The 72,089-nt window shown below is 28.2% G+C and overlaps 1 protein-coding gene and 1 long non-coding RNA gene across 2 annotated transcripts; one reads left to right on the top strand and one right to left on the bottom strand.

Moving 5' to 3' along the window:
- Nucleotides 1-10,287: 10,287 nt before the first annotated feature.
- Nucleotides 10,288-34,681, top strand: LOC147807777 (uncharacterized). The gene is made up of 5 exons (XR_015434946.1): nucleotides 10,288-10,296; nucleotides 29,341-29,393; nucleotides 31,219-31,266; nucleotides 32,182-32,246; nucleotides 34,560-34,681. It is a non-coding gene; the product is annotated as an uncharacterized LOC147807777 (long non-coding RNA).
- Nucleotides 34,682-67,688: 33,007 nt separating this feature from the next.
- Nucleotides 67,689-68,960, bottom strand: LOC139425264 (glutamate receptor ionotropic, delta-1-like). Its single transcript, XM_071179223.2, has one exon. It carries the CDS (start codon nucleotides 68,958-68,960, stop codon nucleotides 67,689-67,691), a length of 1,272 nt encoding a protein of 423 aa, XP_071035324.2.
- Between the last annotated feature and the right edge of the window lie 3,129 nt (nucleotides 68,961-72,089).

The raw sequence follows: 72,089 nt of genomic DNA on the forward strand, positions 1-72,089 counted from the left end.
TATTAACAGTGTCTAACTTGTGCTTGAAAAAAAATATTAAACATTTCTTTAATTAGTAAAACAAATTCTAACAAGAAATTTTAAAATAATCCTACTTAAAAGTTATTACTATAATGGGGAAAAAAATACTATGATGCTTCTTCAGAGTTTCATAACAGTTAAACTTCTGTTTGCGCATTTGTTTAAGAAATATAATGTGCTTACGTTGTAAAAAAATCAAGATATTCAAGAAATATCGCAGTGATGCATGAACACGAAGCTTATTACAAATTTATCAGATAAATTACTCAAATTTTTGAGGGTTCAAAGAATCTAATTTCTTGTTTTTTAATGTTCTTTTTTTACCTGCACAAAAATATATATGTGTTTATATTTGAAGCATTTAAAGAAACTTGATTAATTTGTATCATGGCGTACTATAAACGTACTATATTATCTCAATAGTTGTGAAAGACTCAAATAGTCGTTCACCATGATTTAAATAATTTACAAACTTTCGACTGCTTAGATAAAGAGATGGAAAATAAAGAAAAGAACGAAAAATGATGTTGTGTAGTCTGAACATTTTAGCCAATTTAATAAATGAAATACGGTTAGAAGTTTCCACCTTAACTCATAAAAATTAGGACATTAAAAAATTAAAATGTATGAATTACAAAAGATCTAACTTTTATTGCATTTGTGTCCAGATGAGAGAAAAATTTGATTTTACTAATTTATGAAATAAGAAGATTTAACAATTTCGTTACCGTTAATTTTTCGTTTATAGTTTTCTTTTTATATTTTAGCTTTCTTTATTAGTGCACGAACCACGAGATATAGCTAATTAAGTAAGCTACCGATTTATTATATCAATTGTTAAAATTAAGGAAGGTTGAAACTGATTTCTCGCTTTATAATGTTTTTTTTTCCTACAAACAAATATATCTGCTTATAATTTTAAAACACATGAATGAGAATGAATTTGATTTATTTGAATCATTTACAAACTCTTGACTGTTCAGATACAAGGGGTTTAAAAATCTAAAAAAGTGCAAAAAATTATGATGCTTAGTTGTACCCATAAATCATAAAAAGCGAAACTCTCTCCATTTTTAACAAGTTATATTACTAATCAAATAAGACTTTAATATTGAATCAAAAAATATTTTTAAAAAGTTAGAGTTTATTTATGTATTTATTTTTTATTTACTTTTACAATTTCCCATATCCGGTTGAAAGATTTTTGTTAGATGCATAAGAAATAGAATTTTGATCTGTAAAAGATTTTTACTGTGTATTGCTTTTCGCAATCTATGAAATATGAGAATTTTCCGTTTTTCTGTTATACATTTGCTTATTTATTTTTTTAGAAAAAATAAATAGTTCAATTAAAAGCTTATTGCAAACAATTGAAAACAAAATTGGTTTTATGAAAATGTTAAATAATAATAATCATCAGCAATATAAGGAAATAAATAAAAACTGAAATTTTAGTGAAGAAAAAAAAAAAAATTGGAAAAGTGTAAAGTTCCTCAAGAACTCTGACCCCCAACAGGGTGGGATGCGAGAAGCGCATAACCGGACGTCGTTAACTTCTCAATTTACCATACACTAACAAAGAGAGGAAAAGCTCAAAATAAGATCCTGTATTTGTAAGTGTATTTGCACACAAATACACTTACAAACTCCTTTTTATTCCTGAAATTCTATTGCATAAAATTAATTGACCATTAAAATTCTTATGATTCTCTTTTTGATATAGACTTTACATTTAATATATACAGTAAAAAATCGCTAGTTCTTACCACGTACAAAAGTGCTTGCATTACAAACTACTAATTTTAGTGCAATAATTACCAATAATACAAATTATTATAATTTTATCGAAAACTATTTAAAACAGCACTAATTCGAGGAATTAATTATCATGATGGGTCGTGTAAAGAAGGGACAGTGAGTAAACTTTGTTTTTACGAAAATAATTCAAAATAATATTTTCATTTAATATCTGTCATAGTAGCGTAAAGATTAAAGTGTTAAAATTCTGAGTAGGAAACTAAACTCCTTTAATTTTGTATTAAGATATGTATACTGAACTGCTCTAAATTGATTTTATGGGGATATTTATTTGAGCTAAGTCAAATAAAGAATAAATAAATTAATGCGGCAAAAGAATTACGCAGCGTAAATTACTCAACGTTATGTTGAATTACAAGTTCTTCAAAATAAATATTCTACAAAAAATATGCATATCAAATAAATTTTTTTTTTTTTACAAAATAAAGAGTAAAAATTTAACTTAACTATGTCGTATTTGTTAAACTTCTTTATTCTTACTATAATTGCGAAATTTATTATATTTAACTGTAAATAAACTAAGAATAAGTTACTAGATATCAGATATTATTTATATAAAATTTTATTGAAAGATTGGTTTGAACTGTTTTCTAAAAACAGAATCAATTCAAAAAAAGATTATTAAAGTAAAAAATTAAAAAAAAGTATGTGTTATTAAGAGAAAGAAATATACTATACAATTACAATTTTATTCGTTAATAAAATGATTAATGGAAGTTACAGAATACTATTTGTTTAATAACATGAGAGAATTGTAATTGCACTATTCCAATCACTGGATACCCATTAATCATTTTTTTTTCTTGGATAGATTTTTTTTAAGGTCGTCATTAATTACAGAAGGTGTCTAAATTAATTTTTGTCCTTTTGTCAGTCAATGGGCTAAATTGATTTTTAATTCCAGCCAATATACGTTTCGCAGAAAATTCTTTTCTTTCTTCAGTATTAATATTTATATAATAATTGCTGCCAAAAAGAAGAACAATAGTTGTGTATAAGTTAATTATAAAACGAATATAAAATTGCTTTAAGGTAATTTAATGTAACACTATTAAAATTACCCTCTGGTGAAAGTAAAAAGAAAAAGGTCAGTCTATAAAACAATGAATTCCAAGAATTTCAAAAATTATCTTCTTTATTTTTAATTATATCATTTCGAGATGCTTTTTGATTTTCGAGATGCTATCATGATTTTTTTCATGACTCTTAGAATTCTTTACTTAAGATAATAGTGTTGAAGTTAATCTAATCGATTAAATTGGTCTAATCGAAAAGTGCGAACGCATGAGAACCTAGAATAATAGCATTAACACTGACCATTCCTGAAAATTCTTTTTATATGAAGTTGGAAAAATAAACTGCATTGTTAAATTAACGTGAAACGAGCAGATATTAATAAATTTCCTTCTCTGTCAGAAAACTGAATAAATTTCCTTCTCTGTCAGAAAACTGAAAAGGTCACTGATACCGCCACTGTTTTGGGGTTTTCAACTTAACGTTACATTTTATCAAACACTGTTTGATTTAGAAACTTCAAATTACGTTAATATGTAGGAAATTGAACGGAGATTACAATGGAATTAAAAAATAATTCTAAAATTAAGTCAAGATTATTTTTACTCTTATACTTGTTAGAAAAATAACATGCGGGCCGCTCTGTGACCGCAAGAATTCAGCTGCGGAAGTTAAATTTGGTATGCTGAAAGAGCCAAATTTGTTTTTAACCGTAACATAGAGTCTTTATTTCCTTTTAGAAACTCTTATTTGTTTGAAAGTTATTACAATTTAAAAGTTTTTTTTTCATTTTTTCTTTAACTAATAATTATTTATTGATTGTTGTGGAAAAAGTTTTCATTTACGCGATTTTCATAATATCCCTCTTGACTTAATATTAAAAATAATGAAAATAAAGAAAAAAATATTATATAGAAAAAGGCTAGGTGTTGCCAAATATAAAACTTCGACATTTTATACCGACATTTGAAAATATGTGTAGAATAAAGAGAAATAAGAATTGTTTCTTATATGATCGGTTAACAAGAAAAAATTACTTCTAATTTATAAATTCTTTTCATTGTGTCGCACACTCTGCCTTTCTAAAATGTAATTTTTTTAAGCGCAGTTATTTATCATTCAAATCCAGCTATCCTTTTTATTTTGTCAAAATTAACAAGTTAATATAATGAACTTAAATAAAAGTATAATAATTTTACATTAAGCAAATAATTTTTAATCGACTTTTCAGGAAAAAAAAAACTTTTAAGAACATTGTTAAGAACAGTTTGTGCCAAATGCCTCTAGTTTTGAGAGAATAAAAAAACGAATTTGCGCGCGGGCATAAACTGCTTTTTCCATAGAACATCTTCAATGCGTAATAACTCTCGGCGAGACCGTTTTTCCTTCTTCTTCATTTGTCAAAACTTAGGAATCCTTAAAATGCATCTGCTGGCAATCCAATCGTAATTTTTACTTAAAAAAGTGGAAGAAAACAATTTGTACTTGATCTTCAATTATTTCAAACTTGATGAATGAGATTCAACTACAGGGATTATCGAGCGTAGCGAACAGGTGACGGTGCCTCCATGTAGAAAACAAGGATACATAAAAATAAATTGTGTCGAACAACTATTATCAGTAAGCGTATGATTAATATTTAAAATTGTCTCTAAAAAAGGACTGTAGAAGCTGATCAATTGATAAAAATTTATCTGCTGCAGTCAAGGTATAAATTATCGTCACTATCTGAAAAACATTTAATATATTTAAATATTAGCATGTTTACGAATTATGACCTGTTTTTGAATTTTTTTTAAATTAACGTCAAACTTTAACCGGATTTCAATAAATTAGTTCAAAAAGAACTGCATTCTTTAAAAAGGAGGTATGAAAATGATTCATTGGATTCGTTTTGTACTATGAAAATTGCCAAGTCGATTCGGCAGCATGAAATACTATTTCATTTTTCACCAGTTTATGGTTAAAAGAGCTCCACTTAGTTCTAATTACATAATCATTCAATTTCGTCTAAATAGTTATGCCTTTTCTGAAATATTGATTTGCAAATTTACCGTAAATTTAAAACTATACCTACAGTTTAATGGGACAAACAGATAAAATTTCGGTTCTCTTACCGTTATTTTAATATTTCAGCCATATTTCTGTTATTAGTTCCTAAGATTTAAAACATAGCACAATTTTAAAATTTGTTAACCCAAAACCCCTTGTGAGAAAAAAACAATGTTTTTAATTCATGTATAGGAAACATTTTGCAAATGACATTTGAAAATGATTAAATGTATGTTTATTATTTTGTATTGTTATGTTTCTTTAATTTTTCTACAACTAGGGAACATTACTGGAAAATGAGTAATTTTTCACACAATGCATTTTTATTTAAATCTTATATCGACTTCGTAGAAGAAAAAATCGGTGACTTTTTTTCAATCCTGCTGTAACTTTTGTATTTTTTCCAGCTTTAAATACTATGCTATTTTTATTAACACTTGAATTGAAGTATGTGACGAATGTAGTGTAAAGAAAGATTGAAACAGAGAAATTTAATGTTTAATTTTGTCTAATTTGCTATTTAAAGAATTTAGTTTCAAAATAAAACTCAATAACGCAATTATGGTTTTAAATAACTACTCCGCTATTTAATTGGTTAAGGCAATATGCAGTAGAACATTTTTTTATTTATGTCACATTTTATGCTAGAATAAATAGTGCAGACCCTTGCCACACATGAATGATAAATTTGCTTGACTATAGTAAGCAGAAGGGAGAGGGGGGGGGATATTGTCGCCGCAGTCTCCTCAATTGGTTATGCCTGGACAAAAGCCGTACCGACTGTGATTCTGTATAAATTGGCGAAATTCTATCAAAGTTAAAAGAAAGGCAACCCTACAAGACCCTACACTTTATATTTTCTGCCATCTATCCGCAGGACTCAGAAACACGTCTAGAGTAAAAAATAAAAAACAGCGCCATCTATGTATTGCATTCAAAACAGTTTTTTTTCCTTAATGTATATAAACTATTTTAAAAATAAATTAATGCTGCATGAAAAAATATTTTTGTAATGCAAATAAAAAATAAATATAATTAACGTTTTGAAAGTATAATTTTAATTTTTATTTATATTCTGTATTATAAGTTTTTTAAAAAAATTATTTGCTTAATATTTTGAAGTTTAATTAATAAAAATATCCAAATGTATTTTTATTACTTAAAAACGTATATTTAAGAATAAAATTTCCTAAACAATTATTATTTTCAAGTATTGCTTAAAAGTTTAGGGAAAAAAAAGTTATTTACTTTATTAGACTAGACATTTGCTATAAACAGTCAGAAAATTTAAACACGATTTTTTTAAAATTCAAAATTCTTAAGACCATTTAAACTATTTTGAATCCAGTTTTTAAGAAGTAAGTGATTAAACTAAGATATTAAATTTGAAATGAACATTAAAATAAAAATAAAATAAAAAAACAATTTATATAAATAAAACGTTTACTATTATAAATGGTATACATTCATTATTACAAAACACTTAAATTGTAATAAAAGTTAGTAAATTAATGTAATAAAAAAGCCCATCTCATTAAAAATCCTTGCTCTAAATTCAAGATATTTATAATTTCTAGGAGGATTTAAGCAATTTACAATATTTTTTTATTCATTTATTTTCTATAAAATGGATTTTTTTATTTACATGAATTTTAAACTTACCTATTCATTTTTGTTTTAGAGAAGGTTTAAAAAAGGAGTCATAGTCTGGAAAAAATTTATGTTTATTTCATTTGGGGCTTACAGTAATAATTTTCAAGCGACCAAAACATAAACAATGGGAAAAGTTTTCATATCGCTTCTTCCTAAAATGACAAAAAATAGACAATGACGGACCTTTAGCCTTTTACTGCTATCATATAAATTATACTAGATTTTTTTTTTTTTACCATGAATTACAAAAATGATGGATTTTTTATTGAATCCTTTAACGTTAAAAATAAATGTATCGCTTATTCAATAAAAAAATAATAATAAGTCTTCAATAAGAAAAAGTCTTCAATAAGTATTCAATTCAATAAGTCTTTCTTAAGTACATGTTTGATACAATAAATTTAACAAAATTTTATAATAAACAATCGAAAAAATAAAAACTTTTTCTCAATGAACAAAGGAATTGTTCTAGTTAAAAGTATTAATATTTATTCTTATTTTTAAGGGAATATGTATTAAATTTTTCTAGAAAGAAAGAATATATTATATTTCGAGTTAAAAATTATACTTCAGAAAATGATTTCAAAAAGAAAAAATAAATAATTATATATATTTATTTAAAAATTTTAATAAAATTTAAAATGATTATTTTTTAATAAAATTATTTTTTTAAAAAATATAATAGGTAATACCACATAAAGTATATTTAGATTATAGTAAAATAATAAAATTCAAGTTTTTAATATTCTATGTAAAAAATTAGCAGTTTTCAAAGAATAATAAAAGTTGTTTTTTTCCTCTCAAAAATACGGTTAACGTTTTATGGATTTTTTCCATTCTCTCCTGATTTTTTTCAAATTTTTGAGTTAAAAGCACATTTTTTACCAACTCTGCATCTATTCATTATTAATCTATTGTAACATTACACTTAATTAACGGTATACAATAAAGGTCCTGTAACTAATTAAGTGTAAGAGGCCAAACAACGGTATACAATAAAGGTCCAGTAACTAATTAAGTGTAAGAGGCCAAACAAAGGTTTTATTTTTCGGGCCTGTATAGGTGAAGAGTTATTCCGCCTCTTCCTGAAATGCCTCAAAACAAACGATAAAGGACCCTATTGTACTTGCCTTTTGCCGTTACCCTACCTAGAATGCCAGCTTACGGCCTTACGTTTGCCGTGAGGTGTGTGCTTACTGGGATAATTATTAATTGAGCATGAATAACTTAGCTGACAATGATTTTTTTTAACATATTACAGTCAAATCATTAAATTTACAGTAGTATTCTTAATTCAAAATGATTCGAGGATTCACTATGATAAAAATACATATATATATATATATGATATATATTGAAGCAAAGCATGAAATTTACCACTAAAATGTTTGAAGTGAACTTCATTACATCAAACCTTTGGAAAGTGAAATTGTTGCGAGAGTCACATTGGAAATTATATTCTAAAAGAAATATAAGTGTCCATCTTAGATTTAAAAATTAGCTTTATAGTTTGAAGAAAAATTTCATACTTATAATAGAGAACACCAAACTTTTTCAACTGATAAGTTTCATCAATATATTAAAATCAAGCGACTTTCTAAACTATTCAAAAACAAAATCGGTTTAAATTTTTTAGAGTATAGTTGACTCTCATTTCTCTGAAGCACCCAAATTTGCTTTGATTCCAAAACAACTGAACCGATTAAACTTTTTGTGACATTACGAACTATGAATTCGGCAACGGATTTAAACTCTAAATTGAGGCCCTCAAGATCTCAGGAACACAAACACGTCCTAAGTAATTGAAGTGAGAATGCTTTAAAAGGCTGCTGTTGAATTGATATTTTTCTACTGGGAGCTACCTAAACGTCTAAAAAACGTTTAAGTGTTTGTATTGAATGCATTGAATTTTTTTTATATTTCGCGTTTATTTATGAGTTGAATTTTCACGCTTTAAAATGCAAAATATTAGTGAAGCAATATTTGATAATTTATTTTGCTAATATGTTTCTTATTTAACTAATGTTTTGATTTTTTCTAATAATATCTAAATATTCAATCTAAATAGCTTTTTTAAAAGCCAATAAGAACATTGGTAGAATTCTTCTACATAAGTACAATACTATGTCTTTGATGATAAAATACTATGTCTTTGATGATAATATATTATGTCTTTGTGCTAGAACATTGTGTTCATGCGAGCGAGCGCAGCGAGCCATGGTTCACGGCGTAAACCACATAGGATTGCGTAGCAATTCTCGGGGGTTGGCGAGCGTTAGCGAGCAGGGGGCGGAGCCTCCTAGTTTAATTAATTTATATTCGCTATGTCACATAAATTCAATGGACATTACGTAGTAGCTTGCGTGGTCTACATCACCATATTTATACTATGTCTGATACTATGCGTTTTTATTTTTTATATAAATTTTTTTTTCTTATCGTGTTTCTAAAAAAATACACATTCGAAACCAACGATAATGGGACAGAAAAAAATATATTAATCCATTTAAAAGCAAAATCAATGGAAAAGTGGTGCTAATCGTTAATGAGAAACATAAAAAATCGACTAGAATGAGGCTTAATTACGCCAACGATGATTAATTAGTTAAGGTAATATATGCATATTGAAAAAAGTGCATTTGAGGGTGCCCCCTTGGGGAAATTGGCAATTTTTGTTCGGAGCCATTCCTGTCCGCGAAGAACACCGTGCAAACAGGAATGGCAGCCAAAACATAATGAAATTTCATTAAGACATTGGAAAATTTCTACAGAACCCTGGCTTTTGAGCAGTGATGCTCAGGGAATAGAGCGTTCGCCTTCCAGTGAGGCGAACCGGCTTCGAATCCCAGTCGATACGAATTCCTCTTCCGGCTAGCAACGAGCACAGTGCTGACGTGAAATATCCCCAGTGGTAGACGGATCATGGGTTAGAGTCCCCTTGCCATCAGGCTAACTGTGGAAGGTTCTTGCTGTTTTCTTCCCCATATAACGCAAATGCTGGTTAGCCCCATCAAAAATTCCTCTACGAGGGCAAATTTCTCCCAATACTCGATCAAGAAGTTCCCTTGTCTTCTGAATTGGGTTCAAAATTAGAAGGTTATGGAGTTGAACATTAGTTGTTGTGAACCCTTAAAATTGGGTCCGCTGTTTGGTGACGGTTACAAAATATAAAATTTAACATCCGCCAAAACTTAAAAAAATTGCAATGAACACAATATAAGCAAAATTAATAAGCCCAACAAAATGTATTTTGAATTGAAACAAAAATTAATGGAGAAAGCACAGAAAAAAAATGAAAAAAAATCATCTCTCTTTATTTAGCTTGATTCACTTTATTTTACATTGTAATTCAAATCGTACAGAAACTTAAGATTTATCTTACTTACTGAAGTCATTTTCAGCACCAGAAGCAAAATTAGCTTTACCAGCCGACATCCAACTGACCTCTGAAATTACATATACCGTTGAAACGCTAAAATCTAAGCCAATCAGAATCACGTTTGGGTTTCCAAATAAATTGGCCGTGATCAATATCATCATGGCAAGAGATGTTAAATACATTTTATCTTTACAATACATTTTACCTTTATCTTTATCTTACATTTTATTTTTACAAACAATGAGCTTTGCGTATTTCAATAACGTAAAGCAACCGAAGATTACAACATATAACATTAAGGAAAAAAAAATTGAAATTAATTTAGCTATATTAATTGAAAAACTTAGTGTATGAACCAGGTAAGTACATTTTCAGAACGAAAAAAAAACACATGCATCTGAGTTATTTTATCATTAATTTATTAGAAGGTGGGACTAATAATTCTTTGTTTCATTTTATTTACCACTGTCTAATTTGAAATAAAAATTAAGCAAGCATACTGAAAACAAATAGGGATTAGTTATGTTAAGATAAAAGTGAAAGCAAAAACAGTTATGTTACATTAAACATACCCATATTGAAGCAACGACTTTGTGTTATTTTCTCTAATTCATTACCTGGTTCTTCCAGGTTGTTCAGTTTTGTTGATTCTTCTATTTTATTCACCCCGAGCGAAGAACGGGTATTCAGCTTGTATATAATATAGAAATAAAACAAAGAAAATTACAGACATATGAAAAAAAGGGGGGGGGAATAATTAAAAAAAACAAACAAACAAACAATTGGGAAAAAAAGGATAAAATATTTTAAAAAAATCCGGAAAACTGACTTTTCTGACCGAAAAATTTTATCCTTTTTTTCCTTCTTTTTCCAGTTGTTTGCTATTTTTTTTTAATTATTATTATTTTTCTTTTCCCTCCCTTTTTTCATACGTCTGTAATTTTCCTTTGTCTTATCTTCATTTTGAACTTATCTAATGAGTTCTGTTTACTTGCAGCTTATGCGCAATAAATGAAACTTATTGTTTTTTTTCTTGTTTTTTTGTTATACATGTATGTTTGTTATATATATATATATATATATATATATATATATATATATATATATATATATATATGGGTCATTCTCACAAAAACAGTCATTTTCATGTCCCCAGTATATTTTAAGTTTGTTTTACAGCTTACGAAAAAAAAAAAAATCAGGGAAAGTGTCCTTCGGAATGCAAGCTAACAAAAGAATAAAAATAAAATTATAAATTTTTATTTTTTATTTATTTTAGGTAATTAAAATATACCAATATGTCATTCCCTCACTTGTCCCCACCGCTGATTTAAAAAAAGAAAAAAATTGTTTCTGAAATAAAAAAATTTTTTTTACAAATTCGTGTTTTTTATTTCAGAATACTGAAATATAGAATTCATAAAATCAATTTTATATTTAATTTCTGATAAAAATATTAACACAGCACTATTTTAAACTTTGTCCCCAGTGTTTCGCGTCATTCCCTCACAACAATGTTCTTATCACCTGCAATCTTCTTAGAATAAAAATATTTTAATAAAAACTTCAGAAGTTAACAACTGGCATCATAGAACAAAATTGCAGTATGTTTCCATCTTCAACTTAAAGAAGCTTTGCTGTGGAATAAATTTGAATGAATCAAACCAGGTAAAATTTTTTACATTTGTCATTCCCTCATGTCATTTTTTAGAGTAAAATAAAATACAACTTCATCGAGAAAGTTGATAATTATATGTTGCTTTCTTGTATGAATATAATTGTATGTGATTGACTTCAGAAATTAATTAGGCCTAACTGTTATTTTTAAATTTCATTGAATTCGTCATTCCCTCACTAGTGTATAAAGTGAGGGAATGACGCTGAAGTGAGGGAATGATTCAAGATGAGTATATTATCAAATTATTTTTTGTTCAATCGTGCCAGCCAATTTTATTTCCCAAACCTGTAAAAACTATTAAATATATAAGACTAAATTATAATAAATAATAGATATACTTAGTATGTTATCATTTTCAAACTTTAGGTAGATGTAACTTAGATAAAAACATGTATTAAAATAAAATATCATTCCCTCACTATTAGTGTCATTCCCTCACTTTTTAAATAGTGAAAATAATTAATTTACTTATTAATTAATTTGAAAAATAAATTAAAAAATTAATAAATTAATTTATTAAATTAATTTATTTATTTATTAAATTAATTAATTAATTACTAATTATTATAAATTAATTAATTATAAATTAATTATTTAAAAAATTAATTAATTTAAATATTAAGTATAATTTATAGGATATATACTTTCTTTATAATGCCATTACATATTTCTATTAATATAAAAAGTTTCAGAGCTTTTCATTCACTTTACTTTTTTGGGATTTTATGAACTGAAAAATGACAGTTTTCGTGAGAATGACCCAAATATATATATATATATATATATATATGTATATATATATATATATATATATATATATATATATATATATATATATATATATATATATATATATATATATATATATATATATATATATATATATATATATATATATATATATATATATATATATATATATATATATATATATATATATATATACCTTTCTGGTCACCCTGGTACCTCCTCTCATTCTAGGTCTAAGATTCTACACATACTTTTCTATAAGGCTAACACATGAATGATTAAATACGCACTTCAACTGGGTCAAATTAAAGCTTAACCCAATATTTTCAATCAGTTATTTTTTGATTTACAGAAAAAACGAGAGCAGAATTACAGAAATTTTAAATTACAGAATAACAAAAAAAGGGAGGGGAAAAAAGGACCCCGTCGGTCTTCAAAACAATAATTCGCAAGTTGAATACCTCGGTTATAAATAATAGTATAATATTCAAGACCTAACAAAATATTTAATTTCGTTCCCAGTGGAAACAGGAAAAAGTGATACATTAGCCAATGCGTAAAAACCATTATAAACTTCAGATTTTTCCCATCGATGTCTTAGAAAAACATCCTATTTTAACGTCACGGAAATGCAATGCTCTTCACCTCCATTATTTTGCGGTGGTAAAGCTGGTCGAAACAAAACAACAAGGAGATAAAAATGAAGAAAATAAACTAAATCCGATTCGAAATCACAAGTACAGTTTCTACGTGATCATCATAAGAGATTGCTTTACTTCATGCCAATCTTGTAGGAGATATTTTCGCAGTCCGGATATCAAACATATTGCTCCCATATTGGGAAGAACGTTCATAATTTATTACCACGCATTATTGTTTGTGTGATTCTACATCTAAATCTATGATAACAGTTGAATCCCTGAAGAATTTTTTTTTGTGTAAAATCTTTTCTTCGAGATACAGACTCATATCTACTTCTTTTTTCATTTATAAATATCAGTAATCAAAATAGTTATATGCCGATGATTTTACTGTTCTTCAAGCATATAGTTAATAAATTATTTTTTTTAATAAAACACAAATAAAAACGTAGTCAAATTTTCATTGAAAAGTAGAAAAAAGGTTTTTTTTTGTTTTATTTAAGTATTTACCAAATTCAAAATATTTATTAAAAATAAATGAAAACAATATCATTGATTATTCTTTTTTCCTAGGAATTATGAACTAGAATCAGAACTTTCTATTAATATTACTTTTTTAAATTTAGATTATGCTTTATTTAATTCATTTAAGAAATTTGTACTTTCATTTTTGAAGGAGAAGAATATAAATTTTAGATGTTTTTCTATTTTGATGATAAGAACTTCCATTTAAATCCTAAAGCTGCTGTGTCTCAGGGGATACACCGTTCGCCTCCCTATAAAGTTACCCAGGTTCGAATCCCAGCTGTGATTGGGTGACGGGAATTGTACTTTAGACTCGCACCGACCACAGTGCTGCTGTAAATATCCTCAGTGGTTGACGGAAAATGGGTTACAACCCCCTTGTCTCCAGGCTAACCGATGGAGGTTTTTGCGGTTTTCCACTCAATGTAATGCAAATGGGGTTTAGTACCATCAAAAAGTCTTCTACGAAGACTAATTTTTCCCAATGCTTGATCCAGAAACTGCCTTGTCTTTTAGGTAGGGTTCAAAATTACATGCAGCGGAGTTAAACGTTGATAGTCGTAAACTCAGAATTAGGTCGACTGTTTAACATCGGTTATAAATATATATATATATATATATATATATATATATATATATATATATATATATATATATATATATATATATATATATATATATATATATATATATATATATATATATATATATATATATATATATATATATATATATATATATATATATATATATATATATACTATATATATATATATATATATATATATATATATATATATATATATATATATATATATATATATATATATATATATATATATATATATATATATATATATATATATATATATATATATATATATATATATATATATATATATATATACTATATATATATATATATATATATATATATATATATATATACATATATGAGTAGTGCAGTAGGTAGAGCGGTCGACAATGCACTTGTTGAAAACCGGTTCCAGTCAGAGTTGAGTCGTTTTTAGTGCCTATTGCTTTCAATACGTTTTAAATTTTTTTTAAAAATAAATATATGTATGTATACTAGTGGGCTGCGCCCCCTTCTCTCTAACGCTCTCCAACCCCCGAAAATTGCCACGCAATCTTATATCTTTTGCTTCGTAAACCAAGCTCGCTACTAATTTAGGTACATTGCAAATTCTAAGAATTCAAAACAATCATTTAAATCCATATAACAACTTTTTTTTTAAAAAAAATTAATCTTTTTAGTAAATACTAAGTCGTTAAAATAAATTTGAATTCAAATAAATGACGTGTAATTCGTTAAACCTATTAAAAAATGTGCTATAATATAAAATCTTAAAACGTAACAGCACGACTGAGACTCATTTTTTAATGAATAACTAATAACAATAATAGAACAAATAAATTCGTGATATAAATCAAAAATCGTCAAATAAATTCGTTATACATAAATTCGTGAAAAAAGCGCTTTCGACAAAATACTAAAATAGAGCTCGATCGACAAAGACTACTCACTTCTGTCTAGCTTAATAGTATGAGATTGCCGCAGCTGATAGGGTGAATTTCGGAAGAGATCACATTTGGTAAGAATGCTCTTTCTGGTTATTTCAGTTTCCGTTTTTAAAAGCACTATATGTAGAGCCACTTCAGCTAGATGAGGCATGTGACATATTTAGTGGTAATCATTGGTCGATTTTCTAGCGTTGCCATTCAGGGAGTTGTAATGAGGCTTTTTTTTGTTGCCGTGTAAGAGAAATATATATATAGATAGGGAGTTGGTAATCAGTATTAAGATTTCATAAGTTATAGAATTAAATTTGAAATAAATGCAACATTAATTTACAAAGACAGCGCCACATTTATTTATGACTTTAGAATCAAAATTAATATAATAAATGCTTAATAAATGTTACTTTCCACCGACCAAGGAGGCTTAAAATTTTAAATTTTAGAATTTAGTTGAAGAAAAAAATTCAATATTTTAAGCAACTAAATTTAAATGCATAAAATTTTATTTTAAAATTAGACGATACCTCTTTAAATAATTAAAAGAAAATGTTTTTTTGTCGAACTAATTTGTTACATGCAAGTGTATTTAAAACAGAATTTAAGTTTTTACAAAATTTCCATTTGCAATGCATATAGTGTTTATTTACGATATTCTGTAATTGATTGTTTTTTTCCACTCTTTTATAACACAAACATAGTCTTAATCCTCTCTTCAAATGCACTTTTTATTCTAAACGACATTTTAAGCATGTCTAATAAATTATGTCAATTCTACTCTTCCTATAAAACGTTTTATGAAACTATGTTGTTATTATTGAGCTTACATTCTCAAATTAATTATGGAAAGTTTTGTTTAAAATACGGAAAGTGATAAGATTATAAGATAATTAATATTAATAGAACTGTCATTTATATATTATACAGAATTTTGTAATAAGTGTAATATGTAAATGACATTATTAAAGGAGCTATTTTTACTTACGTCGTCTTGACACACGTTGAATAAAATAAATAGCGAGTTGGTTCTACAATTTCCGAAGCCCATACGGTAAAATGAGCGTTGCACACTCCGTTTACTGACTTTACGACTGGAACTTTAATTCAGGCGAAGCTAATGTTTGGCTTAACAGTGTACAAAAAAGGTAAATATATAAATTAATCGCCTTGAATAATTTTTGATTTAATCTTCTTATGATTGGATCTTTACGCTCTAGGATTCAATCATAATTGTTCAAAAGGAGTGACCACAAGTACGTTAAATAATAAGTGCAAACGAATAGTCCTTAAGAAATCGAATTCTAAAAATATGAATTTCTTTTAAAATTTGATTAGCTACTGTTCGATTGATTTCACTCAAACTTCTTATTTTGCCATGTAAAACTGCATTTTTTAAAAAAAATTATGTAAAAATTGTGAACCTTAAAAATTTTTATATAATTTTTTGGACTAAACGTGTTTTTTTGTCTGGGATAAAAAAATTTATAATTGTGAGCAAAATTTTTTTGATTCGCTTAAAAAGTTCACGAGATATAGCGAAATACGCAAAAAATTAAATTAACACTAAGGGATCCAAACTTTGGACAGCTCTCCTGACCAAACTAATGGAACCATACGTCCCAGAATTCGGCTATAGCTATCTGCAATGTTTTGAGGGTAAGTAATCTGTTGAAAGAAGGGCATGCTTATACAGAGAATGTATATTTTTGTGTTTGATTTCGTAACTTAAAATATTGTTTGTACTAATTAATTAGCATATTTGTGATCACCCTCTCGAACCATTAAGATTAAATCCTAGAACGCGTAGATCCGACCATTAGTTTCAAAAGTTATTCAGGGTGGTCCGTTTTCTTTGCGCACTGTACAACACAATTCTCTGTGTACAATTGTAAATACATTCTTTATGTTCGCTACACTCGTTTAATGTTATTTGTCCATTGCAGTTTGCCGGAACACCATTGTTGTGACTCAAACGATATTTATTTTGTATTTCCATGACAACGAGATAGATAATGTTTGGTAATCTGGCAATAAAAAAATTGCTGTGTTCTAAATTTACGTTGCGTTAAAGAATTACGTTAAGATTTGTTACTCTCTGGAAATATGTGTTTACGTTCTTTATAATATATTAATTCTTCTGTAAATAACATTTATGTGCCGTATTATATGTTTTAATAAACCATTGGAAAACGTATATCAGCTTCTTAATTTGAACATTTGGCGTCCGTGACAGGACCATTATTATTATTACGAAGTTAGTTTCTATTGTTACGTTTACTGAAAACTATTGTACGTTTATTAAAAATTGATAAAATGGAAACATTAAAATTACAGCAAAAAACTTTAAGAAAGGCGTTTACGAATTTTACGAAGGTTATTTCTACAGAAATTAATAAACAAGAAGTTAATACGCATATTTTACAAGAATTTAGTTCTCAGTTATCCGATAAGTTTCAAAGATTAGAATCAATACAGAATTATATTACGGAAATATTATTAAAGGATATTACGAAGGATAATGAAAAGGAATACGTAAAAGAGTTTAGCGGCAATACAAAAGGTGTGAGGATGTTGTGACTCAACGATATTTATTTTGTATTTCATTGCTTTCATATTTTGTTTGAACAACCATTGTTTTCCCTACTACTAATGAATTCTCGGTATACTCTACCCAGTAAGCACACACCTCACGGCAAACGTAAGGCCGTAAGCTGGCATTCTAGGTAGGGTAACGGCAAAAGGCAAGTACAATAGGGTCCTTTATCGTTTGTTTTGAGGCATTTCAGGAAGAGGCGGAATAACTCTTCACCTATACAGGCCCGAAAAATAAAACCGTTGTTTGGCCTCTTACACTTATTTAGTTACAGGACCTTTATTGCATGCCGTTGTTTGGCCTCTTACACTTAATTAGTTACAGGACCTTTATTGTATACCGTTAATTAATTGTAATGTTACAATAGATTAATAATGAATAGATGCAGAGTTGGTAAAAAATGTGCTTTTAACTCAAAAATTTGAAAAAAATCAGGAGAGAATGGAAAAAATCCATAAAACGTTAACCGTATTTTTGAGAGGAAAAAAACAACTTTTATTATTCTTTGAAAACTGCTAATTTTTTACATAGAATATTAAAAACTTGAATTTTATTATTTTACTATAATCTAAATATACTTTATGTGGTATTGCCTATTATATTTTTTAAAAAAATAATTTTATTAAAAAATAATCATTTTAAATTTTATTAAAATTTTTAAATAAATATATATAATTATTTATTTTTTCTTTTTGAAATCATTTTCTGAAGTATAATTTTTAACTCGAAATATAATATATTCTTTCTTTCTAGAAAAATTTAATACATATTCCCTTAAAAATAAGAATAAATATTAATACTTTTAACTAGAACAATTCCTTTGTTCATTGAGAAAAAGTTTTTATTTTTTCGATTGTTTATTATAAAATTTTGTTAAATTTATTGTATTAAACATGTACTTAAGAAAGACTTATTGAATTGAATACTTATTGAAGACTTTTTCTTATTGAAGACTTATTATTATTTTTTTATTGAATAAGCGATACATTTATTTTTAACGTTAAAGGATTCAATAAAAAATCCATCATTTTTGTAATTCATGGTTAAAAAAAAAAATCTAGTATAATTTATATGATAGCAGTAAAAGGCTAAAGGTCCGTCATTGTCTATTTTTTGTCATTTTAGGAAGAAGCGATATGAAAACTTTTCCCATTGTTTATGTTTTGGTCGCTTGAAAATTATTACTGTAAGCCCCAAATGAAATTAACATAAATTTTTTCCAGACTATGACTCCTTTTTTAAACCTTCTCTAAAACAAAAATGAATAGGTAAGTTTAAAATTCATGTAAATAAAAAAATCTATTTATAGAAAATAAATGAATAAAAAAATATTGTAAATTGCTTAAATCCTCCTAGAAATTATAAATATCTTGAATTTAGAGCAAGGATTTTTAATGAGATGGGCTTTTTTATTACATTAATTTACTAACTTTTATTACAATTTAAGTGTTTTGTAATAATGAATGTATACCATTTATAATAGTAAACGTTTTATTTATATAAATTGTTTTTTATTTTATTTTTATTTTAATGTTCATTTCAAATTTAATATCTTAGTTTAATCACTTACTTCTTAAAAACTGGATTCAAAATAGTTTAAATGGTCTTAAGAATTTTGAATTTTAAAAAAATCGTGTTTAAATTTTCTGACTGTTTATAGCAAATGTCTAGTCTAATAAAGTAAATAACTTTTTTTCCCCTAAACTTTTAAGCAATACTTGAAAATAATAATTGTTTAGGAAATTTTATTCTTAAATATACGTTTTTAAGTAATAAAAATACATTTGGATATTTTTATTAATTAAACTTCAAAATATTAAGCAAATAATTTTTTTTAAAAACTTATAATACAGAATATAAATAAAAATTAAAATTATACTTTCAAAACGTTAATTATATTTATTTTTTATTTGCATTACAAAAATATTTTTTCATGCAGCATTAATTTATTTTTAAAATAGTTTATATACATTAAGGAAAAAAAACTGTTTTGAATGCAATACATAGATGGCGCTGTTTTTTATTTTTTACTTTAGACGTGTTTTCGAGTCCTGCGGATAGATGGCAGAAAATATAAAGTGTAGGGTCTTGTAGGGTTGCCTTTCTTTTAACTTTGATAGAATTTCGCCAATTTACTCAGAATGACAGTCGGTACGGCTTTTGTCCAGGCATAACCAATTGAGGACACTACGGCGACAATATCCCCCCCCTCTCCCTTCTACTTACTATAGTCAAGCAAATTTATCATTCATGTGTGGCAAGGGTCTGCACTATTTATTCTAGCATAAAATGTGACATAAATAAAAAAATGTTCTACTGCATATTGCCTTAACCAATTAAATAGCGGAGTAGTTATTTAAAACCATAATTGCGTTATTGAGTTTTATTTTGAAACTAAATTCTTTAAATAGCAAATTAGACAAAATTAAACATTAAATTTCTCTGTTTCAATCTTTCTTTACACTACATTCGTCACATACTTCAATTCAAGTGTTAATAAAAATAGCATTGTATTTAAAGCTGGAAAAAATACAAAAGTTACAGCAGGATTGAAAAAAAGTCACCGATTTTTTCTTCTACGAAGTCGATATAAGATTTAAATAAAAATGCATTGTGTGAAAAATTACTCATTTTCCAGTAATGTTCCCTAGTTGTAGAAAAATGAAAGAAACATAACAATACAAAATAATAAACATACATTTAATCATTTTAAAATGTCATTTGCAAAATGTTTCCTATACATGAATTAAAAACATTGTTTTTTTCTCACAAGGGGTTTTGGGTTAACAAATTTTAAAATTGTGCTATGTTTTAAATCTTAGGAACTAATAACAGAAATATGGCTGAAATATTAAAATAACGGTAAGAGAACCGAAATTTTATCTGTTTGTCCCATTAAACTGTAGGTATAGTTTTAAATTTACGGTAAATTTGCAAATCAATATTTCAGAAAAGGCATAACTATTTAGACGAAATTGAATGATTATGTAATTAGAACTAAGTGGAGCTCTTTTAACCATAAACTGGTGAAAAATGAAATAGTATTTCATGCTGCCGAATCGACTTGGCAATTTTCATAGTACAAAACGAATCCAATGAATCATTTTCATACCTCCTTTTTAAAGAGTGCAGTTCTTTTTGAACTAATTTATTGAAATCCGGTTAAAGTTTGACGTTAATTTAAAAAAAATTCAAAAACAGGTCATAATTCGTAAACATGCTAATATTTAAATATATTAAATGTTTTTCAGATAGTGACGATAATTTATACCTTGACTGCAGCAGATAAATTTTTATCAATTGATCAGCTTCTACAGTCCTTTTTTAGAGACAATTTTAAATATTAATCATACGCTTATTGATAATAGTTGTTCGACACAATTTATTTTTATGTATCCTTGTTTTCTACATGGAGGCACCGTCACCTGTTCGCTACGCTCGATAATCCCTGTAGTTGAATCTCATTCATCAAGTTTGAAATAATTGAAGATCAAGTACAAATTGTTTTCTTCCACTTTTTTAAGTAAAAATTACGATTGGATTGCCAGCAGTTGCATTTTAAGGATTCCTAAGTTTTGACAAATGAAGAAGAAGGAAAAACGGTCTCGCCGAGAGTTATTACGCATTGAAGATGTTCTATGGAAAAAGCAGTTTATGCCCGCGCGCAAATTCGTTTTTTTATTCTCTCAGAACTAGCGGTATTTGGCACAAACTGTTCTTAACAATGTTCTTAAAAGTTTTTTTTTCCTGAAAAGTCGATTAAAAATTATTTGCTTAATGTAAAATTATTATACTATTATTTAAGTTCATTATATTAACTTGTTAATTTTGACAAAATAAAAAGGATAGCTGGATTTGAATGATAAATAACTGCGCTTAAAAAAATTACATTTTAGAAAGGCAGAGTGTGCGACACAATGAAAAGGATTTATAAATTAGAAGTAATTTTTTCTTGTTAACCGATCATATAAGAAACAATTCTTATTTCTCTTTATTCTACACATATTTTCAAATGTCGGTATAAAATGTCGAAGTTTTATATTTGGCAACACCTAGCCTTTTTCTATATAATATTTTTTTCTTTATTTTCATTATTTTTAATATTAAGTCAAGAGGGATATTATGAAAATCGCGTAAATGAAAACTTTTTCCACAACAATCAATAAATAATTATTAGTTAAAGAAAAAATGAAAAAAAAACTTTTAAATTGTAATAACTTTCAAACAAATAAGAATTTCTAAAAGGAAATAAAGACTCTATGTTACGGTTAAAAACAAATTTGGCTCTTTCAGCATACCAAATTTAACTTCCGCAGCTGAATTCTTGCGGTCACAGAGCGGCCCGCATGTTATTTTTCTAACAAGTATAAGAGTAAAAATAATCTTGACTTAATTTTAGAATTATTTTTTAATTCCATTGTGATCTCCGTTCAATTTCCTACATATTAACGTAATTTGAAGTTTCTAAATCAAACAGTGTTTGATAAAATGTAACGTTAAGTTGAAAACCCCAAAACAGTGGCGGTATCAGTGACCTTTTCAGTTTTCTGACAGAGAAGGAAATTTATTCAGTTTTCTGACAGAGAAGGAAATTTATTAATATCTGCTCGTTTCACGTTAATTTAACAATGCAGTTTATTTTTCCAACTTCATATAAAAAGAATTTTCAGGAATGGTCAGTGTTAATGCTATTATTCTAGGTTCTCATGCGTTCGCACTTTTCGATTAGACCAATTTAATCGATTAGATTAACTTCAACACTATTATCTTAAGTAAAGAATTCTAAGAGTCATGAAAAAAATCATGATAGCATCTCGAAAATCAAAAAGCATCTCGAAATGATATAATTAAAAATAAAGAAGATAATTTTTGAAATTCTTGGAATTCATTGTTTTACAGACTGACCTTTTTCTTTTTACTTTCACCAGAGGGTAATTTTAATAGTGTTACATTAAATTACTTTAAAGCAATTTTATATTCGTTTTATAATTAACTTATACACAACTATTGTTCTTCTTTTTGGCAGCAATTATTATATAAATATTAATACTGAAGAAAGAAAAGAATTTTCTGCGAAACGTATATTGGCTGGAATTAAAAATCAATTTAGCCCATTGACTGACAAAAGGACAAAAATTAATTTAGACACCTTCTGTAATTAATGACGACCTTAAAAAAAATCTATCCAAGAAAAACAAATGATTAATGGGTATCCAGTGATTGGAATAGTGCAATTACAATTCTCTCATGTTATTAAACAAATAGTATTCTGTAACTTCCATTAATCATTTTATTAACGAATAAAATTGTAATTGTATAGTATATTTCTTTCTCTTAATAACACATACTTTTTTTTAATTTTTTATTTTAGTAATCTTTTTTTGAATTGATTCTGTTTTTAGAAAACAGTTCAAACCAATCTTTCAATAAAATTTTATATAAATAATATCTGATATCTAGTAACTTATTCTTAGTTTATTTACAGTTAAATATAATAAATTTCGCAATTATAGTAAGAATAAAGAAGTTTAACAAATACGACATAGTTAAGTTAAATTTTTACTCTTTATTTTGTAAAAAAAAAAAAATTTATTTGATATGCATATTTTTTGTAGAATATTTATTTTGAAGAACTTGTAATTCAACATAACGTTGAGTAATTTACGCTGCGTAATTCTTTTGCCGCATTAACTTATTTATTCTTTATTTGACTTAGCTCAAATAAATATCCCCATAAAATCAATTTAGAGCAGTTCAGTATACATATCTTAATAGAAAATTAAAGGAGTTTAGTTTCCTACTCAGAATTTTAACACTTTAATCTTTACGCTACTATGACAGATATTAAATGAAAATATTATTTTGAATTATTTTCGTAAAAACAAAGTTTACTCACTGTCCCTTCTTTACACGACCCATCATGATAATTAATTCCTCGAATTAGTGCTGTTTTAAATAGTTTTCGATAAAATTATAATAATTTGTATTATTGGTAATTATTGTACTAAAATTAGTAGTTTGTAATGCAAGCGCTTTTGTACGTGGTAAGAACTAGCGATTTTTTACTGTATATATTAAATGTAAAGTCTATATCAAAAAGAGAATCATAAGAATTTTAATGGTCAATTAATTTTATGCAATAGAATTTCAGGAATAAAAAGGAGTTTGTAAGTGTATTTGTGTGCCCTTCATGATATTAAAATATTTGTTGCAAAAAGAAGTAAAGACCTTTATTTTAGAATTAGTTACAGTTTGCTTTGAGGGGGACGAGTATTTCCTCTCTTTGTTAGTGTATGGTAAATTGAGAAGTTAACGACGTCCGGTTATGCGCTTCTCGCATCCCACCCTGTTGGGGGTCAGAGTTCTTGAGGAACTTTAGACTTTTCCAATTTTTTTTTTTTTTTCTTCACTAAAATTTCAGTTTTTATTTATTTCCTTATATTGCTGATGATTATTATTATTTAACATTTTCATAAAACCAATTTTGTTTTCAATTGTTTGCAATAAGCTTTTAATTGAACTATTTATTTTTTCTAAAAAAATAAATAAGCAAATGTATAACAGAAAAACGCAAAATTCTCATATTTCATAGATTGCGAAAAGCAATACACAGTAAAAATCTTTTACAGATCAAAATTCTATTTCTTATGCATCTAACAAAAATCTTTCAACCGGATATGGGAAATTGTAAAAGTAAATAAAAAATAAATACATAAATAAACTCTAACTTTTTAAAAATATTTTTTGATTCAATATTAAAGTCTTATTTGATTAGTAATATAACTTGTTAAAAATGGAGAGAGTCTCGCTTTTTATGATTTATGGGTACAACTAAGCATCATAATTTTTTGCACTTTTTTGGATTTTTAAACCCCTTGTATCTGAACAGTCAAGAGTTTGTAAATGATTCAAATAAATCAAATTCATTCTCATTCATGTGTTTTAAAATTATAAGCAGATATATTTGTTTGTAGGAAAAAAAAACATTATAAAGCGAGAAATCAGTTTCAACCTTCCTTAATTTTAACAATTGATATAATAAATCGGTAGCTTACTTAATTAGCTATATCTCGTGGTTCGTGCACTAATAAAGAAAGCTAAAATATAAAAAGAAAACTATAAACGAAAAATTAACGGTAACGAAATTGTTAAATCTTCTTATTTCGCATCTTCATAAATTAGTAAAATCAAATTTTTCTCTCATCTGGACACAAATGCAATAAAAGTTAGATCTTTTGTAATTCATACATTTTAATTTTTTAATGTCCTAATTTTTATGAGTTAAGGTGGAAACTTCTAACCGTATTTCATTTATTAAATTGGCTAAAATGTTCAGACTACACAACATCATTTTTCGTTCTTTTCTTTATCTTTCATCTCTTTATCTAAGCAGTCGAAAGTTTGTAAATTATTTAAATCATGGTGAACGACTATTTGAGTCTTTCACAACTATTGAGATAATATAGTACGTTTATAGTACGCCATGATACAAATTAATCAAGTTTCTTTAAATGCTTCAAATATAAACACATATATATTTTTGTGCAGGTAAAAAAAGAACATTAAAAAACAAGAAATTAGATTCTTTGAACCCTCAAAAATTTGAGTAATTTATCTGATAAATTTGTAATAAGCTTCGTGTTCATGCATCACTGCGATATTTCTTGAATATCTTGATTTTTTTACAACGTAAGCACATTATATTTCTTAAACAAATGCGCAAACAGAAGTTTAACTGTTATGAAACTCTGAAGAAGCATCATAGTATTTTTTTCCCCATTATAGTAATAACTTTTAAGTAGGATTATTTTAAAATTTCTTGTTAGAATTTGTTTTACTAATTAAAGAAATGTTTAATATTTTTTTTCAAGCACAAGTTAGACACTGTTAATAAATTATTAAAAAAAGGAAGAAAATTAATGGTAATAAAATTGTTAAGTCTTCTTATTTCGCAACTTCAAAAATTAGTACTATTCAACTAGACACAAATGCGTAAAATGTTGGATCTTTTATAATTCATGCACTTAAATGTCTATTTTTTAGTATATTTACTTTGAGGAGTTAACTCAGATACTTCTAAACTGGATTTCATCTTTTTAATTAGAAAAATATTCTGCAAAAAATTATCAATATATTGTATTTTTATTTAATTTTTATATGAAAAAATTCATAAACAGTGGCAGGAAAACTACTAAATTATTGAGCCGAATCCTGAAAGAAATATTTACTATAATACATTTCCCTCTGAATAAAAAAGTCCTAAGGAGCGAAGTCCCCTCCGCTATTTTTGGGTGTTTATTTTAACTTTACATTTTGCTTTGCTGTACAAAAAGTATAAGATTTAGAAGTTTCAAATTACGAAGGATAAGCGGTGGAGGCTCAGGGGAAGGAACGCTAGCCAACTAATGAGTTTTGAGGATTTGAATCTTAAGAATTGCTGGTTGATACGAATTTCGTACCCGGCTGACATAAAATATTCCAAGTGATAGACGCATCGTGGATTATTAGAGTCCCATCTTCGTCTTGCTAATAACGGGAGGTTTTCGTGGTTTATCTCACCATGAAAAAGTTCTCCACGAAGGCAATTCGTTCCCGATACTTTTGTACAGGAGTTCTCTTATTTCTTGGTTTAGATTCAAAATTACAATGATATAAAGTTGAACACTGGTAACCATGAGATCAAATTCGGGTTGGCTGTTCAACAACAGTTATAAAATAAAATTACAAAGGATTACAGAAAAATGAACAGAGAGTGCGATGAAAATGAAAATGACTATTCTATAATTAGTTTGGAAATTGTTATCTGCAAAATCTGGTGTAAAAAAATACTGTACTGGCTGCTTTGTAGAACACAGAAATGCAAATACTAATTAGAAATTTTGCGCTCTGTAAAGGCTAATTTTGATCTTGAAATTAATACCGGTATTCAAATATGTTCGAAAATTAATTGCAATTTTATTATTGCCTTTTACGCACCTTTTTTCTTCTTCTTTTTCTTTTCACGTGATTGTTCTCATGATGAGTTGTAGAGAAAATTTCGATTTTGATTGTTAACTTAAAAATCACTAATTGTTAATAAAAAAATACTGCGATTGGTTGATATGTTTGCTAGAAAAGAAAATTTAATCAAAACTACCAAAATATTGTAAAACTTACTTTATTTCCGGCTATAGGGAAAAACCAAAAAGCTCAGTATTTTTTAACGAAGTGGTTTAGTAATGTTTTCGGTAAAGTAATAAAAAATTTAGATTTTATAATATGAGTTGAAATGCGAAAAACGTGGTAAAATTTTATAATTTTACCATGATAGTTTAGAGCACTGTATAAAAACCATTTGTTCAGAAAAATTTACTATTCAGTTTTATATTTTTTACTAAATGTGAGGTTAAAAGAGCTATAATTTTGAAAGCTAGAGTATCCGGTTAACTGCTATCATTTTAACAAAAAAATTACCAAATAAATGGTTTAAATACTTGGTTTTATTAACTGTACTATGGTTTTGTTTTGAAAAAATGTTATTATCATAGAATGCGGTAATTTAAGAAAAACTTTTTCTTCGCGTAGTTGGCTGAAAGGTAACTTGGTTAAAATTTAATTTTCTGAAAGGGCGGATTTATGTGTAAACTTAACAAGAATTTTGTTTTGAAATTCCAATATGTTTGAAAGCAATTGAAAATTTAAATACCCATTCGTTATATCTTTCTTTAAGTTTTTTTGCTTTAAATATTGACCATTGACTATTTATCCATTGTCATAAAAAATTTATTTTATAAACATGCGCTCAAGTTGTTGTCAATAAAAAGTAGCGAAAGACAGCCAGAGAGAGAGATTTGTTTGTTGCCTAATATCACTCTTAATAATTATATTGACATTTTTAAAAACAATAAACTTAAATAACGCTAAAACCGTTCCCTGTTTAAACTTCAATAAGTCTTGTTAACGAGTAGTATTACTTCTCATTTTTTTTTTCCAGTTGAGTTACACAATCTAAATTCCTTAAGTTTTTTTTTTCTTTCAAGTACAGATAATTATTTTTCAAATTTATTAAATCCTTTATTTCATTATGCTTAGCAAAATGTTCTTACATAAAGCTGCAATACTTGTATATTTTGAAAATAAAATGTTATGTGTTTTGCGAAAAGTGAAAAATATTGCAGCTTAAGGAAGTATATATAAAGAAAAAAAATCAATGATGAATGAACGATAAGCAATTACGGGAGTGAGCGGAGTAAGAAAAGGGTAAAGCCTGCTATTTTTTATTTTTGTATAAATGGAATGATTTTTAAACAAAAAATAGACAGGTAATTTTTAACTATGCATTTAATGAAATATTTAAAGTTTCAAATGATAAAATAAAAAATAACGTTTTTCATGTGTTATAGCTATGCAAATAATAGCAAAATAAAAACTGATGTTACTTCAAAAAATTTCGATGCATGTTTTGAAATATAAACTGCGTGTATATAAGTGTGTTTCAAAGTATAAATTTAAAATATAAACTAAATAAAACTGTTTGAAAACTAATAATGGATTTCTAAAATCAATGTTGTTGCTTAAACGTAAATAAAATAAAGTTTTAAAGTTAAAGTTACGATTTTTATGTTAAAGAATTTAAAAATCCTGAATTTTAATGCCATAGAAAGTATAAATATGCATAGCTAAATAGAATTTCATCGTATGAATATCATCTGTAAGAAAGTTAAAAGAACATCATTATCCTTATAAAGATAGTTAAAAGAAGTAAGTATTTAGTAGAAAAATAAAGTAACCTCAAATTTTTGCTTTAAGTATCCAAGGTAATGAATTTGTTGCAGTTGGTTATTTAGGATTTTAAATCTTTCTGATCATTAGCTTTCAACCAAAAATATAATTATTTTTTAGTAATGTAATTGAATGATATAAAAAAAAACCAGTCGTCATGCATTCATTCATAAACAAAAACAAAAAAATTCTTAACTCGGGGAGTGATTTATAAAGACTTTTAGACGAAAATATATATATATTTTTTTAAAAATTTATAATTTTGTAGTGCTAATATTATATTTTACACAGCCAGTTTGCTAATGTAAATAAATTTGCCCAATTAAAGTTATTTAATTCTTTATAAAAAATATTTCATAAAAGTAGAACGTGTTTTTATGTACTAAAATTGTTAAAAAGCTGATGAAACCTAAAAAATGGTTTATTTACTTAAACGTCCTTAATTATGGAATCTTTACTGTTCATTATAAAGAAACGATATTCTAATTTACTACTCCGCAAAGCAAAATATATATGTAAGCATTATTTCCGAGTTTATATGTATTAAAAATTTTTCTTACGAAAAGTACTCAAATGAATTTTGACTTCAATAATTTTTTAATTTAGTAAGCTTGCTTATCGCTAATAGTTAATAAAATATTTTAGTGCAGATTAATTTTTTATTATGAGGACCAGAAATTGTCTTTAAGAATTCAAAATAGATATTCATTACTGTTTGAAATCACCAGATAAGTATGTTTGAAGTCCTTGAACTAAAAAGAATGTGGGGAAGCACATTTTGTCCCCTACCCCCAATTCTAAGAAACATTCCTTTCAAGTACGGAAAAGCTGCTCAGTAGGTGGTCGTTGATTACTTGTATAGAACAAGCTAAAAGATTCATTTGGCGAAAAGGGTGTAAAAAGAGGGAGATAAACGTAGCCCCTAGTTTTCTTCTTTCTTCGAAAAATAGAAGTGGCGCCACTTGAGAGCAAGTAAGTAACAAGTTTTTTCTCTTTAGTTCATGTAATTTAAAATTTTTTTTAACTTATTTATTAAATAGCTTTTTAAAATTAGTTTAATTCACTTTGATTTTATTTGCTAAGTTTTTAGAAATTATGTTTTATAACTATAATACTTCAGTTGGCTATTTTATCTTATGCTTTCCTGTTGTTTAGTTTAAGCTGCTAGTTTAGTTTTAAAATGAATTAGACGATTTTTTTAATAAATAAAAGTTCAATTAACTCTATCTAATAAAAGAAAAATTTATGATTTCTTATGCATTAATTAAAAATGCTTCTTTCATTTTTCGGAAGCATTGATTAATTTAATAATTTACTTCATTTCGGTAGCCATATTTTTTCTCTGAAGGATTGTTAAAAAACATTATTTGAATTATCTAAACCGCGGGTGTCACTTATTGTTTCAAATAATAATTTTGATTAGATATAAGAAGAAATATTTTTTGAACCACCATAAAATAAATAAATAAATAGTAAGAGTTTAAATTTTCTCATCTCTAATTAGTTACTTTATATTTAAATTATACTTTAATTTTGATATTTTTCTGCTTTGACTTTTTTAAATTAAAAAAAATAATAATAACGTTGGTAAACATGTAAAAATTGTTCCACTAAACACTTCCACTTTTAAAGTTTTTTTGAGTATTTTCAGAATATATTTTTAAACAATTTAAATATTTGTTTTGATACTCAATATAATATATTCTTTGTTCTAAATAAATAAATAACAAAATGACATATTAAATAGAAGGACAGTATTTCTAATTTTTATTTTGTTGTTTTTATACTTCTTTTGCAATTAATGAATTGCTGTAGAGGTATAAGAACATTTCAAATCTTTATATTAAGTTTAATTTTACGATTAAATTTGTTTTAAAATGAATTAATTCGTTATAAAATTATTATGTTGTAAAACTGAATTTGTTATAAAGCAAATTTAATTTAAAATTACGTTCAATTTTTTTGAATAGAAATTAGAATATTATTTCATGGTTATTATTTTTAAAATTTATTCATAAGTATAATAATATTTTCTGTATAATATTTTTTTTCATGAAATAAAGCTTTTTGTATTAAATATTGTTGGTCCTCAATGCTATAAAGACGATTACTAATTCTTTTTTTCCAGTTATTGTGCAAAATCTATAATTTATCTCATGTAATTTATCTTCTTCTTAATTTACTATTTTGAGTTTTTAAATGGTTGTTAATTCTAAAATATACCTGTTCAGCCTTCACCTTTGACAATTTTGTGTTTAAGAAAGTGTATACATTTTCTACAAAAAAGAATTTTTATTAACTGTTTAATTAAAATTTATGATGATAACTGTGTAGTGGAAATATATAATCTAAAAATTGTTGGAAACTATTCCTCAAAAATTCAGGAAATTTTATTTTTAAAATTGAGAGGGAGCCCTAACTAACAAAAGCTTTATTTAGAATTTGTCTATTTATTTTAATTCTAATTTATCTATTTATTTTAATTCTAATTGGCTAATAGACTAGTTCTTTTTCTAAATTAGAATCAAAAAAATTTTAAGAGAAAATTTGGTAAGGTAAAATTTGGTAAACATTCAACTTATCGTCAGTTACCAAAAATATAAATATTCGCTGTAATTTTAATATATGATCCTTCTCTTTCCTTTAAATCAAAATTAATTTCATTTAAATCAAAAAATTGTTTTTAACAAAAATTATAAAATATAATTAGTTAGAAACAGTTTTGATTTTGTTGATTTTTAACTGTTTTTATGACGATCATACTCTAATTTATTCCTTTTCTTTTATGGAAAGACAGGGCGAACGATCCAAGAAATGCTAATCCAGCCATCAACAGCAAAATAAGGTTAGAACATAGTGAAACATTAAATATTAATATTTTTTTCAATTAAATCACATATTTTTGATTTGCAAAAGAATTTTGATTTTTTTAATTAATAATTATTGTGCTTATCAAAATTAAGTTCACTTTATGTATTTCTCTAACACAGTCTTTATTAATAACAAGTGTTTTTATTACTCATATAAGCTTTTATATTTATATTTTTGCAATATTCTTATTTAATAATTTCTTAATAAGGTTTCGTAATAAATGAAAAATGCACTTTATGAATGTATAAATTAGGTGAAAAGATGTGCTGACAATTTTATATCATTACGATATTTTAGTATTTGTTTTCTCTGTTTTCATGCCTGTTATAACATTTTTTTATCATTCTATTTTTTTAATTAGTTAGAAAACAAAATTTTAAAAGAAATTATTTTTACTGTTAAAATAACTACGTAAAGTTATGAATGAATAACGAAATATTTTTCGTTATTTTATTTGAAATGATAATATTATATAATATTTCATTTTTCCATAAGTTTCACCAGCATATAATATTCGTATTAAAGCAATTATTTTAGCAAATATTTTTTACTTAAAAAAATACATGAAAAAAATTAAAAACTTTGTCCACATTAAATTTGGGCTGAAAGGCTGAAAGTATTCCCCTACAAGCTCGTGCTAAGTTTTATTGAATTTACCAATTCACATTTAGTTCCCCTAACACACCACATGCTTAGAGTATAAACAAGATAAATGATAAACAATGAACTTATTGTCATATTCCATAACTGAAATAAAAATATTTACATTAATCTTCATACATGATTTTAGAAACAGTTTTTTTTTTTTAATGTTTCGATTTTGTTGTTTTTGTTTTAACTAATTTTACAACTATCATATTCTAATTATAGTTTTTTTTTTCTTTCATAGGGAGTCAGGATGGAAGATCAACAATGAAGATAAAACTCAAAATTTAAAAATCAACAAAAAGGATGGTAAGAAATAAATGTATATTTTACCTTAGGTTACCATATGGTTGAAAAGAAACCAGTTTTTTTTGTTTAAACTGGGGGTTTTGTGTTTTTTTAAAACAATTTGTGGGACATTATTTTAAGCCAATTGAAATTAACCGAGCCAATTCAAGGTCTTTCATAGCAATTAACTATTCCTTTAACTATTAATTAATATTTTCAATAAACAACTAAAAATATTCACTCTTTTCTTTAAATATATTAACAAAATATCTAATAAAAAAGGAAAGAACTAAATATTTAAGTATGCAGCTTTATTTAGCAAGCAAAATAAACATTCAGCATTTAAATTTGATTTTAGTGATACCATAAAGAATGATTCTCTACCTTGCTTGCCCGTAATATAGAAATGCTATATTTCAATATTGTTTAATTAATGTTATTATTTAGATGTGTATAATTTATGATATTAGTATGTAATTAAATTTCATGGAACATAATTATTTTTTAATCCATTAATATAATATAAATTTTTATATATTTAAGGCAATATATCATATATATTTTATATGAATGATAATTAAAAAGTGTTTTCTTATATGGTGCATTATAATTATTTGATAAAAAAGATACAAAATTTATAAGGAAAGATATAATAAAAGTAAGTTTTTATACTAATAGTTTAATAATAAAGTATAAATTTTCTCTCCATTTATTTTAGCATAATAGTTTATTTAATAAGTTAAATAATATCCGAGTTCATAGTCCTGAAATTTCTGAATTCCTGATAAAGAAAAAAAAACAACTTTATTCTCATGTTTTTTTAGCTTTTTGCTCTGATTTCTGACAATGTCTGTGTTCAGAACATCACATATTCTACAAATACTAATGCAGTTCCTAAAACTATCAGTTTGAATAATCAAAAGATTTGTATTTCTGATGTAATATATATGTATACATATACATATATATATATATATAAATGCCAAGACACAATATTTACTTTGCCTTCCTTTCAAAATAATTGAAACTCCACTTAAAAGTAATTTATTAAGGATGTCACGAATTTAATTGCAGATTTTAAATAAATATTGGTATGAAATAATATTAAATAATTGATACTGGTTACAGAAGTACTATTAACATTTCCTAATTATCAATCTCAAACTGTTACGAATCGCTCATTAATAGAATTAAAAAAATTATTCAAGCTTTGTTTCTGGAATTAAAAAATTTATATTTAGAGCAAATTATACTTTTTTGTTAATTTTTTTTTACAGTTAACTGATAAATGTATAATGTACCAGCAATTTGGTTATTAATATAATGTCGCATTAAATAAAATTAAATATAACATGAATATTGTTAATAAATTGTTGGGTTTAAGAAAATCATTTTAAAAAAAATTTTTTTTTCTACGTTTACCATTCAAAACATTGAATGAATTGTTTTCATAACACTTAACATTACTTTAAAATATTATTATAGCTACAATAGTTAACATTTCTAACTAAGATGGTTAAAATTATTTAATTATTACAAAACTAATTGAATAAATAGAATTATAATTATGTTTTTCATTCTCAATTTGCTAATGAATGTTAAAGTTTGTGATACTATTTTTCAATTAGATATCTAAAGCAGATTAAATTAGTTTAGATCAGATTGCATTGCTGAAAAAACTTTTTTAAATTACTTTGGGTAGAATAAGTCTTGATATCTATGAGCTACATATATATGAACTGCATTTAAATAATTAAAAAATGAAATGTGAATAATTTTAATATGTTTGGCAGTTGATCTATTTTAAAAAATAATAATTTGCTTGCATATCCCTTTCACCATTTCTTAGTAAATAACCTTATTAATGGAAAAAAAAAGACTTGAATTAAACATACTATAAATAATGTTTTTATTAGTTACATAGTATAAAAAGTATTTATAATTATAATAGTTAAATGATAAGTTTATTTAAGTAATTGATTTTTTCCAAATCTATTTCTTTAAATCAATACTTTTCTTAAGTATAATCATTAAAGGGATGTATGACTATAATAATTTACATACATATCTCTTTTATTATTTCTTAGTGAAATACTATCATTATCTCTGAAATCAGATCTTAGTTGTTTTTTTAAATGCAACCTAAAGAATGCATATTTATTAACTAAATTCAATATCATATTTTTATAATTAAATTAATAATTTTTTGTAAAAATAATCAGCTTGTCTTAATCCATGGCTTTTAAAAAATCAGTTGATTTAAATCAATGATATTTTTTTTTCTGTGAACATTTAATATATCTATAGTAAAATAAATTGCTTTATTTTTTGCAGGAAAAAGGCTCATTGAAATAAAGCTTCTGGAATGGGATAAAGAAAATATATTTGTCCATATGTAAATAGTGTATACAGATGTATTGATTTGTTACAAGGAAATAAAACTCCTTCATGGTTTATTTTAAGCTTTATTGTTGTTAAAATTCCTGCTTTTATATATTTAAAATTACTAAAATGGTGTATTATTTACTAGTACAAAATATTTTTTTTTGAAAAAACTATTTATGATATATACTGTTTATCTAATATTTAATAAAATTAATGACTTGATGAATATACACAAAATTATAGGATAAATAAACTTTTATGTGTAAGTTTCTATCAATAAAAGCTAGATGTAGGTTTTAAATATATAAGCATTATTTTAAAAACTTAAATAACTTATTTATTGAGTTGCATTGTGTTTTATTTTAGAATAAAAATTTGTACTTAATTTCCTCTATCTCAAAATGCTTAAAAAATTTAAATACTCAATTCAAAAAGATTTTTTTTTAAATGCTTCTACTTTAAATGATAGCGCTTATAATTGTTTAAAATGAAATAAAAAAAAGTCTATTTTATTGTACGAAGATTCATTGGACATTTGGTTATAAATTAAATAATTGTTTTACACCATTTTGTTTTTTATATTTTCATAAAACAGTATGCATGTAATGACAGTTGTTGTTATATTACAATATAAAAAGCTAAGAATCAATAAATTACTATCACTGATATCAGCCGAGTAGAACAAACACTCGTGACAATTTATGTTCCCTAAATAAGAATTGTAACAAAATGCAGCAAGAAGCCTTTGAAATTAAAAGCTAAGTTCTAATAATAAAAAATAAAAAAAATGCCGAGACACCTAAAATAAAGGTGTGATACCGGCAAGGACGGCATTAAAGTTTTCTATTGAACCAAGTGGGAGGTGAGTTAAGGGTGGTTTATTAGCAAATAAGGCAAAGAAATTCGCCTAAGCATCTGAAATAAAGGTGTGATACCGGCAAGGACGCCATTAAAACTCTATTGAACCGAGTTTGAGGTGAGTTAAGGGTGGTGCATTGGTAAATAAGGCAAAGAAGTTCGCCTAAACACCTGAAATAAAGGTGCGATATGGGCGAAAACGGCATAGACGTTTTCTAATCAGTCTACAGTTAAGGTGCCTTAACGGCAAGCGAGGCAACGACGTATGCCAGTGAACGTATTCAGCTTTTGATAAAAAGGCAAAAAAGACATCATAAAGGTTCAATAAAAGCCTTTACGGCAATTTTCTTTTTATTCTGTTAAAAAAATTTTTTTCCCCGGTATTTAAAAGGCAAAAATGGCAAAGCAATCCAGAGGCAACAAAATAGTCCCGGTCCTTCAACGATTGCCAGAAGTTTGCCTGAAATGCCATGCACTGGCCCTCATTCTGGCCCAGATTTCACTTTATTAACGGAACCGATACGGCAATGAAAAGCCCGCCGTAATGGCACTTTAGGTGAGCCGGCATTGTCCCTTCACTAGCCCAAAAGTTGTGTGCTTGTTGGGTAGATACTGATTAGTAGAAAAAAACCTAGTTCTCTTTCATTAGTTGGTAGACGGTACAGGGGTTGGAAAAAATTATGAAAATACTTCTATGCTAATTATATGTATTGAATTTTTCTTTTCGAAACAAATGTTTTGAAAGATTTCACAAAGAAAAACTATCAGCACTATTTGAAAGATCAAGCTTGCAGCTTTTACAGATGGTGTCATTTTACCAATGCAAAATTTGAATGGACCAAAATGAGCGTAGAAAGTTAATAGCTTCTTTCCAGCCTTAATACCAGAAAATTCAGAAATCATTCTATAGGATTGCAATATTTATTTCTGAATGTTCTGATTATAATAGTATTAAGAAATAGATTCAAGTTGTGCCAACTATTTTGCCATTTAAAATCTTAAAAATACATTTGTTTCGAAAGGAAAGATTGTTTTCCTAGAGATAGAATAGAAGTGCTTCCATGTTTTTATCAAATTTTTTTACCTTTTCTTGCTGGCGAAGTAGCTTAATTTGCAGAAACATTATTCTACATTAATTATACTCCGTTGCAAATTAATGAAAGACCATTAGGGTGTAGGATTTAAGTAATCATCCGCGACAGCATATAGTTCTGTTTTATTTAGATACAAAATTATATAATTATGCTTTCAAAATAATATAAAAGCTTTTAAAAGTTAAATTCGTAGGACAGAAATTTAATTCGTGCTATCTCTTAAAATCAGAAAGAAGGTCAACGTCATTTTTCAAGAGTTGGTGATATTGATATTCGTTCGTGCTTGAAGCTTGTCATCCATTTAGTGAGCACTTAGATACGAACAGGCTCTCTCCATTGGATAAAGGTTTTTCTCATCTTACAACAGAGAAGAGTATTTTATTACCACTTTATATAATCATTCCAAATGACTATACGATATGGCAGCCATGCGCGCCTTGTTTCTCCTAGATATACGTCAAGAATGAAATAATTGAGTAACCAGGTTTTATGTTTCGAAAAGAAAAGTTCATTAAAACAGGGTCTTTAATGGATTAACCCATTCCTGACTATAGTAGCAAACTGAAAAAAATATTGTATATTAAAAATACTTTTATGGAAAAAAAAATATTTTTCATTTATGCTTAAACTGATACATTTTCGAGTGTTGGCTATCACTTGAGATTGAAAATGTTACAGACTGTTAATATCATATTGAATTACAGATTATGTTTAATACTATAGTAGTATATGCATTAAATTATTGATATATTGTGACAAATTTGTAAAAGGGAGTATAAGTTTGTAAATATTCTTTTGTTATGAGACTAAATATATTAGATGGACTCTAAATATACAGTTTAATTAAAAATTTTGCAAGAAAGTCGCGTAATTTGGAGAGAAAATAATGATAAATGTATTTCTTTCGGAAGAATTGGTTTGGCGAAATATTTGCCGACTTGGCGGTAATCTTGCTGATACATGATGACCATTTTGGCAACAAAGTGATCGATCTGGAAAGTTCGAGTTTCATAGCGATTGACTAACTTTCACGGAGTTATACGAGAATAGTCAAAACTCATGTTGTATATACCGGGATTTTCACGCCAATCCTGCGTAAATAATAGTGTGCCTCGTAAGAGAGTAGAGATAATAAGTCTGCAATAGTGAGTGCAAGTGTTCTGATTTGCGAGTCTCTTGTGAGTTCATTGAACAGTCTGATTTTGTGTTAATCCTGAGTACTATAAATTCTGTAATTGAGTGGTAGAAATAGCTGCATTTTCTGGAAGATGCTGCTAATAAATACATGGAGTCTTTAGGGCTGCTTCATTCATCTCCAATAGAAGCGAACCCCTTTTCTCGGTACAATATTATGGTGAACACGAATGTTTTGTTTCTCCTGTGTAAGTTTTAATATTGAAAACCAGTAGTAAGATTATAATTGAGATACCAACAGGGCCCTCATTGTTTCACAGAAATTCAGAAGGTAAAAAAATTTGTACAGTGAAACCTGCTTTTGTTTTACAAATGTACCGTTAAACGTTCCGTAATTAAAATACACATATATGGTGTTTCACAATTTTGACACCCAAGTCCAGAGGACTGAAAATATCGTAAAAAATAAAATGGGAAACAAACTCTACCATGTGGAGTCCAAAAACCACTTTGAAAGGGTGCAAATCACAAAAAACTCATGCTGGTGTTGGCTTCCCACTGAAAGATGACTACAAAAAGCTATAATTTATGCCGATTACAAAAAGATTTTTTAGATTAATTATTGCAAGATATCTTCGAGGTAACAACTGCTGACGTAACTGCACAGTCTACAACGGTGCAAAAACAATTCCCAAATGTGCTGGAAGATACCAGGTCTCCCCAGATTTCATATCTCACCAGATTTAAGATATTAGATTTAATGTCTCGCGAAGTTTAAACTGATTTCAACTTCTGCCTTCTCTGGATTAAGAGAATTCATGCTTTTTTCGTGATTTTACCCCCTCGGCCCCCATGTTCTATAATAAATTTTCCTTCTCTTGATGTCTAGTTTCACTTTTCTAAATTTATTCGTCAAATTGTGGAACAGGCTGTATTGGAATTTTAGCATATATTGGATGAAAACTATTTGTCAAGTGGTGGTTGAATCAGAGGACTTTTTATATACCTTGATGAATAGTTTTCACCACTTAAATTTTTATTTGGGGGGGGGGGATTTTGGGAGGCTAGTACTAGTTTTTATACATATATATACACACCGAAGAGCCATTACATTATGACCACCCTGTTAATAACATGTAGGACCATCTTTAGCCCTCAAAACTGCTAGCACCCGCCGTGGCATTGATTCCACAAGGTGCTGATAGGTAGTCTGAGGTATCTGGTACCAAGCGCTCACCAACTGGTCCTGCAATTCCCTTACATTGCGAAGGAGTAGCGTGGCAGCACGAATTCATTTGGTTTTCCAAGTAGGACCACAAATGCTCTATTGGATTAAGGTCAGGTGAATTTTGGGGCCAAGACATGACTTGAAAGTCACTGGAATATTCCTCGAACCAATCCATGACGATTCGACCCTTATGACATGGTGCATTATCCTGTTGTTAAACACCATCCCCCTGAGGAAAAACTATTGCCATGAATGGGTGAACCTTGTCTGCAACTATGTTCAAGTAGCTTACAAACGTCAGGGATTGTTCTATGAGGATTATGGGTCCTAATGTGCCCCACGAAAACATTGTTCCTGGGTGAGAAACCATAAAAACCTGGGCGAGCTCATTGTTATAGATGGAGGGTGGTCATAATGTTATGGCTCTTCGGTGTATATATATTTAAATAATTGGCTATGTTTACTCATAAATCTTTGACGCAGGCAGAACACCGGAGTCCTTTATGTATATATTTTTCGGACGTTCTAATTGCAAGCAAATATATATATATATATATATATATATATATATATATATATATATATATATATATATATATATATATATATATATATATATATATATATATATATATATATATATATACACAGTCCAGTCACATTAATGTGACCACCACCTACTTTCGACGTCAACGTAAAATAACCAATCACAGAGTGCAGGTGGCAGCACATTACAGTGTTTTGTATATATTGGATGTCCTACGGCATCGGAAAACATTTCAATCGTTGGCGCAATGCAGAAACGTAGCGATTTATCCGACGTCCAAAAGGGCATGATTATTGGCTTTCGGGTCAAGGGTGGAAGCATTTCGGAAACGGCTAATTTTGTGAACTGTTCGCGTGCCGCCATGGTAAAAGTATACAGTGCATGGCAAAATGGCACTTTCCAAAATAGGCGTCGTGGCACATGTGGTGCACCACGGGCTATAGATGACAGAGGCGAACGAAGGCTACGGAGATGCGTTCAGGCGAATAGACGTGAAACTGTTGAGCAACTGACCGCCCAGATGAACCTAGGGGCTACCAAGAGTATATCCTCAAGAACTGTTCAGAGAACGTTACTGCGCATGGGCCTCCGCAGCAGAAGCCTGGTTAATGCACCTATGCTGACTGCTGTTCATCGACGACGAAACCTGGAATTTGCACGTCAGTACCGCAACTGGACGTTCACAGAGTGGCGACAGGTGACTTTTTCCGATGAATCACGTTTTATGCTCCATCGGACAGATGGACGTTGGCGTATACGGCGTTAAACGTCTGAAAGCAAACACCCAGCAACAATTGCCGGAAGGATCCAGGCTGGAGGAGGGACCATTATGGTTTGGGGAATGTTTTCCTGGCATTCACTGGGTGCACTTATCATTGTGGAAGGCACGATGGATAAGCACAAGTACGCATCTGCCCTTGCGGACCATGTCCACCCCTACATGCGAATGATTTTTCCTCAGAATGGTGGCATCTACCAGCAGGACAATGCGAGATGTCATAGAGGTCGTGGTGTATGTGCGTGGTTCGAAGAGCACCAGGATGAGTTTACCGTACTCCCCTGGCCAGCAAACTCATCGGATTTAAACCCAATCGAGAATCTGTGAGACCCCCTCGATCGGATTGTTCGCGCCATGGATCCTCAACCGCGTAATCTAGCGCAGCTGGCCACGGCACTCGAGTCGGCATGGCTCAACATCCCAGTCAACACCTTCAGCAACCTAATTGACTCTCTTCCTGCACGTCTCGCAGCGGTCCGCTCTGCCAAAGGTGGTTATGCTGGCTTTTGACAGGTGGTCACATTAATGTGACTGGACTGTATATATATATATATATATATATATATATATATATATATATATATATATATATATATATATATATATATATATATATATATATATATATATATATATATATATATATATATATATATATATATATATATATAATTTGTTGGATTATTGGTATTATATTCGTACTGAAATATAAAGTTCAAATAAAATAGCTTGAAAGAAAATTGCTTTTTTATTCATGTACAGAAATTTATCAAGAATGTATTATGTAAATTAGAGAAATTTCAATGATGAATAACTATTTCTCTTAGATATAAATAACAGCAAATAAGTGCAAATTTGAAAAATGATTGTTTGGCCTTGTTCGAAAGATTTTACCTTTATTGTAGAAAAGACTCCAGTTTTTCATGCTGTATTTCATATCCATAAATTATTAAAATGCTAAATATGATATTTTCCCCCTGTTACTTGACCTAAATTAATACAAAATACAGAAAAAAGTAAGAAAAATATCTTTAATAAAAATTCTGTGCCAAATGCAACTGGCAATATTTTTGATCTGAAATTATCTTTGTATCAATATTTATAGTTTTGATAAAAGTGATTTGTCCTTATGGCAACACTGAGCTCAGATGTAAATAACTTTAATAAAAATTCTGCACCAAATAGTTAATGGGTTAACTAAAAATATTTTTAATCCGAAATTATGTCAGTTTGTATCAATCTTAACAATTTTGATAAAAATGACCTGTCTTCGAATGGCAATTCTGGGCTTTAACGTAGATTTAAAACTCAACTATCAAAGACTAAGCTAACCTTATTGGTAAAAATTCCAGGTATAAAAAATATTATACCGGCTTATGAAACACCGGTTCCGGTATGATACTGAATCCGGTATTATACCGGACCCAGTATCATGCCGGAACCGGTGTTTCATAAGCCGGTATCAAATTGATCCCAGTATTATACCGAAACCGGTGTTTCATAAGCAGGTATAAAATTTATTCCGGTATGATACCGGAACCAGTATAATACCGGGACTGGTTTTTTCATAAGCTGGTATAGAATTTATTGCAGTATGACACCGGAACCAGTATCATACCTGGGCCAGTGTTTCATAAGCCGGTATTAAATTGATTCTAGTATGATACCGGATCCAGTATCACAAGTGTACTTTGCACAGTATACCGGGATGGTGTTTCAAAAACCGGTTAATTTTTAACACATGTATAGTGAGGTACTACAGTTTGATACAGGATGGTTAGTGAACTGCTCTAAATGGGAAAATAAAACATTGATACAATTGAGTAGATAAGTGAAGTCATGTGATTTATACAGGGAAATAAAACACTGACATCAATTCACACTTTGTCAAAAACTATATAGTTTGCATTATGTTTGTAAAAATCAAATAAACTGTTTTTTAAACTTCTTTAGAGTTAATTAAAATTTTTGAACTTTTAATTTATTCATTAGAAATAATTGTCAATAATATTTGAATCTAAAATACTATACAAAAAATGTTTTGTTGCAACATTAGAGAAGTGTAAATGCATTCTTCAAATTTTATGAAAATGTATTGGGGATTAGAAATATTATATAATGAATAGCCAAAAACCAGACTAAAATAAATCAAAATCGTAATTTTTTTTCATATCTTTGAAACGACAAACTAAATTTTGTTAAATAAGCCTCGGAAATGTTTGACAAATGCAAACTCACATGCACAATAAGGAGACCATGTTAAATGTATATATCTATAGATATAAATTTAAACAATCAAATTATAAAATTATGAGTTCATTTAAATTAATTAACTTTGGTCTATATTTAAGTAATTGATAAATAAAATGGAATGCAAATAACACATATACCAAATAATATTTGAAACGCCACCAAAAATATCTGAAATTATTTTAATTTGACACAGTTCATTTACTTTGGATTCAGATATTGTAAAATATAAAAATTTTCTTCCTTAAAGAACTAAAGGAAAACACTAGTTAACTATTTCAAAAAATAAATAATGAAAATATAATTATACAGTTATGTTACATCTTGACCAATGTAGTTGCCTGCTGCTATAAATTTAAATACAAACCATTTTAATTTTAGTCACATTTGATATTTAAATTCAAGTTAACTTTAATCTGTAAAACATAATAGTGGTTAGAGTAGTAATAATAGCTACAAATAAAAGCTCAAATGACATGAGTTATTAACTTATATAAATAAAAGTTTTGAATCATTTTACTCTGTCATTTTATTGAAATTTTTCTTAAGATTCTTTGAATTAAAACACAATTTGCTATACTCACATTTCCTATTTGAAGTATTTAATTTTTACGATAATTTACTTATCACATAATATTTGAAAATTAAATTAAGAAAAAAAGTTAACGTCTACAAAAATTAAATATCAAGAGCAAATTATTTATATAGCGACAGAAGTTCATAAAGCATAAAATAAGCCTAAATTTTCGAATGATTTTCTTATCTCACAAATGGTGTGAACTCAACAAGATATAATTAATTCAATAAGTAATATATATACTGAATAAAAACACACAACACAATATTAAAACTTTTAAACATTGGGTATGACGTAATTTAAACTCTGTCTTCAATAAGATATAAGAATTACACAATTACTAAATTGATATAAACATTACCATTATAGCCTAAAAAATATTAATCTTTTTATAATCAAATCAAATGAATTTTGTCATATTTTAGTAGTAACGTGAAGCGGCTGAAAAGCAACTTAAGTACACTTTTGTGCGAATTCAAAAATATAACTTTCAAATAGTTCATTGATTCGTAAAGTTTAAATATTATATCTTCCTTGAATTGATTCATTTTTATTTTTTACAAACGCAACCGTCGCTTTCTGGCCTTAGCAGTGTCATCCATGCACTTTCTAACAGTAAATTTTCAAGTCTCTTTGATGTCATCTAACTATCTAGTTGGAGGTTGTCTAGTTGCGCAGGATCCCTCAGAATTTTCTTTAATGTCGACCTCTTAGTGGAATTATCTTTCTAACTTCACCAAATATGAGCTGGCAACAATGTCTCCATTTAGTGCTCCTAATATAAGCAAAATTAGAGTTAACAGAAAGTGTAGACTAAACAACATTTTCAGAAAATCTCATTTTTAACATTGTATCCCTTATCTTTTAATATTGTGCTTTATCTTTTTATGCTAAATTTTAGATTAAAATGCTGATTAAGTTAATATTTCAGATTGCAGTATTAATTCCATTAGACATTTTTGACATTTGTATACTTTTTCCTAACTATTAAATTGACAACAAAAACTACTAAACGAATGAAAATAGTAAAGAATTTTTACAAGCTTTCAACTTTTTTCACACCATATTAATAAATAAATAGACAATGGAAAATGGTTTAAATGTCAGTTAATTAAAGTTATATTAACTGAAAACTTAATTATGTTAAATTTTTCATATGATAATGATAAATTTTACCATGACACAAATAGGATGCATAGATTTTTCAGCTCATATGACTTGATTAAAATTGGTAAAGCATTATGCTTATTATTTCTTTTCAATAATAATACTATTTATATCAGTAGGGTACTACATTTACTCCAATTTTCAATTAACTTATATGCATTTTAAAAACTCAAAAACTAGTTGTTACAGATGTAAATAACTTAGACAAAGATCCAGAATGCCCAAAAACAGATTTCATATAATTCTTATCATATGTGATTCTTACAAAATTAAAATAAAATATGCTTGCATATTAATAAGATTACGAATATTCAAGGAACTGTTCAATCATTGATTAAAAAAAATCCATTGTCTAGAGTAACACACACAACACATGCAAGAAATTAGACTCAATATTTAATCTTATTATTAAGATCTTGAAACATAATGCCATAGAAATTTGATACTATTTTAATATGATTAAATTAAACCTTACTTTGGTTCAAAATAAGTATAATAAAAATTAAAATACATTGTAATAAAAAATTATTAATTTACAGAATGAGAATTAATTTAAATAAGGTTGCAGAAAATTACAAAAAAAAATGGTATTACAGTTAAATATGATCTAAAATTTCAAACAATGTATGGTGTTAATTTACGGATTAGCTATTGAAATACACAGACTGTAAATAAATAAAAGATTAAAAAGAATTATTTATAATTAAGAATAAACAATTATCCAAATTATGTAGACTAATTTATGCAGTAAAACAATTTTTCAGAATAATTAAGTATGAGAAATTGATTGCAAATACTACTTATTTTTCAACAACTATACCAATCAATTATAAATATACTCAATATTTCAACTGGCTATTTTAAAGTTAAATCAACAACTTCAGGATACCAACAGTTAATAAAATATAATTAAAATTACAGGCTTTGAAATTTTTAAAATAACATTAAACATTAAAAATAACAAAAGAATTTGCGATTAATACTTAATATATAATCCAACGTTTACAAATATTATGCACAACTAAACAAATAATTAATTTGTTAATAACGGTGTTATTGGTGAAAATTTATGTAAAGAGCATGTGGACAAAGCGTTTAGATTAAAGTCTCATTAAGAAACCAAGGAAAAAAACATTAAAAATACTTTCTTCTCATGCAATGGAGTATAAATCGTAACCCTATGCATGCACATGCAGTAATAATTCAAGAATGTATCATATGTCTTGATTACTTAAAATATAAATACTACTCAAGCATACGTTTTAACATTTCTGTAACTAACAAAGATGTCAATAAAAGCAAGAAATAAGAGAAAAATACATTTACTAAAATATAACGCCATTTTTTCCATGATGCTCGCTGCTTCCATGATGTCGAGTTTCGAATATAAACAAGTCGAAGAAATGCGATTGGCTGTAAGTCCAGACTAGACCTAAAAACGGAAAGAACTAGGTACATTCTTCGAATTCGGAGTGTGGGTAGCTTGATATAGATTTAACAAACGATTAAAAGTCGATTCTAGTCTTTTGCTTGGGTCCTATTCGTTTCTGAATTTATCACTCTCTTTCGCTTTTATAGATTCAATTGAATTGAATTAACTATATAGTTTACAAAACAAATTTATTTATTTCATTCAAAAAAGTATATTTTGTTTTATGATTAAAATTTATTGATTACAAATTTCAAAAACGGACTGAAATTTATAAGTTTATGAAGGAGGGGATTATGTTGACGGTAAAAAGTTAGAGATTTTATATAAATTTTTTATTTATGTAAACATATTTCTTTTGCCATGAAGTTGTTTGAAACCTAAACTAATTAATTTATTTTGAGAATTGTTCTGTGTGTCGTGAGTTGTTCTAGTTTAGAATAAATTCAGAAATAATAATAATAAATAAATAAATAAAGACAATAAGGAAATTTAATACGATAAGTGATAATGAGTGATACAATTAATAATATTCTTTTGTCATCATGACTTTGATTAAAATAAATTTTGTAAATTAAGAAATAAATAAGTAAATAAATAATAAACGAATAAAAACACATTTTTTTACTAAATGACTTTTATTATAAAATTACTTTCATTTAAATGACTTTAAGCAGATTTCAAAGTAATTAAAATGTGTAAAACTCTTATTAAAACACTTCCTACCCTCCAAAATTATAAAATGATTTTAATAATTTTAAGCATGTATTTCTTTAATTAATGTACATAGAAAGTGAACGTTTTCATCACCTTTGATAGATACATTAAGAATTCTTATAAGAATCTAAGAAATTAATTATTTGAAATTAGTATATAATAAAAAAAATTAATAATAGAAAACGAAGTTTGTAGATGTCAAAACTGTTAGATTTACAGAAAAATAGGTACTTACTAAGAATGGAGCTATATTTTAAAACTACTTTAAAATTCCCAGTTTACTTGAAAACTGGTATCAAAATCTCCAGTACGATTTTAAATTTGGTATCAAAATTTCCAGTATGATCCCTACTGGTTTTAAATTTCTAGTATAGTGCATACTGGTTCTAAACTATCCAGTATGGGGCTATACTGGTTTTGAAATTTCCCGTATGGTGCTATACTAATTTTAAAATTTCCTGTATGGTACCATACCAGGTTTTAAATTTCCGGTATGGTCTTACTGGTCCTGGTATCATTTTTACTGGTTTTTGATACTGGTTTAACGATTTTTTTCCAATCGGGAACGACGATTCCTTCCAATTATTTCAGAGGAAAAAGAAGCCCCTTACCTAGCTGACACTTAAAGTTATCACAAAGAATATACAGTCGGTAAAAAAAGTATTGGCACATCAATATAGTTTCAAATATTTACGCAACGAAAAGTTCTAACTTTACCAATTAAACTATATTACACTCAATTTTCAAATGAAAACTAAATCATAAAATATGAAATTCCCGTCATTGTTAATAAAATATTTCCATAGAAAAAACGCATTTTATTTTACAAAAAAAATATTGGCACACTCGAATTGCATTACTACCACTACAGATAAGAAGAATAAAACCTTATATTCACTTACTGAAACCGATTTATAACTTGTACTAAGACTAGAGTATTAAGTTACGTTCAGTGTTATTTTAAATTTCTCTATTCATTAAGTATGAGTTCGAAGAAGTGTGAAATTCCAGGCTCCACTCGAGAAAAGATAATATGTCTCCGTGAATTAGGAAAAAGTTATCGGGATATTGGAAAAAAGTTAAAATTGAGCTTTTCAACAGTTCGTTCCATTATTAAAAAAGTGGAAGAAACAGGATCCACGAAAAATAAACCCCGATCTGGTCGCCCAGTCAAAGTAAATGACAGGGAAAGGAGGCATGTTGTTAAAATGGCCCTAAGAAATCCAACTCAAAGTGCTCGAAATTTAGCCAACGACTTTGCGTCAACTTCTGGCAAGTCAGTGACGCCACAAACTATTAGAAATATTCTCCATATGAGTGGTCTTCGGGGTAGGAGGCCAAGGAAGAAACCTTTTATTAGCGAGGTTAATAGGAAAAACAGACTTGAGTTTGCTCTGACCTATCGAAGTAAGCCAATGGAGTTTTGGAAGCAAGTTATTTTTTCTGATGAGAGTAAGTTTGAAATATTTCGGCCAAAAAGCATTTTAACTGTTTGGAGGAAAAAAGGTACTGCTCTTGATCAGAAAAATATCTTGTCAACAATTAAGCATGGTGGGGGAAATGTGATGGTTTGGGGCTGTGTGGCTCATAATGGGGTTGGAAATTTGGAAGTTATTAATGGTAGGATGACAGCTTTATCGTATATAGAGATTTTGCGCCGTAACTTGAAAAGCAGTGCTAGAAAATTAGGCCTCCAAGACACCTATATATTCCAGCAAGATAATGATCCTAAACATTCCGCGAATGTAACAAGGGAATGGTTGCTTTATAATGCACCAAGAAGGCTACGCACTCCCCCCCCCCCAATCTCCTGATCTGAACCCGATCGAACATCTTTGGCACCATCTAGATCAAGAAGTAGGGAATAACCATATTACGGGAAGAGATTCTTTAGAATCTACATTGATTCATTCCTGGAATAATATTTCCCCAGATATTACCAAAAAGTTAGTAGAATCTATGCCACGAAGATTAGAAGCAGTCATTAAGGCCAATGGATTGCATACAAGATATTAAAAAGCAAATCACCGATAATGAAAAATGTTTTTATTTGTTTCACTAAGTGTGCTAATACTTTTTTTGCTAAAATATAATAATGTTTTTTTGTTTTAAATTCTGTAAAAGCAAGTGTGCTTTTTATTTTCACCTACTTTTGTTTTTACTATAATAAAGGTAAAGAAAATCCTAGTTTGGATCAGTTTGGTTATTTTATCTTGCAAGAATTTTAAATTAGCTTAGTGTGCTAATACTTTTTTTGTCAACTGTAGGACAGTCTACAACGAGTTAATATTGAACGTAAATTTTATCTACATATTTTAACTTCAGTTGTAAATTGTTTTAAAGCATAAGATTAGGCTAATGAAACCTAGTTACATAGTTTAAAAATAAGAACTGGCCATGCTTAAATCGAAATCTCTACACATCAATAATACTAATAACATTATATACTATATATCAAAAAATGAAATTATTATACCATACAACAGTTTTACTGAATACAATACATTCCATTACTAGTGTATGCTTGAATTATCATATACATAAAAATACAATTATTAATATACTATGTATTACTTATTATACTATATTATACTAATTAATTATACTTATTCTAAATTATGCAATTAAACTAAACATCATAGCGAAATTTTACTGTTAAAATCATATATTAGATTAATATCATTGACATCGCAAGTAATTACAGCGATTAAATATTTGCGTGCTAGACGTTTATAGTTTTTGTCAGCCTAAAGTTAAAAAAAAACGAATAAAGTTAAGAATATCTCATAAAAAATCAAATGCATGTAGTTAACTCTTGAATAAAAGTCTATCAAATAGTTTAAAAAAAAGAGTGAGCCTTAAGAAAGAAATACTTCTAATGAGATTTTAATGAGACTAGAATTTATTACAAAGAATCTTTTCCAGTATAAGAGAAAATAATTTTCTCAAAAATGAATCCTTTAGAACGGGGTTTAATTAAATTTTTGAAGCATATTAGAAATCTAATATAAAGAAACGATGAAGTTGAAGTGGAATAATATCGGAAATTCAAAAGGTTATCGGAGTAGAACTAAATTAAGCGTTTTTAAAATTATTTTTCTTTCTCTTTACTTTTAAAATTAGAAGTTATAATTTTAAAGTATCTATTTTGTACATTTCTTTTAAGGTAACCAAAAAAGGATGATCTAACGAAATGAACACTGATTTATTAATTTTTACCTCTTTGACCCCACCAGACATATATGCTCCCCAGACGAAAACACATGTGTCTTATCTGAAGTACACGGTGGGACACATATGCCACAGTCCCCCATTTACTCAAATATTTATCTTTTTAAATTTATTATGTCATAATATTGTTATTTTTACATTATTTTTTAAAAATTGTAATGTGCCATTTTATTGGAAACGAAAATGTTTTTCTTGAAAAGGTTAATGGAACAAGAACTTTTAGTTTAAAAGGGAAAATTTCGTCTATTAATCACATTCGTGGTAACTTAAAAGGATGCTATATCTGGAAAAAACTTTTAATGGTAAATTTTAATTTAGTTTTATCTGCAATTAAAAATTTAAAGTTTTTAAAAAGTATTCAAGTAAACAAAGAGTCACTCATAAACTTTCAGTTACTGAAAAATTATTTTCCTAACATACAAATAAACTGCTGTTTGTAGAAAATGCAACACCATGAAAGAATCATCAGAATCAAATGAAATTTAATGCAGAAACGACTTGTACTGATACAAATAAATGATGAAATTTTCAAAACAAAAGAAACAAATTAAGCGTCCGAAATCAGTATTTGGTGCAGTCACCACGCGCTGCAATAAGTGCTGCTATACGACGTGGCATGGAGTCAAACAGATGTTGAATATCTGCTTGAGGAAGAGAATTCCATATCGCTTGTATGCGCAACCAAAGTTCGTCTTTGGAAACTGCAGGACGCGGATCACGAGTGAGACGCCGACCAACCATATCCCACACGTGCTCAATAGGCGACATATCCGGCGAATAAGCAGGCCAAGGAAGAAGTTGCATGCGTTGTGCTGAACAGAAGTCTCTAACAGTCCGCGCAACATGTGGGCGTGCATTATCCTGCTGAAAGATAGCTCCAGGGATGCCTTGAAGGAAAGGAACGACTTCGGGCTGTAGCACTTCACGGACGTATCTGTTGCTATTGAGATTACCCTCAATTCGTATCAAATTGGATCGTCCATGATACGAAATCGCACCCCAGACCATAACTCCGGGTGTTCGACCACTATGTCGTTCAATAATACACTCAGGAAGGCAGCGTTGACCGGCATAACGTCTAACACGAACACGGCCATCATGGGTCCACAAATTGAAGCGTGATTCATCTGAAAAGACAACTTGGTGCCAATCAGCTCGCCAGTCTCTGTGCTCAAGAGCCCACTGCCGACGCAGCCGTCGATGATCCGCCGTGAGGGGAATCCTGTATAATGGCACCCTTGCACGCAATCCACGGCGCAGCAGACGACGACGAATTGACGAAGCCGACAATTGTACACCTGTAGCAGTAGACCAATGTGCTGCCAGCTGCCTGGAGGAAGCTGTGCGATCATTCACCGCCATGCGGAGCAGGTGTCGATCATCGCGCTCTGACGTCACCTTCTGTCGTCCAGTGCCTGTTTTTCGAGTTGTTCGGTGCTCGTCGGTCCACTGCTTCCAAACTCGCATCACTGAGGAACTGTTCCGCTGCATACGAGCTGCTATTGCGCGATAGGAAAATCCTCCTTCTCGAAGGCCGATTATCCTCCCTCGTTCAAACTCCGTAAGTTGCTTGAATTTCTTATTCTTCCGTCGTGGAGGCATACTCAGGTCTCACTAAACGTTTGCCACTAACAAATAATCATAGACTATTTTCAACGTCCCGCTACAGCACTTTATTTATACGCTTTCAGCATCAATTCAGAGGGCGCTGCGCGCGCCACGCACGCGCGATGGCTCTGAAACTTTATTAATTTGCATAATATCCTATAATTGACATTTGCTGCGAATTTCATTTGATTCTGATGATTCCTTCATGGTGTTGCATTTTCTACAAACAGCAGTTTACAAGTAAATTGAAAGGATTACCCAGTATAAAAGTAATATTGCCAGAACTTGTTTGCATTTTAATATTTGGAATTTCTTCGGGGGGGGGATTGGTTTTGAATTTTTTTCTTGGTTCATCTAAACTCATTATTTTCTATGCAAATTAAAAGCAGATCTGAAACAATATTATAGTAGCTTAAATGAACAGACACATATAAAGAAGTATATACACAGTCTAGATTACATTCATTATCTCAAGCTGATAATTAAATTATTTTTACTAATGCAATTATGTTTGAAACTGTATCCATATAGCTCCATATAGCCAAAATAGTCCATAAAAAATTTAGTCCATAGTTTCCCAAATAGTTTCTGGTTAAAGTTTATGAAGACTCAGTTTGAAATTTTCGTGTCTTTGAAGCAATTTTTACTTTATTATAACACAAGTATAAAAATAGTAGATGTCGAGATTAACCAATTTTGCACATATTAAGCGAGTTGTTAAATATTGGGTGAGTATATACAAAGGATCTTTGCTATACAAATAAACTGCAGAATCAGATTTAAACACAGGTACATAGTAAAACATTATTTACAGTAAACTACTAATATAAGTGAAAAAGAGTATGCCATGAAGAATTAGTGTTGCATTAAAGCGTCACGTTAACTCTGTTCTCTTAACCTTTTCCAACTGTAACTTATTTATATGCAGTGATGTAGTAAATAATTTTTTTATTATATCTATAAAATAAAGTAATATACAATAAAAAAATTGCCGCCACTAAAAGCAATTGTCCTAAAAAGTGGAGTAAGCTGGAAGCCCTGTAAGAAGTTAAATTTGCAAAGTTATTGTTTAAAATTTGTTGCTTTAATTCTCTACCACTGAAAAGCATATTTCACGAAAACTTTAAGTGTTAGAGGGTATGTAACATTGTAAACAGAATTTTATTGTTTCCTTAAAATAAATTGTAATAATGATGTTCTTATGCCATCGGTTCTTTACTTTAAAAAAAAGGAAAAAAAAAAGAAATTTTCTTTAAAAAGGGAACTGGCCAAAAATGGGTCAAACATTAACGTTACTAACAGTGAGAATTTTTTTTCCAACAATCATACGAAAGGTAATTAAGTACTTAGCTGATCAGTTTCTGATTGCTGCATGTTATCAAGCAGCAAAATGTGTCTGTTCAATAGCAATTTACAAGTAACACACCCCATGTGATACTCTATCAGGCCAATTGCCTCCAATAACCCTCCTAAAGAAGATTAGGGTGTTTTTCATGGTGAAGCTTAAGTCTTTTAGTTCCTGTTATTGGAAACATGAACTCGGAGATTCAGATGGTACTTAAACCATCTGAATGACGTTGCTGTTTTATCTCCAAGGAAACATTTCATAGAAGGTCCATTTGCCGTCCAGCAGGTTATATGCTCTACTTACACATCTAGGGTTCAGCAGCCATGGTTCAATGGAATGAATGTTCAAAAACTGAACTGACTTTCCAATATATTCGATCTAATTCCTATATATTACCTTTGAGATTAATTAGAGCACACATTACTTATCCAGTCAAATCGGCCATACTTACTGGAATATTTTGGGGATGGTTCATTTGTCTTTCAGCAAGATAACTGATCTACTTACTCATCAAGTATTCCTCAGCCATGGTGTCATGAAACAGGTGTTCAAAAACTGAACGGACCTTCGTAGAAATTCGATTTATATCAGATGAATTAGAACTCACATTACGTCGATAGCCAAATCGACCATCCTCCATGGAATATTTCGGGGAAGGTCTATTTGTTAGTTTGTCTATTTGAAGGTCCAACTGCTCTATTTATACATCGAGACTTCCACAGCCACTGTTTCATGAAATAGGTTTTCAAAAACTGAACTAGCCTTCTTACAGATTTGATCTATATCCCATAGATTACCTTTGAGAGTCAATTCCGATGGCCAGTTATCAAAAATTGGTGGAGTGTCTTCGCAGACTTGTACAGGGTGATTCAAAAATGGGAACAATGTGTGTCCCTATATTTTTAAATATATAGTTTATCCTTTTCATTCAGAAACTCAGCTGTTTTGTTGTTATTGCACGTTCTTTTCATAATTCATGTGCTTTTGACGCAGAATTTTTATTAAACATATTTTTATTATTTTGAATTAATTTAAGTAAACATAATTAAATATATTATATTTAGCCTTTTAATAATTTTTAGTTATGAAATACAGCGGGAAACACCGATGTCTTTTAATGCGCTAAAGGTAAAGTTTTCCAAATACGGCTCACTTCCAAACAGTCAATTTTGTTTCAAATTTGCACTTATTTTCAGTTATTTAGTAGTAAGAGAAATGGCTATTCATTATTTAAATTTCTTTAATTTGCAAAATAAATTCTTGATACATTTCTGAATGTGAATGAATTTTTTTTTCAAACTACTTTTTTTAGATATTATATTTCAGTGCAAATATAATTTAATCTAGCCTATTTTTTTACCAGCTATTACACTATTTTTAATAATTAAAAAATACAAAAAAATTATTTTTGCTTGCAACTAGAGAGTCAGAAGGTACACCGGTGCATTTTTTATTACTGTGTTGTGGCAAGCATACTATGATATTTGCAGCAACGAAACAACAGTCTGTGTTTGGTAACTGCCTGATTTATGTACTTATACGATGTATTCAATTTATTACATTTTAAGTCCAAATATACCTTTTATTATTTTAAACAATTCATCAATTTCAAAATTCAATATGCAATATATATTGTCAGCATATATCGTGAGGCAATCTGTGCAATGTATGTTAAAACTTAAAAATTTATTGTACTGGTATTTAAACTATAGTGGTAAAGGCATGATTCCATTTAATGATTTCCCTGATTCCATATTGCGGAAAAAATAAAGTCGATTCAATTGAAGTCTGAACTTTTTTTGTCTATCTTGATTATGCACTATTCTTGATATAAATAAATATATATATTTAAATGATCTTTTTAAACTCCTGGTGAATATTTTTTATTTTTTAAATTTCACTTCGAGTTTCTGACAGAGGTCAAAATGTATTTTACGCTATAATGTTTTTAAATCAGAGTTCAAAAAGCTCGAAAACGTAAATACTAACGTCAAATGCGAATAAACATGATTAAGTCTACTAACTGAAAAGCAAGCGCACAATTGCACAAAAAATTACCAGAAATTTTAGAGAATAGTTTCTGCTCGAGAAAATGCTAAATATTTTGTGAGAAAAATACTCTCGATCATTTGTTAGGCTCTATTGAAAAGTTTTCCGAATGCTGAGCAGTTGGAAATATTTCATAATTTCAGAAGAATAAAATTGTTCGACAATAAATGGCAATGAAAAAGATTCACGCAAAGCAATTTTTAGCTTCCCATTTGAAAAGCGAAATATGTAAGTTATGTTCTTTTTTTTCCATAAAACTTGCTTAACTGTTATGCATCAAATATTGCTTCGATTTAAATAAGATAGTTGTATCACGTGAACATTTCTATTCAATATATATATATATATATATATATATATATATATATATATATATATATATATATATATATATAAATACAAGAAAACACGAAGAAAGTTAAGAAAAACTATAAGTATCATTTATTGCGCTTAAGCTGCAAGTAAACAGAACTCATTAGATAAGTTCAAAATGTAGAATAAACAAAGAAAAACAGTTTAAAAAAAAAGGATGAAACTTTAATTAAAAACCGGAAAAAACCGGAAAAAAGAAGATATAATCTTTTCATCAGCCCACACGATTATAGCGGATATAATCGTGTGGGCTGATGAAAAGATTATATCTTCTTTTTTTTTCCGGTTTTTAATTAAAATTTCATCCTTTTCTTTTTTTTTTTAAAACTGTTGTTTGCGATTTTTTACTTATTATTTCCCCCCCTCCCTTTTTTTTCCATATGTCTATAATTTTTCTTTGTTTTATTCTACATTTTGAACTATTATATATATATATATATATATATATATATATATATATATATATATATATATATATATATATATATATATATATATATATATATATATATTCAATATATTATCGTCGTCATCATAAGTTCACAGAATAATAAAACAAATAAAACAAAGTTGGTTTATTTATTAAATTTTAATTTTCCCATATAGTGGCTTAATTATTATGTTTAGCGATGTACACAAAGTTATACTTTTGGCCAGAAGAAAATAAAAAGAAATAGTTGAGACTAAGTATTTTATAAGCAGCCGTAATACGCTTTTTGAAATGTAAAATATTTCACTTATTAAAACATAAGATAATGATTCTGATTATCCTATTTTTGCCATTACGAGACTGGCGAATTTAAACTTTTGAATGTGAAAGTGCGATTATTATAAAAAATGAATCGAAAGAGGATTTTATTATATAAAAGTTTCCTAAAACGGTATAGACTGTGAATCGAATCAAAAACAACAACTCGATGCCATGACTATTCCTTTCTTGAAAAAAATGAAAAACTAGTATTACAACTATTTACTTTCTGTCTTTTATTTTTTTTCCCGGAGGTGTAAAGCATCCATGACGAATAGTTTAAATCTATAATATTTACTTACTTGCAAAAAACTTCAATAGACAGGACATGAAGCGGTAGTCACAGGCAATTTATTTCTCTCAAATAAGAAAGAGCAAAAATGAAATAACTTATTTACATCCGGTGTTTTCTTTTTTTTCGAGTAAGTGTCAGTTCTGGTTTTTCTAAACCCTATCTATATATATATTTTTCTTACACGGCGACAAAAAAAAGCCTCATTACAACTCCCCGAATAGCAACGCTAGAAAATCGACCAAATGATTGCAGCTAAAAATGTCACATGCTTAATCTGGATGAGGTGGCTCAACATATAGCGCTTTTAAAAACGGAAACTGAAATAACCTTAAACTAGGCCGAAGTGAGTAGTCTTTGACGATAGATCTCGATTTTAGTATTTTGTTGAAAGCGCTTTTTTTCACGAATTTATATATTACGAATTTATTTGACGATTTTTGATTTATATCACGAATTTATTTGTTTTATTGATTGCGTAGCCATATAAGATTGCGTAGCAATTTTCGGGGGTTGGCGAGCGTTAGCGAGCAGGGCGCGCAGCCCACTAGTTTTTAATTATTAACTGAGTACAAGTTAGGAATTTTAAAAATGAATAATAATATAAAATATAATGGAATCAGTACATAATATGTTTTCAAAATAAAATTTTAAGACATAACAATGATACGTTCTACAGAACGATTTTATATATTTATGGATATTATTCCCAAAATATATGAAAAAAACCGGTGTTTTTTAGTGTCGAATTTTAATGGATCTAAAAATTGCCCTTGCTTATATGTTTGTATAGATTTTTTTTCTTCTTTTATGAAAGTGGAGCTTTTACATTTCTTCGCCATATCCGCATTTCTTCAAAGGACATATATTCCGTACAAATCGCAGTTTAGATTTATATATGAGTATAAAAACTTCCACTTCATAGATAAATCTTTTTGACTGTCAAAGGTATATATATATATTTATCTCCTTTCGTTATTGTGTTGCAAATTGATATATGTCTAATTACTTTGATTGATATAAGAGTTCTACATTTTTGTATGATTTACTAAAATATAGACAATTAAACATAAAGGTTTATAAGCTTTGTTCATAATATCATTAAAATCTAAAATCATCCACCGATCATTTTGATTTTTTTTGGCACTTTAGGAATATTGCGCATATTTTGAGTATATTTGTGATCTGGAAACAAAATATTATTAAAGTAAATTTACAAAATGCTGACGGAATGAGCAAGAAAACGTGATTACGTAATTTAAATTTTTTCATTTCTTTATATAGTATAATAAGAGAGTGAAATGATGACACATAGCCAATCACAGAAGACTTGCGGTTAATAACGCACAAAACAGCCAATCAAAATTGAGAACTCATGTGTGTGAAGGAGTAATAATTTTTAATTTTGCTGTATGCTGAATTGTTGCAACTACTAGCTAAAGTTAGTTGAATTTTTTTTTGTTTTGAGTATGTCTAATGATGGTGTACCAGTTTTACATTGTTGTCCATGCAATTTTATAAACCAGAAAATCGCATGGTAGGATCCAGGTTTTTCTCATTCATTTCCATTTTGTTTTGGTTATCATCAGCATAAAATTAATATAAGTCGATATTGTTTTTCTATAAAAATTTTTGTCACCCTAATTTAAAGCTGTTTTCCTGTACAGCTATTATTTCGTTTTAAACTCAATTTTCGAGTGTAAAACTAAGAGAATAATTCCATTTTTTATTATTATTATAATGTAATTCTGCGCTACATTTTCGGATAAAGTTAGTTAGAAAAGTCGTCAAATCTTATTAACCATCTTATAATTATTATTGTTGTGTAAATAATGTTAATATACTGTAATAAGTTACAGTTAAAGAGATCTGTTAAAAATGATTTATAACTTAATGATCAGCTTCAGGTGCAATACGATGCAAGCAAAAGTAATATTTAATATATCCGCCCATTTGGTAAGACAAAATTCTAAATTACTGTGTAAACTCATTTGTTTGAACAATATATTGTTAAAACTATATATTGTTATTTTAAAAAAGGATTTCTTAGAAAAATTACTTCTGCTTACCAATAAATCTAAATATTTATAATAGTAATCGATAATAAGTTTTAGACCTATGAAGTACAGACACAAGCGTAAGCAAACAGAATTTCCTTTTCTACATTTATGTTAAGTGGATACTTTTATCTTTAGTGGAAAAATTGTGTTCTGCCAAGAAACGACAATAATTGCGAAGCAATTATCGGGGTTGGTGAGCGGCAGCGAATAGGGGGCCTAGCCCCCTAGTACATTAATAAATCAAAAATAAACAAAAAGTTTAGAGATAATAAATACAAAATCCAATGGTTTTAACATTCGTGCGTCAATATATAAAACCAGGGTAATCACAGGCGTGCTTTGAGCCTTACTCGTGCTGCTTGGTTCAGAGCCATGCACCTTATGCCGCGTGTTGATTATGTTGCTTATGACGGTTCATGTAGTCCTGCGTAAGGGCTCTCTGATACGTAAGTTGATACGTAAGAGAATGCCCTACCACGAGAGAAACTTTTCATTTCAAATTCTGTTTCGCCTCTATATCTAATTAAAAATATTACAGAGAAAGGGAGTTCAGGCACACTTAGAGCAGGTCATGAAGTGTCAAGGAAAATGACGTGTCAGGGTTGAAAAGAAATTTTAAAGTATCAAAATGCAAACTAATTATTGGAGGATAACTCGGTTATTGCGTAATCCTAAGTTATCTTCGCTCAATTTGCTTTTCATTCAACATTTCTTTTCAGCATTTGAAACTTCATGGCTTACTCTATGTTTGCTAGAACTCACTTTCTCTATACTTTTAATTTTAAATTAGTTATGAAGCGGAACAAGAATTTGCACTTAAAAGCATCTCTCACAGTATGGCCTCCTCTTAACACTTGAAGGATACCACTTAGTTAAAATTTATTAGAGGGCTTCATCCCTTCTTCGCTCTTCAACAGCGGAATCTATGCAATCTTCGCAAATCATGCTCGTTTTACTCGCTACAAAATTGAACCATTTAATATTTAAATCAATTATTAAAATCTTTAAAACTTATTCCACTATAAATAAAAAACATTTTCAGTCACAAATAAGTTTTTTAAATTAAAAAAATTAAATTTAAATAAAGGACACGTGAAAGAAATATTTGCAGATACGGAACAAAGTTATGTTTTTAAAAAGTAATCACTATCAAATTTTATCAAAAACATAATTTTAAATTTCAGGACTTTGAGATACTTCTGTAAACCTATCAAATGACGGTACCATTAGGAAGTTAAATTGAAAAACGTTACATGCAACAGGGAAACGTGCAAAAAATAAACATCATTCATGCATTTAATAACAAAACAGTACTGCTGCTACTCATTTTTCAAGAAAAACAATAACAACGAATAAATTATTGAACCTGTCTATGCATAATTCATCTACAATATAAAACACTTTGTTTGTTAGTATGATTATTCTTTTTTAATCTTTTTACTATTTTTCAGCTTTTCATTGTACCCGCGAAAAAAGAATTTTCATAGAAAATATTTTAAACATATACGTTTACGCTTTCATGGCTATGACAGCTCACATGTGCTTATTATATCAATTCTTGGTTGTTTACGCAAAGAAGAAATGGGGATTCTCTATGTCGCCGTGTAAGAAAAAAAAATATTAAGATTTGTAGTTCTTAGTTGACAAATTTTTCGTAAAATGTAATTTAAGGTAGTGGCAAAATTTATTAATATATAAAGCTTTGGTAATCAATGATAATGGTGTGTGTTTAGTTTTTGGCAAAATGAAAAATATTTCTGCCTACAATTGTAACGCAATTGTCCTCCTACTTCCATTTAGGAAAACCACTTACTGCCAGTTGGGAATTTCTACTACCACTTTTCGACATGAGCGAATGTTGGCAGGTATGGTAATTTAATAACTTCCATTATTAATCATACGAAACATACGAAATCACGATCAGTAACATACGAAATCTGGTATGTTACTTATCAAGCAAAAATAAAAATTGGTTCACTGAGAAAAAGGTAAGGTCGAAACTACCAGAATATAGTAAAATTTACCGTGTTTCTGGCTCTAGAGGAACACCAAAAAGCTCGGTAATATTAACTGAAGTACTTCGGTAATGATTTTGATAAAATTAACAATAAACAATAAATGACTTTATAATAAGTAACTAAATTTGGTAATTGTGGTAAAATTTGGTAATTTTATCGTGGTACTTTAGAGCATAGCATAAATATCATTTAGTGGGCTAAATTTAATATACCGTTTAATATTTTTTAATAAATATGGGATAATAAGAACTATAATTTTGAAAATCACAATTTCCGGTTCAAATACCGTATATTTTGGCTTTATCAAATAAAATAAATGTTTTTTTTCCTCCAAAATCATCATTACTGTGTATAAAAAAAGTAAAATATTCTAGTAAAATTAAAATATTGCTCAGTAATGTACAGTAAAGTAGCTTAACTAGAATATTTTTCTCCATGCAGAAAGAATATTTCATTATTAAAATTTTTTGCAGGAGAAAAATTTCGTAGCTGTCAAATGTGATTTTGTGGGGGAGATTATTTTTTATATTTAAAGCGGCATCATATTGTATATTTCAATAATTTGTATTAGTTTAAAAGTTTATTTAAAAGGATTTTGATAATAACTACTTGCAAAATTAAAAACTGCATATAAAACTAAAATAACTACATATATAAATAGAAATAAACTTATAAATATTAATGCTATCTCCATTGACACTATTTTAAGTTTTAAACTTTATGCTGCATTTAATTTCGCTGCGCAAAAAATCTATAAGACTTAGAAAATTAAAATTATGAAATCATATGCAGGAAATGCATTCTATATTTTGTTTGAGCTATTAACTTTTTAACTTGTTGCTAAGTAAACGATGAGGCCTGCTCTACAGTCAAAGAAAGGCGACAACAATGTTAAAATTTAACATAATAAATGTGCTATTTTTATTTTTGAATTTGAGTCTTTTTTTTTCTTCAAAGTTTCAATTTGCTCCAAAGTAATTTCAATTTCAATCCTTTTTTTCGTGTTTTTATTTTCACTGATTTAAATAATTGCTATTTATCCATTGTTATAAGAAGATATATGTTTTCTCTTGAGATCTTTATTCCATAATATTCTGCTTGAGTTCATGTCGGAAGATAAAAAAAAAAGTAGAAAAAGTTTAGATGTGTCCGAATATAAATCTTAATATTTATATTAAATTCTTTCAAAATATAAAATGAAATTCAAGAGAGATGATAAGAACAGTTTCAAATATGAGCTTTTATAGTGATATAAATTTATTGCTATGTGCCGCTGACGAACAAAATTTCAGAACATTTATTTCCTTATTGTGTTACACATAATTTACCAATTTTAAATATTTTTTCATGCATATTTAATTGTTTTTAAGACTTACGAAATATTTATTTTTGTTCCGAATTACATATTAACAAAAAGCTGTTAAACTTATAATAATTTTAAGTTTTATTTACAAGAAGAGCTTTTTTTCCTTTTCAAAAAAAAAAAAAAAAAAAACTATCAACATTTACTTAATGATGATGAATAAACTATAATCATGAGGCTTGTGAGCGAAGCGAGTTGTCGCTGGAACCTTTTACTAATTTAAATAGATGTATTAAAGTGCCAACAATATTAAGTTTTTACGTTTATTGTAATTTGTTGAACGATGCAGCATTACAAAAGTAGGCCACTGTGGATCGTATTTTGATATTCTCTGGTTGCATATCGAATTGAAAAAAAAAAGTTTTTTTTTTCAAAAGTATATTTTTGTGTGTAATTTTGTTCATTGAATATGATCAGCACTAATTATCCAGCATATCTTAGGTTAGGTCCTCGATTCATTATGATAGAATCTTATACGTCAAAAATCTATCATTAAGCTTTTTGCCGTAGTATGGTTCTAAAACCGTTTGGGACAAACAATCGCCAGTTTGGGGCTCATTGTTAAGGAAAAGCATCGTCTTTTAATATGCTCCAGCATTAGAGTGAACACTTTTTATTTCTTTATGGTTAATGCTACCTCTAAGTATTTTTAAATTTTGCTCATAAAAAACTTTGAATATAAGGGAATTTCGATACTGATACTAGCTCCAGTTTTTAGGAAATTTCGATGCAGTTTCAGTGAACATCTCTAATAATACCAAATCTAAGCATCAGTGAATTTCTATACTAATAATAAGCATGAGTTAATTTCGATATTTATACTAAATTCAAGTATTTTTGAATTTGGTTGCTAAAATAAAATCTAAGTATAAAGAATTTCAATGGCAATCATAAGTCTAGTCATAATTGAATCTCGATGCTAATTCTAAATCTAAGAGGACATATGGTAGCTTCTTTCAGAAAGTTATAAACCGAGTTTAATGCGGCTTTCTCCGTTCGTCGTAGAAAGATAAAATCTTTTAATGCATGGATTTGATTTTTTCTCAAAATTTTTTATTCCAAATCTCAATGTTCAAATTTCAATAAGAATTGCTGCAGAAAAAAACTGCAAAACTCAAATTTGCAAATGACATTACATTTTTTATCGAATCTTCAACTTATTGAGGGTAATTGGGAGAAAATTTTGCATTTTCCTTTTTTCATATTACTGGCAAAATTCAAGAAGATGTTCGGTCTCTAGTGCCGTTATGGATGTAGGTTTCATTTATTTATTTTTTACGGTTTCTCTTTGAGCTGTAGTATCTAGATATTTTTACTATAGATATTTCGAACCAACTACAATCGTCTGAAAAAATCTTGTTAAGTTCAGTAATAGAACGTTCCTTTTTGTTTGAAAATGTTTTATTGAGAATAGAAATATTTCTTTAACTGTCGAGACTTAAAAGTTATATTTCTAAATCTTTATTTTATCCACGCTATAAATTTCCTATTTATGCGAGTATGACGTAAGAGCAGAAATCGCTGTGGAATAAAAGTTCTGTAAAATGAAGATTTACAAAAAAAAAATAAAGGAAGTAAATATGAATAAAACAAACTGCTACAGTTTTGACTACATTTCTTTTCATTAGAAAATGTCGTCATTAGAAAATGTCGTCATAATTTCAACTTAAAAGATAAGTGAAATATTTCTCCTAAAAATAAATAAATTCATAAATAAAACATTTTTTCACCAAATTTTTCTAGTAAAATATATTACTCTGAATAACTTTTGTTACGATGATCGGATTTTTACTTACAAAACATCTAATCGTAATGGTTAAAATGGTTAATTACAAATTTGTTAATTAATTACTGCTAACTGTTAATTAAGTAGCAGAATACGACACAAAAATGAACATTTCTTTCTTTGGGGGATTTGGATTCTTGACTAGTAAAATATAGGGGATAACTGAAATCTGGTAATTATGGTCCTAATAGTTTAGCCATGAGAGCGGTAAAAATTTAGGCACCTTAATGCTGTTTTAACTTATTGCGAAATGCCGTATTTTTAAAATTCAATTTCTCAGGATCTATTCGACTGATTTTGCTTAAGAATTTTGCATTTCTTCATTTAAATTTACATTCTTTAAAATTATGTAAAAAATTGTATATCCTGATATGAAAATTTTTTCGACTTTTAATAAATAAAACAATAAATATTTACTAAAATTTATCTTTTCTATGGGATTATCTTCAGATAAATGATATTCTGTTCCCGAGATATTGAGGAATACGCAAAAAATAAAATTAACTCTAAGATGTTTAAACTTTGAACCACTTTTCTGACCAAACTATTGGGACCATATGTCTCAAATTGCGGGTACGTCCTATATTTTTTTTGGGGGGGGGGCAGAAATTTGAATCTGTCAAAGGAAAGGTATGTTTATTCAGAGAAAGAACCTTTTATGTCTGATTTCGTAACTTAAAATATCGTCGGCACAAGTTAATAAGAATATTTGAGGTCACCTCTTTGAACCTTTAAGATTGAGTCCCAGAACTTGAAGATCCGATCTTTGGATCAAAAGTTATTCAGGGTGATTCGTTTTTTTTAATTTTATTTTGCACTCTGTTCACCAAAAAAATCTGCAAATTCTGTTTAAAGATGATTCTCTTCTTAGGAGATCGCAAGTGGGAAGTACTCCTCCCGTAATCGAATCAGTTGAGCCTTCTTCTTGAATATCAAGCCTGGGACAAATATTTAGGCTCCCCACATCAATCCTAGTTTATTTTAGATCAAATTCACCTAGACTTTGATAAAACTATTTACTTTATAGAAATCGTAGTTCAAATTTGTAAAAAAGAAAGAAAAAAATCCTAATGTTTCGAAGTTTTTTAATATTTATCTTTTGTTAAATAGGACATTTTCAATTTTAGTGAATTCAAAATTTTTGACCGAATCGTTGGACAAATTGCACAGATATTTGCCATGAAAGCTCGAGCCCAACCATGAGTTTTTGACCACTTCATACTGTTGATCGTTATAGTTCACGTTTAACAAAAATGTCCCGAAAATTTGTGGCATTCTTCCCAAGTCAACTACCATATCCAATAAGCTCGATGTTACGATACTATTGTTCCCCTTAAAGGGAATATCGTTTAAAATCAACGTAATTCGATTGTTATTGCGATTTTAAGGGCTTTTATTTGCGAATTTTGTTTCACTTTTTTTTCTTCTTTTTGTTGCACTTTATTTTACTGTGCAAACCGTAAGATGAATAAATTAAATCTATGAAACACCAAACTGATGATTATATTTAATAATTCTCTTTAGTTTTGAATAGTATATGTGATCTTCATTATGTGCTTTCCTTTCTTATAAAATTTCCGCACAGTTTAGATGTTATTTCAATTTGAACGTCAACAAGATTAAAAATCATTCAGTATTGCATTAGAAGTCGAGATATGGTTTCTTCGAATTTATTAATGCCGTTTATCTGGAGTATCCGAAAAGAGCGGGTATTTTTTAATTAATCTATTTTTATACACTGAGAAAAAAAGTATATTCCAAGCAACCAAAATATGGTAAAATTTGCTATGTTTCTGTCTCTATGGGATCACCAAACAGCTTGGTAATTTTTACCGAAGCAATTTGGTAATGATTTCGATGAAATTAACAATAAAATATAAATTTATAATATGCGATAAGACTTGGTTAATGAGCTAAAATTTGGTAATTTTATCGTAATATCTTTAAACATGGCCTAAATTTGACTGAGCGGTAGCGCTTCGCGCTGTCGTGCCATAGGTCCCTGGTTCGATCCTCGGGCCGGGCAAGGTTGACTCAGCCTTTCATCCCTTCAGTGGGTCGATAAATGAGTACCAAACATGCTTGGGAACTAAACACTGGGGGTTCTGCGTTCGGCTGACCACCTGACCGGAACTTCTGCTCCTGCACCCCAGGGATGTCGCGCCGAGTTTAGTTTAGTTTATGGCCTAAATTTAAGCATGACATTAAATTTACCTTTTATTAAATTTACCTTTTATCAAATTTGGGGGTAATAAGAGCGATAATTTTGAAAGCAAAAATTTCCTGTAAGCCGTTGTCATATGAGCGGCAAAATTATTAAATGACTGGCATAAATACCACATATTTTGGTTTTCTTAACCATAATTATGGTATACCAAAAATTTCATTACCATACAGTATGGTAATGATGTTTTTCTCAGTTCAAATAATGAAATATTTCAGTTTCTTTATTAAGCTTTTTTTATTCAAAGAAACTGAGACATTATCACGTTTTTCAATTGATTCAATAGGAAATGTTGCATTAACAATTCCATTTGTTAATTTAAAATTAAAATAATCATTAAGTGTATTTAATTTTTTAATGAGCTCAAAAATTGTTAATAAGTAAATTGTTAATATGTAATTGATAATAATTTTCTGAGAGTGTAAACATAAGTAGGCATATTACCACATGTTAAAATTTTCTTACGAACCTTTATTTGCGGCATTTATAGCATTCACTGTTTGAGAGTTTAATCTAAAACATAACGTTACTCATTTAAGTGTTAATAAAGTAGCCATAAAATAAGACATAATTTCAATCTATAATTGAGAATAATAATTTCTGAAAATAGTGACATTATTAATGTACAAAAAATGCTTAATTCTAATAAAATAATGTTAAAAGTCACGTTTCAGAGCACATTTGCAAATAATATTTTGCTACGTATTAAAATAAAAGAAAGAAAAATGAGGCTCTAAATATCTCAATTACCTTATTTATTACTCCAACTTTTGTGGAATAATTTTTTAAAAGCATTTCCACTTTCGAAAAAAAACGTGGTTATTATATCTCTCCAATTAAAGAAGCATTGAGATTCTTTATTAAACGAATTTTTATGCAAATCCCCAACTGACAGCGATCGAGTTGTTTTACAAATATCGATGCTGTGCATGCAAATCACTGCGATGAATTATTTATTATTGAAAATAAGAAATAATTTTTGAATTTCGTTTAAATATCATGGGAAATGTTATGACATTGTTATGGCGGGAAATGTTATGACACCGAGAGAAAAAAAATAATCTCTCCTAACAACTTCAAACTTACGAAAGACACAACCTACAATAAAAACTATGAATATAAGACGTATCAGTAAGTGAAGGATACCAATTAAAAAAATAGTCTCTCCTAATAAAGATAAACAAAGATGATAAATCTTAAAAATGAAATCTAATGCGTATAAAGGATATTTTTATATAACATATGCATAGTCAAAAGACACATCTATCGTTTTGACTGTTAGAATATAAGAAATTGTTTCTTGAAAGTGTGTTTTAGCATGAATTAATATTTTAAACCTTTAGTGTGTAAAATGTTGAATTATTTAGAAAAAAAACTCCCTAGCAATGTAAAATCTTCAGAGACACGTCCAACAATGATATAAGTACATGAAATACATTAAGATCTAGTAGACATAGCACACAAGACATAGTATGGATAGAACAAAAAGTATGTAATATTGTTTTTATTGTAAAAGTGTCAAAAATAGTTTGTTGAAAGTGTTCTTTAACATGAGTCAACACTCTTTGAAGAAGTTTGTACTATGTGAATGTTATATAATTGAGAAAAAAACTTTTCTCATCATACCATATCTGAAAAATATACTTCAATGAGAACTTGCAAGTCCATGAAAAGAGTACATGGGGTACATTGTTTTCCTTAACTCTGTCAAGTGCGGTATTAAAAAAATTATCCCACGGTTTAGAAAATAGCAAAATGCAACTCATAAGAAAAAAGCACAGCACCACATAGAAAATAGCTCAACATTTATGACTGTTCTGGTGTAAAAGTTTGGCTTAACTTTTTGCGTCGCTTAAAAGGTTAATAGTTTTATTTAATTATTTCAGCAACTTTAAAGCAGATACATTACTACTATGCGCACATTAAAAGTAAAACAATCCAGCAAAAGCCTGTTGTAGATAAGGAAGAAGAGGAGCTTACATAGTATATTGAATAGATTGTTTTCTTCGAAAGCTTTTTCTAAATATATCAAGTATGATTTTTTTATCACTGCAGCATTTTTCAACTCCATAGCTGTAACGTTTGTTTCGAACAGATTGTGGTAACTCCACAAAAATTTCTCGCTGAAGGATTATGGGTGGAAACTTAAGAAAAGTTATGATATACTTAGTATGTATTGAGTGCATGTATATGTTAAAAACTATTTTCTAACATTATTCAATGCTCTTTTAAAGAATATTTTACTCTGAAAAAAGTTAGGATACCGATAAAAAGCAACCTCTCCTAATAATGCAAAACCTGCAGAGACATATCCGACAACGAGAAAAATGAGCATGTAATACATATCAGTGAGCGTAATTGTATGCAAACATTTGGTTACTTTAGGCAACTGAGTTTTCGAAAGCTCAATCTTTAGCGTTGCATCTCTTTTAAATTTTGAAAGCAAACCAGCTCCTGAAATTCTCGATACAATAAAATCTAAGCAATTTTTATAATGTAGATTTTTCGAAAGGGCAATTGCTAATTTCCAAGACATAAGGACGTCTTTGGAAAATATTACCTTTGTATTAAGTTGCCTGCTCAATAAATCTAACCTAACGTGAGTGTCTGATATAACTATTTTATCCAGGTTTTCCTCGCTATTTACTAAATTTTCCACTTCAAAATACCATTTGTTTTTACTAATGGCTTTGCCTAAGTACCTCAGATCTTCATGCTGAGAAGAAAGTAATGCATCAGGAATACTGCTGCCTTTTTCAACGTAACAGCGGTAACCTTTGTTTCGAACAGCATTTGACAGTTCTACAAAGTTTCTGAGAGAAATTACTTCAGGTGGCAGCGCTAGATTGGTCACGAATGTGGCAGAATAACTCCACGATAATATAAGTGTGAATGCGTACCATAACATTAAGAATGATTTTCCTTTCAATGCTGAAGTCTTAAAGTGAGTGCTTTGCTTCAAGACGCTACCAAACACTTGAAAAAGTATACTGAAGTACGAATGCTTAGTGTTGAATAGTGCATAAAATACTGCAGGAGTTATGAAAATGGCACTTAGCAAACACATCCACACGTTAAAACTAAATGGTTGAAGAAAATTCATTACATTCGGAAGGCGTAAGGGTCTCTTTATGAAAAAACTAATATCCTGTACAGTATAGGGAATACTGAAATCAACAGCTGTCATTCTTTCCTCTGTCATAGTTACACTTAATGCCATATCTGCCTCATTTCTATGAACCATGCCAACGAGTCCCGTCCAGTTGCCTCCTTTATCTAGATGACCAAATTGGCCATCAAGAGGAACAACCAAGCTGTATTTAAAATTAGCGTAATAAGAAATTAGATCGAAAAACTCTCCTCCAATGCCTTTAAGTTTGTTTACTGATTCTATCTCGTAAAAAAATTTAATGGGTTTGACTGCGACTGTCAAGTTTCTTCTTATAAAAGGACATATTTTTGTCGGCATCATGGTGTCTTTTTTGAACAAAGTGGTATCACGATCTCATATAATACCTTTAGACTCTTTAGCGAATTTTAGACAAAATTTATTTAATTTAAGTTGACTCAAAAGATACGAATTTCTTTAATGTATTTCACAGGTATAATGGCTTCTTGGCTTGCTGGTCATTTTTTTCAAGCATTTCAGATTTAACTCATGTTTAATGATCCACGTTTTTAAAATGATTTCATTGTTGAATAGAATAGAACACTTTTTTCATGTCGGAACTTTTTACTTTTAAAATTTCTTTTATTAACCTTATCCTATTTCACAGTAATAGTTTTTTTTCCTTAATTGTATCTCACGTTATGAATTTGACAACTGTAGTTATACCGTTTTTTCATAAAGAGATAAAATTTTTTAAGTACACATTTATATCAAATGTTTTCTTACTCCATTCAACAGAAATTTACTTTTTAGCATCCATACATTCTCTTATTAACTAGTTTATTCCATTAAAATATTTTACTGAATTAAAACTAACAATAATGCTTGGTTTGAGAGAAAACAACACAGGTTGTTTTGCTCACAGTACTTCTGCCTATTAGTTAATTTCATAACATTGTTCCATTTGATTTCAAACTAAGTAATTTTCTTTAATGGAATCAGCATAATATGCTTCCTTTACGTTTTTATTGTCAACTGATTCATTTCATAATATTATTTCACTGATTTAAAGTAACAGCAATTTTGCTTGATAGAGAATAACACAGGCTTTGCTCACATATCTTTTTCCCACTAGTTCTTTTGAAAAAATTATTTCTTTGATTAAAAACAAACAATAGCTATAAGTTATTATAATGTATTTTATTCACACTACGTTTGCTAATTGATCTCTTTCATCAAATTATTCCCTTTATTTTAAACTGAGTTACTTTGTTTGGTTTAATTTAGCATAATATGCCGCTTTCACGTTTTTTTCACCAACGGATTTATTCCACTGGCTCAAAGTAACAGTAATTTCGTTTTTTAAAAGTTAACGTAACCTGATCAAATATTAAATAGATGCTTCTTTTTAAAATCAGCTTATACTCACTTTCTTATGGTATTCGGGCCGAATGTTTGTCCTCTGATTCTAGCCTTAAAAATAATTCTTTTGTTTCTTACAGTTTAATTTCCCTGTACATTAATTGTATACTTTGTGATATATTCGTATATGACCTCTATTATAGATTTTATATAACAAATTCGTTTGTTACTTTTTCTCAACTGAGGATATTTCTCTTATTTAATCACTTATTAATCTTCCATTTTATAGATAAAATATTTTAACACATCAAATGTTTTTCTTACTTATTATGTCTTTACATTTTTCTTAAGAATCTTGAAACAAACAAATAAAAATTGTTTTTGCAAACATCATGTTTTCAGACACATAGTGAATTAGACGCGCTCATAATAAATATATTTCACAAATGCAACACATTTTATAATAAAAAGAAAAATTTTATTTCGTAATCTGGCTCTATGAATTCCTCCTATGCAATTATCGGAAACGAAATAAATATTTCTAAAAAGTCATATTAGTTAATATATGACTTTGAAATGCTGTATTTAATTGACTTTATGCTTATATGACTTTAAAATGCTGTATTTAATTTGCTGCTTTGATATTTTTAAAATGTATTTTCCATATAAAGTGGGGATCAAAAGTGACTCCTGGATCTAGAGATGACATCCTACACAAAGTACAAAAAATTTACATGTTTTTAGTAGACCAAAGTGGTATTTAACTCTGAAATAAAAGTGATTTTATTCAGAAGATGCGGTTTTTAACTGATCAGGTTCATGGCAGTGCTAATTTTGATATGGTAATAAGAGGCTTATAGTCTTAAAACGTAGGAAGGTGAAGTCAGTTTATCATATATATGGCTTTCGAAATAGGCTTGGTACCTGGCACTACTTCACTTAATATCTTTTTATTTAGTAAGCAAATGAGCATAGTTTTTTTGGAATTTTATAGTCATGACTCATAAAAACTACGTTCCACACCACCAAAAAACGTCATGAAGTTTCTAAAAATACTTCAAAAATATGAAAAAATATCTACAATTTTATGTGCATTTAATACTTACATTTTTCGAAAATAAAATACATCTGTCACTTAAGATGAAGCATGCGCTACATGACTGATTGCAAAATATAGCTGCCAATTGATATAAGGAACAAAGAATTTTTTTGTCGTTATGCAATAAAAATATCTAAAGTAATCACTTCACACAATCAAACCTATTATGTTGCTTTCAGCATAAAAATACCCTCACACACGAATTAAAAAAGTTCTGACTGAATTATTTTTTTCCCAACATAACTAAAAATGCTTATTTATGTGTCCTTCTTTATATGTATAATATGAAAAAAGAATCAAGATGTGAAGGGTAACAATGATATATAGCTTCTAAACCTAAATTTTCGAGCAAATATAAGTAACGAAAATGGCATGCTGAAAACTTTTTCCTTCTGTTTTTATCTTGTTTGCAACAGAAATAAAAAATAAAAAAATATAATAATGATTTATTGATTAAAGTAAACAATAAACTTGTGATAAAGTCTCTCCGAAATACAAGAAATTTTAATAACTTTATCGAAATGGTATTGTTCAATCAACCAATTATAGTAGATTAGACGGATATAATAACGATATTGCGTGATAGTTCAAGATTACCTACACGGAAGATCCCCAAAACAAAAAGAAAATAAAAAATGGCAAAAATAAAGGAAATAAAACTTCATTTAAATTTTATAGCAAGCTCGAAACATTAACTGTTAACAAGTTAGTGATCATCCAATATAAATGGAACAACCTGTTTCGATATGGTAATATAATATTATACAGAAGACAATTAACTTTTTTTCTGAAACGATACTCTCAGTAATAATAGGATTGTGGAAAAATAAGTTGATTGTTTTAAATGCAATATTGTAATTCAATTTATTCAGTTTATATAAATAAAAAAAGAAATAAATCCTTAAGGAAATGTTGAATGTAGCTTCGAATTGCTTTTTTTTACAAAACGTGTAAACGTTGCTGTATTTTTCATACAGTTTCAAGACCTGTAACAAGGCTAGTACTAAAATAGAATTAGTAGACTAAGGTAT

This window comes from Parasteatoda tepidariorum, chromosome 6, assembly GCF_982258835.1.
Source record: "Parasteatoda tepidariorum strain Cologne lab strain chromosome 6, Ptep-v5.0, whole genome shotgun sequence".
Taxonomy (NCBI): domain Eukaryota; kingdom Metazoa; phylum Arthropoda; class Arachnida; order Araneae; family Theridiidae; genus Parasteatoda; species Parasteatoda tepidariorum.

What these genes read in the sequence shown, in the direction of transcription:
- LOC139425264 (XM_071179223.2), bottom strand. Translation starts at nt 68,960, where the DNA reads ATGATGCCGACAAAAATATGTCCTTTTATAAGAAGAAACTTGACAGTC.